The sequence below is a fragment of the Homarus americanus genome, unplaced genomic scaffold (assembly GCF_018991925.1).
Source record: "Homarus americanus isolate GMGI-L3 unplaced genomic scaffold, GMGI_Hamer_2.0 scaffold56754, whole genome shotgun sequence".
Taxonomy (NCBI): Eukaryota; Metazoa; Arthropoda; class Malacostraca; order Decapoda; family Nephropidae; genus Homarus; species Homarus americanus.
In genome coordinates, this window is record NW_024718384.1 from 1 (window position 1) to 62,742 (window position 62,742).

A 62,742-nucleotide genomic window follows, 5' to 3' on the forward strand; every position below is an offset into this window, starting at 1 on the left:
TGGCTACGTATTGCTTGGGGGACACACATGCCCTGTACAGCCCTGACCTGGGGGACACACACATGCCCCCACAGCCCTGACCAGCACACACACCTGCCAGACAGCCCCTAACTCCTGGGGACACACACATGCCTCTACAGCCCTGACCTCCAGGGGACACACACACATGCCCCACAGCCCTGGACTGTACACACACACACACATGCCCCAGCCCTGACCTCCTGGGGACACACACACATGCCCCAGCCCCACCTGTGACACACACACATGCCCTACAGCCCTGACTCCTGGGAGACACACATGACCCTACAGCCCTGACCTGTATACACACATGCCCACAGCCCTGACTGTACACACACACACACATGCCCCACAGCCCTGACCTCCTGTGACACACATGCCCCTACAACCCTGACCTCCTAGGGACACACACACATGCCCTACAGCCCTGAACAGACACACAGCATGCCCTACAGCCCTGACCTCCTGGTGGACACACACACACACACACATGCCCCCACAGCCCTGACCCCTGGGGACACACACACACATGCCCAGCTCTGACCTGATGTGGGACACACACACACATGCCCCTACAGCCCTGACCTCCTGGGGGACACACACACAGGCCCTACAGCCCTGACCTCCTGGGGGAACACACACACATGCCCTACAGCCCTGACCTGGGTGGGACACACACATGCCCTACAACCCTGACCTCCCAGACACACACACACACATGCCCCACAGCCCTGGGACCTCCTGTGGAAACACACATGCCCCTACAGCTCTGACCTGGGGACACATGCCCCCACAGCTCTGACCTCCTGGGGACACACACACACATGCCCAACAGCCCTGACCTCCTGGGGGACACACACACACATGCCCCCACAGCCCTGACCTCCCCTGGGGGGACACACATTCCCCACAGCCCTGACCTCCCAGGACACACACACACACATGCCCCACAGCCTGAACTCCCTGGGGACACACATGCCCCAGCCCTGACCTCCTGACACACATGCCCCAAGGTCAACCTGGGGACACACACACACATGCCCCTACAGCCCACCCTGGGGGCACACACACGCCCCACAGCCCTGACCTCCTGGGGACGTGCACACACACATGCCCTACAGCCTTGACCTCCCAGACACACACATGCCCTACAGCCCCATCCCTGGGGACAACACACATGCCCTGGCCCTGACCTCCAGGGACACACACACACACACACACACATGCCCTAAGGTGCCCCTGGACCTCCAGGGACACACACACATGCCCTACAGCCCTGACCTCCTGGCAGGACACACACACATGCCCCAGCCCTGACTGGTGGACACACACACATGCCCTACAGCCCTGACCTCCTGGGGGGACACACACACACATGCCCTCCCACAGTTCTGACTGTGTGGACACACACACAGGCCCTACAGCCCCACTGGTGGACACACATGCCCTACAGCCCTGACTCCTCCTGTACACACATGCCCTACAGCCCCGACTGGTGGACACACACAGGCCCTACAGCCCTGACCAGGATACACACATGCCCCTACAGCCCTGACCTCCTGGGGGGACACACACATGCCCTACAGCCCTGACTCCAGGACACACACACATGCCCCTACAGCCCTGACCCGACACACACACACATGCCCCTACAGCCCCATCTCCTGGTGACACACACACATGCCCCTACAGCCTGACTGTGGACACACACATGCCCTACAACCCTGACCTCCTGGGGACACACACATGCCTCACAGCCCTGACCTCCTGTGGTGGGAAACACACATGCCCCACAGCTCTGACCTCCTGGGGACACACACACATGCCCTAGCTCTGGACCTCCTGGGGACACACACACATGCCCAACAGCCCTGAATTTTGGGGGACACACACATGCCCCAGCCCTGGACCTCCTGGGGGACACACACACATTCCCCAGCCCTGACCTCCTGGTACACACACATGCCTCTACAGCCCTGACCTCCTGGGGACACACACACATGCCCTACAGCCCTGACCTCTGGTGGACACACACATGCCCTACAGCCTGGACCTCCTGGGGACACACATGCCCCACAGCCTGACCCCTGGGGACACACACATGCCCCACAGCCCTGACCTCCTGGGGGGGCACACACACATGCCCCACAGCCTGACCTCCTGGGGACACACACACATGCCCTACAGCCCTGACCTCCTGGGGGGACACACACATGCCCTACAGCCCTGACCCCAGGACACACACACACATGCCCTACAGCCCTGACCCAGGGAGCACACACATGCCCTACAGCTCCCCCACCTCCCTGGTGGACACACACACACATGCTCCCACAGCCCTGACTGGTGGACACACACACATGCCCTACAGCCCTGACCTGGGGGCCACACACATGCCCCACAGCCCCTGGGACTGGTGGACACACACACACAGGCCCCAGCCCTGACTGGTGATACACACATGCCCTACAGCCCTGACTGGTGGACACACACATGCCCTACAGCCCTGACTGTGACATGCACATGCAGGCCCTACAGCCCTGACCTCAGGGATACACACAGGCCCTACAGCCCTGATTGGTGGACACACACACATGCCCTGGCAGCCCCACTGGTGGACACACACATGCCCCTGCAGCCTGACTGGTGGACACACACATGCCCTACAGCCCTGACCTCCTGGGGACACAAACAGGCCCTGAGTTGCCTACAACTATGAATTATGACATGGGTTGCACAACAGGATCATAGGAAAGTGTAAAAATGATTACAGAAACCTGGTTATATTGAAATGCTTGGCCCTTCCCCGCCACCTGGGTGGATCAAGTGGATAGGGTGGAGAGGCATATTATATTGCTTCTACTAGTAAGGATTATATGACATCACTGATTCAACAGTAGTCACTAAAGAATAAAATAATGGAATGCAAAACAAGCAATGCTCACGATGAGAAATAGGAGTATATTATGTACGTATGAATATGGCAAAAGGGCCACTGTACTGTGCATAATGGCTCATGTCCTCACACGACCCATCGACCCTAGAGGGTCAATTATTGTTATTTATTGTCATTTCCTTCATCAGTGGCCATACCGCAGAAGTTAATAAATAAATGATATACGTAAGAGGCTGTGTTCTTCTATTGCGGTCAATTAAACCATAGCAGAAAGGATCAGAGTAATGAAATAATGAAGAGAACTGTATCCCAATGTTTCAATTTCTCATTTACACCTCACCATCAACAGAATATTTATGTATCTTCTTAACTCACCTCTAAAATTCACCTGGTAGTATAAAATTAACAATCAATCTTTCTCTGAAGCTGCATGGGCGGCGACCTCCAACCCATTAGACCACAGGTCAAAAATTAAATAAAAATCACCATATAACCAATCCAAAATCATTGACTTATTATTGTCTTTTCCATTAGTGACAAGCTATGTTAACTTCAGACTAATATGTTATGGAATATAGTGATATAAATTACAGATACCCACTGCTATAAGAATAATCACAATCAAAATTCACTTATCCCATAAAATTCCATTCTCTAATGCTGTCTTTTATATAAGGTGATATTTTGCTGATCCCACTGCTGGTTTGATTAGGGGACCAAACTGCACCAGGCTCAGAACTGGGGCTGTGGCACCCATTTGGCCCCATGCACATTTAGGATTGAAATATGTTAAAACAAGTCCTTTCTCTGAGACACCAATTTGCAAGGCCAGCCCTTGTAGCACTGAACACAAAAAACAGGCTTGGAGGAACTGCATGGCCTATTACTCCATCCGGGCAGTCCTATTTACACCAAACCTCACTGCCAGTATAAATCATCCAAACTTACTATTATATGTTTGAAGCTATCCATGTATTCGAGAAAATGATGATGATGCTTTGTTTTGCAAACGTAATCTCATTAAGGTCTACTATAATGTCACCTCTCACGATGAATCAAATGAAGTCAGTAAAACGTCACCTTTCTGTCTCTAGAAGTGGAATGTTGAAATGTTTTCACAGTTTTTCTGAGAGGCCTAGCTGGAGGTAAGTGTGATGTGAGGGAGAATTCTTTTATGTATCGCCTTCATTCCGGTGGGTATGAAAGCGATTCTGCAATAAAAAGAGATTTTTAAGGATACTGAACAGGGCTAGAAACAAGGAAGTGAGGCCAAGTTTGATCACACAAGAGGAGAATGGGTTATAAACTGCTTTTCACATCAACATTGCCTCATTATGCTACACTTGAACCCTTGTCTTCTACCTGTGTCCCAAGACATACAGGTGTGTTTCTTATCATTGGGTTTTGTTTTTGTTTGGGGGTTATAGTATTGAATAATTTTTCTTTATTCCTCACTCATTTAGAACATTCTTTTTGTCTTCTTCCAGATGCCATATCTGGCTGAAGAGCAACCAATAAAGCCTAGAAACAATTTTAGTCTTCTTCACCACCCTCATAAGTTTACTTCTTCATACTTGATTACTGTACTTACCTCAATGCTACCTTGTAATAAGTTAGCTTAAAGAGGCCCACTGCTTAAACCCCAAGGGTCTGACTTTAGACATTCAAGATTTCGATTTTTGTCCTTCACCGACAAATCGCAATTATCCTCATCTACAAACAAATTTCGTTAACGATAACTTGACTACAGTCCTTTGGGTTTGAATTCAGGGTCGCCCAGTAGATGCTGTTGCCTCTCATGTAACGGAGTTTAAATAGTTCCCATCAAACAATTATATAAAGTAATAATTTCGACGTACGCGGTCAATTGAACCCAAAGAGAGAAAAGCGTAAAAAGAGTAAAAACGCCGTAAATGGAATGAACCAGAAACATAGAACATCAAATGACCGCCGCATCTCAAACTCCACAATACTGACAATACCCACGTTGAAGTAAAAATAACATCTTAATTTTATATAATAATAATTAATATAGCCAAATAATGTCCATCTCAATTAATGGACTCAACTCTACAACCCCCTCTTCCCACGCCATGAATATTCTCTCTGAGAAATGTTTGGGTGAAACACTAGATTTTAAGGTAGTAGTAATAAACAACATCAGACTAAAGTTAGGATATAATTTATTATTGCTGGATTCCTGCAAGGCCAGGAATATTTTGAATATAAATGTCATATATATTGCACAAAGATAAAATTTTGGCTTGCACCCAAAATTCTCAATTAGATCTAAAATTTGTATGTCTAATGCAAATTCCATGATATGTTTATATTTAAAATAATCAAAATCTTATAAGAATTCCAGCAATGTAAAATTATATTCTGCTTCTATGAATTTTATGAGCTAAAACAAATATCTTCTTCAAATAAACAAATTATTATTCTATCCACATCTGTCAATCAAATACCCCCCTCCACTTCTCCCACGCTGCTGGGTCCCTCTCCCTCCCTACCCTCAGACCAGAGTTAGGATAATATAAAATGACATTTCAATCCTTGTAGGTCATTGTAGTCAGCTTGAATGCAAACTTCATATATTTTGCTTATTTTCATGTTCCTTAAATTACATCTAAATTTGTTGTCTAATGCAATTTTAAGATGTTTATATTTAAAATGATCAATATTTTAAGGATTCCAGCAATGTAAATTATATATTTTTGGAAAAAACGTATATCTTCAGTAAATAAACAAATTATACTTCACCAGCTTAAATGAGCAAATTCACCACGAAATCGGGTCCCGGCTCCTGGCAAGGCACTGCATAAATGATCAAACACGTAAACGAACCTGAAAAATCCAGGCCTGTAGTGTGTTTTTTCACGGAGAAAAAATGCCCCGCCCTCCTGGCAGAGTTACAGCTGATTGGCTGTTGCAAACCTGTACGATTTTGTCCCAGGTAATGATGCGTCTCTTCAACTTATTTACAACCCGATACGACCGCCTATGGTTGTATAAAAAAAATTTTCATTACGAGCTGTGTCCCGACGCTATCATAATGTGATGCCGCACGTATAGCTTGGGTTGTTGCCTCGTGGTGTACAGCATCCACGCTATAGCCCATCAGTTGGTGTTGTTGTTAGTGATCGCGCTGTGTACTGACAAATTTTCGTTTGTAATTTCTACAATGGCAGGCGGGTTTAAAAGGAGATTTCTAGTAGTGCTGAGAAGAAAAGAGTCAATTACTTTTGAGATAAAATGAAAATAATAATGCAATATGAAATGGAAAAACGGTAGCAACCATTTCACGGACCTTGGCTTTTCTTCAATAACGACATTCAAAAATTTTGAAGGACAAGGAATGAATTCATGAGGTAGTGAAAGGATCAGCACCTATAAAGGAACAATAATAACAAAAAAGACAAGGTCTTCTTCATGAGATGGAGAAATTTGTGATGTGGATGGAGGATTAGCTCAAGGTGTGGCATCCTTATTCTTTCTAACCATACAGCCAAGTAGTTTTTGGAAGTTTGAAGGAGCAGGGGAGATGAGTGCTCAAAACTTCACAGAAAGTCATGGGTGTTCCAAAGGTTTAAGAAATGTTACTGTACAGTGTTAAGGTGAGAAAGCAAGTGCTAATGTGGGTGCTGCTAGCTTTGATGAGGAGCTAGATCGTGTTGTGGAGGGAAAATTTGCCTGGTTGAAATATTGTATGTAGATGAAACTGGCTTATTCTGGAAGCATGCCAGAACGGACATACATCCACAAAGGGCGAAACCATGCTGGGATTCAAGGCATTCATGGACCGAATCACACTTCTGTAAGGGGGGCGAGTAGCTGATCAAGGTAAAACCTCATGATATATCATTGGAAAACCTGAAGGGCTTTTTAAAATGTCATGCCCCACACCAGTGTTTTTTTATTGCAGTAAGAAAGCATGGGTGACCTTAGAATTGTTAGAGGATTGGTTCCTGAGTTGTTGCATTCGCACGAGCCATGAGTATTGTCTGCAAATATGATTGCTTTCAAGATTTTATTAATTTTAGATAATGCTACGGGACACCCAATCGCGACCTGGCTGACCTGCACTCCTGATGTTAAGGTAGTTACTCTTCCACCTAACACCCTATCATCCAACCCATGGATCAAGGTGTTATAGCTCAGGCTATTTCTGCCAATGAGAAATCGTCAGAGAGTTTTTGGAAGGACTACAAACATTTTCCAATGTACAATTTTGAAACAGCTTTGATATGTGATGAGGTCACAGGTCAGCATGAATTGTAGCGGCGAAGGTCCTGAAAAGATATATGAATAGTTTCCAAAGGATTTAGTGAAGATGAACAATTTTAGATTAGTAATAAGATGGTGGGTAAATAGCTGAGTTAGAAATTGATAATGGTATGTTTAGCAGTTGGTGGAAAGTGTAGGAAGAGCGAAGTTAGGGATCTTATTGAATTGGATGAGAAATTTGTAGAGGAAGAAGAGAGAAAATGTAAAAAGTTAGGCCCAAATTAAAAGTTTTCAGTGAAACAAGTGGTAGAGGCATTTGCTACTATTAATAGGTGATGCAAATGTTTGGAAAATGGATCAAAATGTTGAGGTTTTGCTAGTGTTGACAGACTGGTCCAAGATGCCGGTTGTTAGGGAGATTTATACAATGAAAGAAAGGCAAATGTGCAGTCTAAATTGGCATTATTTATTTAGTCCCACATTGTCTCTCATTACCACCACTGCTGCCTCTTCATTCTAAAGATGATCCAATATCTTCAAGAAGCTACGGTTTGTTTGTATGAAGTTGGAAATTGATGACACCCAGTCTTGTCTCCTCTCTCTGCTTCATCCAATTAATAATGTAGTCTATGTTTATTTAAAAAATTATTGAGGTCCTCGTGTGCTTTCAGCTGACTACATTAAAAGGTAAGTTGATAGACACTTTGTTGGTTTTCATTATTGATTACTTTTACTGTACTGTATTTCATTTTTCTTAGAATTTCTTTTTGTATTATTTTCGCTTTTACTTAATTTAAGTACGCATCAAATCAACCTCGACCTATTTTGCCGGACGAACCCGTCAGAAGTCTCGTGAGAGACTGTATTTAAAATGAGTTTTATTCATAATCGTTGGGATGGACCGGGCTTTCAAATGAGAAAGATATTAGCTAAATTGTATAAAGATACATATCTTCATGACAAACATGAGCACGGAGGAAGTTTATCAGAAGCATCAAAGTATTAACTGATAAAACTCGGGAAAACAATTTCTGTATTAATTTTCGAGGATGCATTTAATATATACTTATTTTTACCTACAATTAGATACATATGACAAATTATATATCAGTAATAGTACATTATGCAAAAACTAAATTTAAAAAGATCAGAATCACACGAAATATTACACCCACCATCAGCAGAGGCGGAAAAATAAGTAAAGTAGTTCGTGAAACGTATTTCCTGGGTAATTAATGCTGACGATCGTGCCCAGTTAACTACGTGTCTCTTTACTTTTACGCAGTGATGACAGATGCCTCAGTACACAAGCAAATGGAAAGTATTTATTCCCCAAACGTAAATATGGAGAACTGTATCTAAATAGTACGTGGTTTTCTAAGGTATGGGGGTTTTGCATTTATTTACATTTATTTTTGGCAGAGTAGTAATCTTCAATGTACAACGAAGTTTTATACTGAATTTAATTGAATATTTATGTTACATTATTGTCGGATATGGGCAGTGGTCCCTCGGTCAACACCACAATTTGTTCCACAGAGTCGTTTGTTAACCAAATCCATTGTTTAAATGGGATATTGGGCAATTGGTTCCCAGCCTTCAAAGAAAAGTACATACAAAGTAAAGACCAAAACTCATAAAGTCAGAAACACTTAAAATTCTAAACGCCCTAAATCACTATATATATATGTGACATATATTAATTTTAGTTTTAAATCATCAATGTAATGTGATACAGGTGATTAATTTTTATCTCTTTTGCAAATATGACATTTTATTCAAATTATTCACTGACTATGATTCCAGCAATGCAAATTATATTCTCCAAACTTTAGTCTGAGAGATATTATATAAGATAAAACTGTAAGCCCAAAACCCTGGCTGGGCAGAGAGGTTTGATAGTTGTTCAAAGTCTGATGTGTGTTTATTTATCAGTCCTATGGACTAAGCTTTCTCTTATAAAATGCCAGTGAAATACCTGAATATAATTTGTTATTGTTGGATTCTTGTGATAGTATTAATTTAAATATAAACAAGCTTGCAATTTGCACTAGACATAAATAGTATCGTAATCATTGGTATGTGCAATATTGCTAGGTTTGCATTTAGGTCATTTATTTACATTTCTTCTGTAGGCAAGACTCCACATAGCTATCAGATCCCTTCCTATCTCTAGCCTTCTAGCACCTATTGTTTTTGGAAATTCTAACCTTCCAATGTCGTTTCCTGCTCACATGACACTACTGGCTTGGTGCTTCCTCTCTGATAAAATCCTATGTATCCTCCAGCTACATGCCCTATCCTCCACATGAAAACACACCCTAGTCCTACGCTCTATCTCTTGCACGAAAAGTCCATCTAAAAACCTCACCTGGCTGTCCCCAATCACATGACCTTACCATCTGGCAGGGTTGAACAACCGCCCTTTTTCTCTCCTCACCACAATCGTCCTGCCTCTTTCTCTTCCTCGCCAGCTTCTTTCAACACTCTGGTAGAGGTTACTGCACCACACCCTAGTCGGCTTTCCTGGAGTCTTGACTCCTTAGTCCCTGAAACAACCACTCTCCACGCCTGTTCCTTCAGTGACACCAACCTGAAGGAGTTCAGCCTGAGGGCTTCTTTCTTTCCCTTTAGAGCCGCCTATCTCTCTCCCTCAACTGCTCCAGCTGATCTGCAGAATAGAGTGGCCAAGGGTCAGCCTTCACACTACTCTTCCCCACAACACAACTAGATCCACGTGGCTATTTCCTATGGTCACTAACACGACAGTGCAATGCCCTTCTCCAAGCTAAGCCAGGTAGTATTCTGGTTCATCGCTTCCTATATACTTTTTTCAGTCTTCACCAGCACTACTTTTTTTCTTCAGTTTTCATTTATCAAAATATTGGTACCTTTTTAGTGTTAACGCTACTTTCATCACAGCTCAAAACCATCTCCTGGGGCGCCTAAAGCTAAAAAAAACAATCGCAATGGACGTGAAATTAAATGTGATCACCCGCCTTCAGAGAGGAGAGTGTGTGTCGAATGTTGGCCGCATGCTTGGTTTAAGTGAGAGCACTGTTCATACCCTGTGCGGTAGGTAGCAAGTATTAGGCAGCTAGCAAACAGGGAGGTACTACTGCCTGGGAAGATATTGGAAGCATAATGTGGTCTATGGTAGACCCTACTGTTATATGGCATCACGAAAATTGTGACCAGGTTGGTGATCTGACTTTCTGCCTCATTTACATACAATTGCAGGGTCTCAATTGTTTCTCTTACTGTTGACAACACAACATACATACAGTATTACCCCGCTTTAAGCGGTTTCACTTAACGCGATTTCTCATATACGCAGTGCCTCGCCAGAACCGAACTTTCACTTAACGCGGTTCATCTACTCATATACGCGTGAAGCGGCGCGGGCACGATGCGCACAAGGTCGCCCAGTCATCAAAACATTACCGAGTTCTTCACCCGCCACCCACCACAGCCGGCCCAAGTCAGTGATAGTGAGGATATGGACTTATATGGACTTTGAGGGGTTTGACAAAGAGGCCCTGCAAGCCTCTGTGGTGGATAGTGATACAATTGATACAAGTGATACAGGTGAGGGCCAATAATCTGCCCTCTGCCTCGGAACCAACCCACCATCCCCGTGTGCCCAGCCATCTTTTCTACTAATGTAAGTGTTAAAAAACCTAATATTATTTATATTTCTCTTAATTATTAATTGTGTATGCATACCATCATAAAGTTAAGATAATATTTCTACTACAACATAGTTGTGTGTTGTCAAAAAGTGGAGTTTGGGGGTTGGGCCAGTCTCTATTGGAATAAATCCCATATGTTCTGTCCTTCACTTAATGCGGTACCCTGTGGGTTCAATTGACCGCGTAAAGCGGGGTACAACTGTATATTGTTTTTCACTTTTGATCTTTTTTTCATTTTTGTATTTCTTTATGGTTCTTAATTATTATTATTATTATTATTATTATTATTATTATTATTATGATTATTACATTTTTGCCTCCTTGGCCCCGATGTGGGTCAGTGACCTGTGCTTGGGTGGGCTAATCCACAAAAAAAAAAAAATCGCTAATCTGTACCATTTACATGTATTCTTAAGGGAACATGATGTTTAATTTGCATGTTTTTTAATTAAGCGGTGGTTTTCAAGAACATAACATCGTGTAAAATGAGAGGTGGGTGCACTTATCAATCCCTGTAAATGGCAAAATATTAAATGATCTAACTATGACACAAAGATTACAAAAGGATTCATATATTTTAATGACTCACTTTGTAAAATACCAGCTCTCTCCATATTTTGCCACATTTCTATGCCACCTGCAGCTGCTTGTAGTTTATGTTTCTCAATGTACTTGATAATCACCAAATCTTCTTTGACGGAATAAGGTTCATAACGCCTGTGAAAGACAAATGGATGTATTACCTGCCTAATGGTACAAAAAGAAACAAAATTGTTTATTCACATTTAAAACTAATCAAGTTAAAATCAACACCAAAACCTTTTAGCTGGAAGAATGTCTATCAGATTTCTTTTTCACTATTTCAAGCCTTTTTTCCACTGACAGCAAAGTGGCCAGTGTCAAGAGAAAACACTCACACATTATCACTGCTGTAAATGATGCAACTGTCAGGGTACTTCACTTCAACAAGGAGCCAATTCTGGTTTACTACTGTCACTTCACACAAACCTGCATCACACACCACCACCACCAGCAAACCCTTCCCCATCCACCACTTGATGCCAATGCTCTCCATCAACTTAATTATTTTGTCTGAATAACAAAGAATAAGGTAGAAAACTCAAATACCTCATAGTATTAAAATGCTACAGAGCAAACATTATCACACTACACTATTGTTAACTTTGTTTGGTTAAAAATAAAGTACTACTATATTACATAAACCGACATCCAACTTACCTAATTTTTCTTATGGTATTTACAGATCTTCTTTTATCTCCTAGTATACATCCAGTAGTGGGATTGTAGAGACGATCAAAACGTCCTGTGAAGGAGTCTCTATATAAGGCCTTGTCAGGTAAAGATGCATTTTGATCACCTTTTTGAGGAATCTCCTCATCTTCACTGGTGTTAAAGTCATCTTCGCTGAGAAAAGAGTGATCATCTTCACTCTCAATATTATCACTGTCATACGTGTCATATAGTTTTGTTAGTTTCTTTCTCTTCTCTGGAGAAGCTGCTCTCTGTAATACATATTATCATAAATTATGCTGCTGATTTTATCAAGGGTTAAAGCGAGAATTAAACTGATATTTATTACTTGTACTGTACAATGAAGTGTGGAGCAGAATGTTGTTGAAGTAGTAAATACCCTTCTAAGTCTCCTCAATGTGCTCTACCTACTAACTCTAATCAAAGTTTCTTTTGGTGGAAAAATTATAAATATAAACATACAGTAAAACCCTATTAAGGCACATCCCACTAAGCCAGATATCACTTAAGCCAGCCAAAATCTGCCCCAAAATAATTCACAAATTTAAATACGGAATTAAAAAATTAACAAGTAACGTCCTCGACAGCATCCCTTCAGCTCTCTCGCTCTGTCGATAGTGTTTCATTGCCATTTAGACGTGTTGAACTTTATTTTCAAACATATTTGACATTGCCAGTAATGAGGTTACATTGAGTAGAAGTAGGATACATATTTTTGAATTTTATTTAAAAATTAAGACAATAACCATGGCCCCTAAGAAGGTGTTTGGTATCCATTAGGGTGGTGAGAAGGTTAAGTCTAAGACCTTATCAGTGAACAAAAAGTTAAAGGTGATTGAAAAACTAGAAAAGGGTGCTACTCCCTCACAAATATGTGGTGAATACAGAATTTCAAAAGTCGGTGTCGGATATACGAAAATACAAAGATAATTTGCACAAATATGCCATAAAATTTAATGTGGACCAGGAAAAATCTGGCATTAGAAGAATGAGGAAGGTTGGGAATGAGGATTTGGAAGGGGCAGTGTATAAAAGTTCGTACAGCAACGTGCGAGTGGAATAGCAGCCACAGGTGTGAACATCCAGGCAGCTGCCAGGCAGTGCTGGTTGGCTATTCAGATTGCGAAGGCACCACAATATTGTGAGAAAAAACTGTGGTGAGAGGCTGCGTGCTGATATTCGCACTGTGAAGCCATTTAGGGAAAAATTTAAGGACTTAATGGATGCCAAAAACTTTCAATTATGCCAACTGTACAATGCAGATGAAACTGGACTCTTCTGGAAAGCTTTACCAAAGAATATACAAGCCTCCAGAAGCAAAAAAAGTGTGCCCAGTAGGAAACTTTCAAAAGAGCGAGTGTCTGCAAATGCCAATGAGAGCCATATGCTTACACATGTGGTAGTGGGGAAGAGCAAGAAGCCTCGTGCAGTCAAGGACATTATGCACAGGCTCCCAGTCCACTACTATAACTCCAAAAATGCATGGTTTACAGGACCCATAACCTCAGACTGGTTTTTCAGACATGCTGTGGTGGAGATCAGGCATAAGCAGGTGTAATCGGTCACTACATGTCTTAGGCTCCGCACACCAAGGAATGCCATCCTGAACCTTGAAATCAATTTGATTCTTGTCTTTGACAGTTCAGTCAGAGCATAGATTGAAAAGGGAATCTTAGGAAACGGAAATGAGTTCGTAGTCTTAGTTTCAAACGTCAAAGTGTACAGTAATGTAGTACATTTACATAGTTGGGGTGAGTGGAATTAGAGCTGAGAGGAGGAGGAGTGAGGAGCACTGACGCTCTCAGGCGTCAGTCCAGCACCTGAAACTCCTCCACCCATAGGTAATGTCTAGCTCCATGTTATACCTCGCCACATTAAGTGATTTTGACTTGGTTAATAGTTTGAATATGCAAGTGATACAGTAAGGTAACTGATGTCTTTTAAGTGAAGTATTCTTACGCCCATAGCGTCCTTTTGAAACGTTGACGTTCATGTCAACAACCTCAGTCCAGGGTCTGAAACTCCTCCACCCACAGGTTCCTCTCGCCCAAGAGCCTTGTAGATTGGGACGACCTCCACACTAGTTTGGGAGATGGATTAAGGCCAGTAAACTCGGGTAAATTCGTGAATACGAGTGTTGGGAACTAACCACCACCTCTGGGGTCCAGTCAACTGACAAGCCGTTCACCTGACGTGTTCACTGTCCAGCTTGTTGATATCACAGGCCGAGCAAACACCGCCAGCCCCCATCATTGTTATGGATGAGTCCACTACTCAGTAGGGCTATATGGTGGCTGTGTTATTCTTCCGAGTACACCTGTATGTATTACCTGAATTGTCTGAGTGTTTGGAGCCAGCAAGAGTAGGTTGACCATCACTTTGCTTGTGGGCAAAGGTACCGCAGTGGTGAAGAGAAACTACTAATTCTGGTGATGTTAAAGTATTAGTGTTGGTGCTGTAACTGGCATCATTGCCACTTGTAATAATGGTGCTCAAAGGTGCTATGTAAGAGTATTATGTGTGTTCTTGTACATGTACACCCAGTCATGGTGTAAGTAGAAAATGTACCTAAGTTTAACAGTACAAAATGAGTAAAGCCAGGGAGTTGACCCCTGTAGCTGAGTGTTACTGAAATTATTCATAAAATCTAACTTCATTTTAATAAACCATTTGATAATTTTAATAAACCATTTTATTTGCATGTTTGGAGTATACTGCAGGAAACGTCTAGGGCCCCATCCATGATGAAAGGGTTAAGGAATAATAACTTTTCTGCATTGATCTCTGATAATTTCCACACTTGGGAAAGCAAAATTAGCTTGTAAAACACATTAGTAATATAAATATCATAGATAACAAGAAAAAGATTACAATATTTGTGCGCGTTTTTATTACCGACAAGAAAGCCAAGAAACTTCATTTATTTGATCATTTAAAGGAAGGCACGAGCGCCGCCAAGAATGGCCGTGTGTGTGTGTGTGTGTGTGTGGGTGGGTGGGTGGGTGGGTGGGTGGGTGGGTGGGTGGGTGGGTGGGTGGGTGGGTGGGTGGGTGGGTGGGTGGGTGGGTGGGTGGGTGGGTGGGTGGGTGTGGGGTGGGGTGGGTGTGGGTGTGTGTGTGTGTGTGTGTGTGTGTGTGTGTGTGTGTGTGTGTGTGTGTGTGTGTGTGTGTGTGTGTGTGTGTGTGTCACTCAATCTCCAGGAATCACCTCCCTGCATTATGGGGCGTCACTTTAAACACCAAACACGTGGGAGGGTATTCCAGTCCCGGTGGCCTAGGGACAATGTTGTTGGTCTGCTCTCAAAAGTGGCAGCAGGATAGGAGCCATTATGTCTGAACCCTCCCTGGCGACCTACCCTGTTTGGGAAATCCTTTCCCTAGGAAGAGGGGCCAAACACCACTCTGGTAAAGCTAACCAGATCATTGGGACCCCAGCAAGGTGGCTTCCAGTGAGGGGGACCTTACAGAGGATTAATTCATCCCAGAAGTGACAAAGCTTAAATAGTTATACTTTTTTCCAACTGAAACCAAATTTAGCACACAATAGCCTCAATAATTGTAAGTGCTGACTAGTTACTCAAAGCTCTAATGAGACCTTTCAGATTTTTGGATAACAGCTGTCAAAGTCCCTTTCATATGAGATAGATTGTACAGTGGTAGGGAAAAGTAATCAGTACTATATCCAAAAGGATTATCAGATCAACCCTGGGGTACATTAAAGGGGGCTGATGACTTATAACAACCACAAGAAAGCTGCCACATATTAATGTTACCTGACCAAAAGTAGACTACAGAAAATGTCTTACCTTTGTAGTTCTGGTAGGCTTCACACTTAAGGCTCCTTGAAGGACATGATTCCTATCAGGCTTTGTTGGTGTTGGCCTTTGGATTACTATTTCACTTTGCGGTGAGCTCATGTCACAAGCAAATCTTGATCCTTTCTTATTTTTCAACGGTTGGAACCGTTTTCGGTGCATGCGATTTATTTCTTCCGGTGATGTTGAATACTGTTCACGTAAGGCTCTTTTAGTGTATCTAATTGATCTATGCTTGGTTTTGGGCTGGCCAGCTGCCATATATGAAATTTGCCTTTCTTCAGGGCTAGTATCTACATCTGAAGAGTCTTTTTGTATGGGAGCCACAGTGTTATCATCTTTCAAGGGTGAGGCATCTTTTTCATTACTTCTCATGTGATTCTTCAGGTTCTGCTCATCTTTTATTACAAAACTAAAAGAACCCGAAAAACAGGATGAACTCCCCGATTCACAACTGGATTCACTGTCTGTTAAAAAATTTTGGTTAAAGTTAGCATCAGGGATTACACCTTCAACTAGTGATCCTGTGTTGAACAGCTTATCCTCAGATAAAGTGTTTTGCATACCATCAATAATATCACAATTAGTTTCTTGTGATGAAATTGACTTACAATTTTCTTCCATTTCTAATTCATTGTTCCTGCTAGTACTTACATCCTCCAAGTTTTCTACATTATCTAAATCTTCTGTTTCTGGTATAAAAGTTTGGACTTCATCGTTTTTTGGTGCTCTCTGTGTGTGATCCTGCAGTTCTGAGGCCTGTGTTTCTTCACAAACATCCACACTCGAATCCGCCGACTCCAGTTCAAGATCGAATTGTTCCGTCTCCTCCCTTTCTGAATCAGTTTCTATGAACATATCCGTTGACACGTCTTCCTCATTATCCACATCTAAGGGTTGGAAACCTTCAGACATTGCATCTTCACATCTTCCTGTACCCTGTATAAATATTGGCAAGTTTACAGAAAATGGCTCTGAACAATCCAAACAATTCTGTCTTCCTGGAGAAATTTCCACATGGGGCTCCTGTCTCTCTTCTTCCTCCATATGTGAAACTCCAGTGTTTGTTTTGGGAAGTATGCTATTTTCTTCCACTGCATGGTTTTGTCTCTCCACTTCACTTCCATGAATAATGTCAGCATTCTCTCTAGTGCTGCAGTCCGTGTACCTGGAATAACAAAGGAGAACATATAACACACACAACCTCCACAAAGTAACAGCAACACTGTACAGTACTTGTCAACTCAGTCCAACTACTAAACACCTTTTTCAAAACTGTGACCCTAAGTTTTGTCCAAATGTAAATAGGCATCTGATGACATTGCTGGTTATTCTTGGTTGAACTGTTTACTAATGTTTGTAACTTTGTATATCTGGGTTGTTTTGAAACGATGCAATTTGAATTGAAGTGAAAAAAGTATTGTCTCAAGAATTGTTTATTACTGTATAATGTGTTCTGTTCTTCACTGTTTGGCTTTCTACTGTACTACAGTATTCAAGTATATCCTTTGCTTTTAGTATAAGAACATTAAATATGTCTTCAATGTTTAATTCCTTAGAAAAACTTTAAATACTATGAATGTTTCACTAAATATGCTTTCAATTTTAATTATAAAAGAAAATCAATCAGTTAAGAAAGTCTAAACTGGCTAAAAACATTTACGTACCACATATTGGATTCATGACACTCACGGGTTCTATTGCTCCACAAGACTCGGGTCAATCATAATTTAGTATTGTAAGTGTTTGAAAAATAGAATTAAGTGTTTAAATAAAAAAAGTGGTGTCACAAGGAATTCATTAGTGAATGTTTTGGCGCTGTAGTACCCTGTTCTCTCTCTCTCTTGCACCCCTCATCTTTTACATGTTTCCATTAAATGGCTTGTATCAGGATTCATTTAGCACAAATTTGCCTGGCACAAAACTTTTTATGAACCTTTCTCTCACATCAAGTGTGGACTACCCGTAATTATGTGGTACTGTACTGTGCCTCCAGCGATACTTTCTCTTTTGTTTCAACCTTAAACGATTGTCTTTAATGGGGAGTGTGGGAGTGTGGTCTAACCAGATTTGATAAGGGCCTAACGAGAACTAATAGGTACAGATGACACTTATGTGAGGGACTGGCTGTTGCCATGATCGCTAGTTTGTTTTTATTTCATTAATATACAGTATTCTCGTATGATCAGCCTATTATGGTGTATGTTTCATCATAAATAATATAACATAGTATTAAATAATACAACAAAATACAATACAGTACAGTGGTCCCACGGTTAATGAACACAATTCGTTTCACAGTCGTTCGTTAACCGAAAGTTTCTTCATTTATTTTCCTTCATTTACATGCACACACCATACTAAAAGAAACGTAAAAGAAATAAATTACCGTGAGTGCAAACCTGTACTGTATATGTACTAAAATTGTTATGTCTAGTGCAAATTATATCTTGTTTATATTCAAATTAATCACTATCTTACACGAATCCCAGCAATGTAAATTATATTCTCCCAGGTCATTTCACTGGCATTTTATAAGAGAGAAGCTCAGTCACTTAAGGACTGATAAATAAACACACATTAGACCTTCAGCACCAACTGTTAAACATATCCCCTCGCTCCCTCCCTCCCTCTCCCCCATCTGCCCAGCCAGGGTTTTAGGCTTACAGTTTTTATCTTATATAATATCTCAGACTAAAATTAGGAGAATATAATTTGCCTTGCTGGAATCCTTGCAAGACAGCGAATAATTTAAATATAAACGTCATATATTTTGCACAAGAAATAAAAATTAATCACCTGTATCACATTACAGTAGTGATTTAAGACTAAGAGTATATACAGTCAGTTCTGCTACAACGCGATAGTTGTGTTCTTGTACAACCTAGCGTTGTAGAAATTTGCACAATAGAAATAACAGGGCTTATGGAGAAAATAGGGTTAGGTGCAGATTACAGTGGTCCCTCGGTTAACGAATTACCTTCCATAAGAATATTCAATTCGGTTAACGAAAAAAATTCGGTTAACGAAATTCTTACGAAATCATGTCAACATGTTTTTGCTTGCTCACCAGCTGGAATATTAGTCCGCCAATACAGTAATCGGCTCTAGGGCTTAAATTCGTTCCCATTTTAATAAATATCAAGAAGTTTGTACTCTTCAATAATTTTAAGAGTTTTATATTAAAACTTTTAGTCATTTTAACAATTATTTAACATAAGTGAAGTCCAGGAAACTAGTTTTTAGTGCGCCAAACAGCCACTCAACTCACCAAACAGGCGTCAGTTTGTATCTCTGGTCAGTAGAGATAGCATCATGCTTGAGACTCTCTTGAACATAAACTAATTTTACATTTTTACAATACAATTATTGGTCATTCTGAAATTTATTTCACATATTGACAATATATAGTGCAGTGCAGTGTTGATTTAAAGAAAATAATCTTGAATTACACCAAGTGAACTTAAAATTTTATGGGTGAAATGACGTCATGAAGCATGGGGTGATTTCTCTTCCACCCCCACTTCCTTCTCTTCTCCCTTCTCCTCCACCCCCACTTCTAATTCCCATCATCATCATCATCAACCAGGAGCCTTCTACATACACATCTCAAAGTAGGTGTACTTTACTGCATTTATTTTTACTTTGTATGTAATTTTCGGTGAGCTGGAACCAATTACCCAAAATCCCATTGAAACAATGGTTTCGGTTAACAAAATTTTCAGTTAACGAATGACCTTTTGGAACGAATTGTGTTCGTTAACCGAGGGACTACTGTACTCGAAATCGAAAAAATTTAGTAGTTAGCCTAACACAAAGGATAGAACAGTCTAAATAAATGTTACATTCATATCTAATAATGAAATCATACAGTAAATGCAACACATTACCTTGAAAAAATATGAATATAACTTGATGGGGGAGAAGGGTGATTTTGAGGTTGAGGAGTCATGCCTTTCTTTTACGATTACCACAGGGAATGCGATCACCAGAACGCTTCTTGGAGATATTCTTCTTTTCCATATTCACAGTTAATACCACAAAATTATGAAAAATAGTAAGCAAAAATCACTGAGGACGCTTCAAAACAACCCATGTGTTTCAACTGATCGTGTGATGGAAACAGAGAGCGCGAGTGCAAAACGCTATTAGTCCGCACTGCGAAACATTATTATTATTTTTTTTTATACAGTATTTATGGGAACAGCTAAATTTGCATAAAAAACTGATGAAATTTATAGAGTCCCTATCAAACAACGCTTCACAAACAAAACACATGAATCAATTCAACATGTGATGTCGAACGTGAACTGTAAACACTGCATAACCCCGCGCCAAGCGACAGTACACTTAAAATGTTCGAGTGGAATCGCGTTACAGCCAACACACGTTCGCACTTTACAAATAGCATTCTTCTATTCATCAATCGCGTTATAGCCGATTCGCGTTGACAAAACATTCCTTGCAAGGAACTTTATAAATGCAACCAATTGTGTTGTTGCGGGAGTTCTTGATTAACATTTGTTGAACAGTGCATGAGTTTTTAAATGCCACATTGACGTTCCAGGTTTTTAGTTGTAAAGGAATGTGTGAGAAATTTTTGTGAAATGGTAATATTAAGATATTCTTATGGTCATGGGTGGGCTTGGGATCAGTTCTATAAAAAGTTTTCTTAGTAATGTTTAAGCATTTATAAAGTTCCTTGCAAGGAATGTAATATGTTTTACTTAGGCCAGACAGGTAAAGATCTTGTAACTAGACTTAAACAACATAAATATAGTGTTAGGACAGGCCAGGAATCCAATGCTCTGTTTGTTCATTTGAGGGATAACAAGCATTGCATTGACTGGGATAATGCCTCCTCAATATTACCTTGTAATTCAATTGATAGTAGGAACATCATAGAATCTAGTCTCATTAAACATACCAAAGCATTCAACATGAATTTGAGTAATGGCATGTACAAACTGGACAATTTTGTAATTAAGAAGATTTGTAACCAGGTGAGAAGGTTGGGTCACCTTACCCTCTGACCTGACTACCGACCGTTGCGGTGCTATTTAAAGATTAGTAGGGTCATTACCTAATACCTGACCATTGTGGACCTGATCTCACCCTCCTCTGTATATATACACCTTGTTTTGTACTTCTCTTTAGTCTGTACTCACCCCTGAAGATGTGAATTACACGAAAGCGCTTGGGAACTTCGTGTTTTCTTTTTTCCTTGTGGTTATCAGCATATACCTGGATCACGCGCACCTACAGTGATTTACTTGCATATATATATATATATATATATATATATATATATATATATATATATATATATATATATATATATATATATATATATATATATATATATATATATATATATATATATATATATACACAGTATACTTTTCTGTGAACTGGAACCAATTACCCAATATCCCATTGAAACAAATGATTCGGTTCGCAAAATTTTCGGTTAACGAAAGACTGTGGAACGAATTGTGTATACAGTAGGCTCTCACCAATAACGTTTAATAGGTGCCTCAAAAACACCGTTATTAGCGAAAACGTTATTTGTGTGACATTAAAATACATGTAAAAACGGTTTATTGGTGCCGCTGCCACAAGAATTTCACTCATTGTTTCCCCTTGAAGCCCTCCTAACACTTTTTGTTAGCTGAAATAAAAAGAATTGCTATTCAATCATCAAAATAAAGAGTTTGAGTAATATAACACTTAGTTTTTGAGGTGCTTGGTGTGATGATTGTTCCGTATCTGAGGGCCGCTAACACTTGCACTGTCTTTCATTCTACAAGCTAACCATTTCACAAATAAATGCTCTGTTATCACTAACAACCTGTTTCTATCGCCTTTATCATTCATAGCTCGCCTCGCATTTCCATCACTACCGAACTATTTTTAGCCAGCACAATACTCTTCTTGGTCTCCTCTAAGTTCCTCTTAATATTTCGCACTGTAGACTCGGGACAGTTCAATTTCCTCACTTTAAATGTTCCCAGTCATTCAGGTGGCAAATCACTCCCTCCACCACCTCCCCTAGCCCCCACAGGCAAAAATGCGGAAGCCATTATTGATCACCGACCCTGACAACCACTGGTTATAGTGGCGAAAATCTCACAAAGTGGGCGCTGCGCTGTATTCCACTGAGCGTGTGTGAGAGTGAGAGTGAGGCGGAGTGGACAACTACGTCATCAACATGGCGGCAAACAAATGCTATCATTGATGCGCTCGGACGCTTCCCGCGAAATTTCCGTTATTCATGAGAATCCAGACGTTATTATCGAAAATGGGTATCTATTGTAACTTACCGTTATTGTCGAAAACGTTATTGTGGAAGTCGTTATTGGCGAGAGCCTACTATAGTACAGCTTTGCCCTTAGGACAGTGTGTACGTGTAAATAAGTCTCAATAAATGAATAAAGTTACATATATGGAGCCAAAAATAATAGTTGAAAAACTTTATGTAGACAGAGCTTGGATGGCTAAATTTTAGAATGACCAATACTGTAAATTTAATATAAAAAATGCACAAATATTAAGAGGACAATTTTCTTGATATTTACTCCACTGGAAATGAATGTAAACATAGGACAAATTACTGAATTGGCAGACTAGCCCATCAGCTGATGCTCACAACAAAACGTGTTTGTCGTAAGGATTTCGTTAATCGAAGTTTTGTTCGTTAATCGAACTGAAAATCCTTATGGGAGCTAATTCGTTAACCGAAATTTCGTTAATCGAACCGTTCGTTAACCGAGGGACCACTGTACAGTATATAATTTGACTTCCTAATAAGAGATAAGATGAATCACAAGGAAATCCTCTTCCCTGACCACTCAACCCCTCCCTGAGAGAGAGAGAGAGAGAGAGAGAGAGAGAGAGAGAGAGAGAGAGAGAGAGAGAGAGAGAGAGAGAGAGAGAGAGAGAGAGAGAGAGAGAGAGAGAGAGAGAGAGAGAGAGAGAGAGAGAGAGAGAGAGAGAGAGAGAGAGAGAGAGAGAGAGAGAGAGAGAGAGAGAGAGAGAGAGAGAGAGAGAGAGAGAGAGAGAGAGAGAGAGAGAGAGAGAGAGAGAGAGAGAGAGAGAGAGAGAGAGAGAGAGAGGGGAGAGAGAGAGAGAGAGGGAGAGAGAGAGAGAGAGAGAGAGAGAGAGAGAGAGAGAGAGAGAGAGAGAGAGAGAGAGAGAGAGAGAGAGAGAGAGAGAGAGAGAGAGAGAGAGAGAGAGAGAGAGAGAGGAGAGAGAGGGAGAGAGAGAGGGAGAGAGAGAGAGAGAGAGAGAGAGAGAGGGAGAGGGAGAGAGAGAGGGGGAGAGAGAGAGAGAGAGAGAGAGAGAGAGAGAGAGAGAGAGAGAGAGAGAGAGAGAGAGAGAGAGAGAGAGAGAGAGAGAGAGAGAGAGAGAGAGAGAGAGAGAGAGAGAGAGAGAGAGAGAGAGAGAGAGAGAGAGAGAGAGAGAGAGAGAGAGAGAGAGAGAGAGAGAGAGAGGAGGAGAGAGAGAGAGAGAGAGAGAGAGAGAGAGAGAGAGAGAGAGAGAGAGAGAGAGAGAGAGAGAGAGAGAGAGAGAGAGAGAGAGAGAGGAGAGAGAGAGAGAGAGAGAGAGAGAGAGAGAGAGAGAGAGAGGGAGAGAGAGAGAGAGAGAGAGAGAGAGAGAGAGAGAGAGAGAGAGAGAGAGAGAGAGAGAGAGAGAGAGAGAGAGAGAGAGAGAGAGAGAGAGAGAGAGAGAGAGAGAGAGAGAGAGAGAGAGAGAGAGAGAGAGAGAGAGAGAGAGAGAGAGAGAGAGAGAGAGAGAGAGAGAGAGAGAGAGAGAGAGAGAGAGAGAGAGAGAGAGAGAGAGAGAGAGAGAGAGAGAGAGAGAGAGAGAGAGAGAGAGAGAGAGAGAGAGAGAGAGAGAGAGAGAGAGAGAGAGAGAGAGAGAGAGAGAGAGAGAGAGAGAGAGAGAGAGAGAGAGAGAGGGAGAGAGAGAGAGAGAGAGAGAGAGAGAGAGAGAGAGAGAGAGAGGAGAGAGAGAGAGAGAGAGAGGAGAGAGAGAGAGAGAGAGAGAGAGAGAGAGAGAGAGAGAGAGAGAGAGAGAGAGAGAGAGAGAGAGAGAGAGAGAGAGAGAGAGAGAGAGAGAGGAGAGAGAGAGAGAGAGAGAGAGAGAGAGAGAGAGAGAGAGAGAGAGAGAGAGAGAGAGAGAGAGAGAGAGAGAGAGAGAGAGAGAGAGAGAGGAGAGAGAGAGAGAGAGAGAGAGAGAGAGAGAGAGAGAGAGAGAGAGTCTGGCTGTGTTTCATTTGTCAGTCGGTTATTTATTCATTATTATATTCATATGATCAGCCTCTATGGTGTTTGTTTCTTCTTAAATTATATTATAAAAAAAATGATATACTAGGTGGTAGAATCGATAAAGTGGGACTAATTGGGGCAGACCCAGTCCTGGAAAAGCAAATATATGGGGCCTGGAGGGGGGGAGATAACACTGCTACTTCCGAACTGTTTAAAGAAAATTAGTTGTTGTTATGTTATAACTGCACTTCAACAAATTATGTCTTTATGTATAACAAGGTTATTAAAACAATATTACATCCACAAGAAAAAAAAATATGAAACACAACCCTGCTGAAAATCCAACATACAAATCTGGTTGTCAACAACTGTTGTCACCGAGATGATTATTATTTACTGTAAAGTGTTATATGTAAGCAACCAGAGAATTTGTCTTATGAATAAAGAATAATGAGGTGTGTACAGTACTACAGGTATAAAGATAAGAATAAGAACAATGAGGTGTGTACAGTACTACAGGTATAAAGATAAGAATAAGAAATCTAATGAGGTGTGTGTGGGCTAGCAATTAAGGAGGTATAAGAATAAGAACAATGAGGTGTGTACAGTACTACAGGTATAAAGATAAGAATAAGAACAATGAGGTGTGTACAGTTTCACAGGTATAAGAATAAGAAATATGAGGTGTGTACAGTACTACAGGTATAAAGAATAAGAACAATGAGGTGTGTACAGTACTACAGGTAAAGATAAGAATAAGAACAATGAGGTGTGTACAGTACTACAGGTATAAAAGATAAGAATAAGAACAATGAGGTGTGTACAGTACTACAGGTAAAGATAAGAATAAGAACAATGAGGTGTGTACAGTACTACAGGTATAAGAATAAGAACAATGAGGTGTGTACAGTACTACAGGTATAAAGATAAGAATAAGAATTAATGAGGTGTGTACAGTACTACAGGTATAAGAATAAGAACAATGAGGTGTGTACAGTACTACAGGTATAAAGATAAGAATAAGAACAATGAGGTGTGTACAGTACTACAGGTATAAGAATAAGAACAATGAGGTGTGTACAGTACTACAGGTATAAAGATAAGAATAAGAACAATGAGGTGTGTACAGTACTACAGGTATAAGAATAAGAACAATGAGGTACAGTACTACAGGTATAAAGATAAGAATAAGAATAATGAGGTGTACAGTACTACAGGTATAAAGATAAGAATAAGAACAATGAGGTGTGTACAGTACTACAGGTATAAGAATAAGAATAATGAGGTGTGTACAGTACTACAGGTATAAGAATAAGAACAATGAGGTGTGTACAGTACTACAGGTATAAAGATAAGAATAAGAACAATGAGGTGTGTACAGTACTACAGGTATAAAGATAAGAATAAGAACAATGAGGTGTGTACAGTACTAAGGGTGTATAAAGATAAGAATACAATCAAAAGGTGTGTACAGTACTACAGGTATAAGAATAAGAATAATGAGGTGTGTACAGTACTGCTATATAAAAGATAAGAATAAGAACAATGAGGTGTACAGTAATACAGGTATAAAGATAAGAATAAGAATGAATGAGGTGTGTACAGTAAATACAGGTATAAGAATAAGAACAATGAGGTGTGTACAGTACTACTACAGGTATAAGAATAAGAACAATGAGGTGTGTACAGTACTACAGGTATAAAGATAAGAATAAGAAACAATGAGGTGTGTACAGTACTACAGGTATAAAGATAAGAATAAGAACAATGAGGTGTGTAAGCACTACAGGTATAAGAATAGAAATAATGGAGGTGTGTACAGTACTACAGGTATAAAGATAAGAATAAGAACAATGAGGTAAAAATAGTACTACAGGTATAAAGATAAGAATAAGAACAACAGGTGTGTAAGTACTACAGGTATAAGAATAAGAACAATGAGGTAAAAGGTACTAAGGTATAAGAATAAGAACAATGAGGTGTGTACAGTACTACAGGTATAAAGATAAGAATAAGAACAATGAGGTACAGTACTACAGGTATAAGAATAAGAATAACAGAGGTGTAAGCAGTACTACAGGTATAAAGATAAGAATAAGAACAATGAGGTGTACAGTACTACAGGTATAAAAGATAAGAATAAGAACAATGAGGTGTGTACAGTACTACAGGTATAAAGATAAGAATAAGAACAATGAGGTGTACAGTAATACAGGTATAAGAATAAGAACAATGAGGTGTGTACAGTACTACAGGCATATAAAGATAAGAATAAGAACAATGAGGTGTGTACAGTACTATAGTATAAGAATAAGAACAATGAGGTGTACAGTACTACAGGTGAAGGTAAGAATAAGAACAATGAGGTGTGTACAGTACTACAGGTATAAAGATAAGAATAAGAACAATGAGGTGTGTACAGGCACTACAGGTATAAGAATAAGAAATGAATGAGGTGTGTACAGTACTACAGGTATAAAGATAAGAATAAGAACAATGAGGTGTAGTACAGTACTACAGGTATAAGAATAAGAACAATGAGGTGTGTACAGTAATACAGGTATAAGAATAAGAACAATGAGGTGTGTATAGCATCACAGGTATAAGAATAAGAACAATGAGGTGTGTATACAGTACTACAGGTATAAAGATAAGAACAATGAGGTGTGTACAGTACTACAGGTGTTATACAATAAGAACAATGAGGTGTGTACAGTACTACAGGTATAGTACAAGATAAGAATAAGAACAATGAGGTGTACAGTACTACAGGTATATAACAGAACAATGAGGTGTGTACAGTAATTACAGGTATAAAGATAGAAACAAGGAGGTGTGTACAGTACTACAGGTATAAGAATAAGAACAACAGGTGTACAGTACTACAGGCAAAGATAAGAATAAGAACAATGAGGTGTGCATATACTGCTGCGTATAAGAATAAGAACAATGAGGTGTAAGAAATACAGGCAGTGGGGTATGCTATAACGAATCTAATTGGTTCTAGAACCTTGTTAGTTATAGCATTCATTAAGTTATATAGGATTAGATTGTTTCAGGCTAAATACAACCACTTAACACTGAAAAATATAATATAAAATTGTAAAATTGTAAACAAGTGCATACATATGCATCTAAACCCTGAAATAAGAATATCATTATTACTTGTAATAAAAATCAATAAATTAGGGAAAAAATAATAATTTAAATAATGTTCGTTGTAGGAGTTTCGTTCGTTATAGCATTCTCAATTTTATAGGTAAAACCGTTTGTTATAGGAATATTCGTAGTAGGATCCGTTCGTTATAGCATACCCACTGTATAAAGATAAGAATAAGAACATTGAAGTGTAGAAGTATATTCTATGTGGAAGACAAATGTTTATCTGGGAGCAGCTGGAGGAGTGGGTGGCTCTCTGCCCTAGCTCCCACAATACTCCTTTAACACTTCTTTATGCAATTACACCACAATTCTCATACAGTGGACCCTCGGTTAACGAACGGTTCGATTAACAAAATTGTGGTTTACAGTAGCTCCGATAAGGATTTTTAGTTCGATTAACGAACAAAACTTCGATTAACGAAATCCTTATGACAAACACGTTTTGTTGTGCTCATCAGCTGATCGGCTAGTTACGCAATACAATACAGATACTCCCCGACATACAACCTACTCGACCTACGACTACCAGCACTTACGAGCTGCCTCAGTCGGTACGACCACCCGCATATACCACCGCCGCAGTCAGTACCAAAATTTTTTTCAAATGACGCGTGTCTTTTCTAACCGAAACGTTTCCATCCCGTGCCAGAGCGTCCACGCGTGGCTTGGGTAAGCCTCGTGGGTACAGCACCCACCATAGAGACCTTAGTTCATGTATGGCTATCAATGTATCATAACTGATCACGCTGTGTACTGACATTATTTTTTATTTGTTTTTTTATATTATTCATTTTAGAATGACTAGAAAGCATACAAGTAAGAGTGCTGGTAGTGCTCAGAAGAAAAGGAGACAGTCAATTACTTCTGAGATGAAAATGAAGACAATAATGCAGCATGAAAATGGAAAAACTGTAGCAACCATTTCTCGTGACCTAGGCTTCTCGCACTCGACCATATCCACTATTTTGAAGGACAAGGAACATATTCGTGAGGTAGTAAAAGGATCACCACCTATAAAGGGAACTATAATAACAAAGAAAAGACAAGGTCCCATTCATGAGATGGAAAAATTACTTGTGACAAGGATGGAAGACCAGATACAGACGCATGTACCCTTAAGCCTTCTAACCCTACAGGCTAAGGCAAGAAGCCTTTTCGAAAGTCTGAAGGAGCAGGCAGGAGATAAGTGCCAGCAAAACTTCAGAGCAAGTCATGGGTGGTTTAACAGATTTAAGAACCGCTACAGTTTACATAATGTAAAGGTGAGTGGAGAGGCAGCTAGTGCCGATGTTGGTGCTGCCGAAGCTTTTAAGGAGGAGTTAGATGATGTGATTGTGGAAGGGAATTATTTGCCAGAGCAAATATTCAATGTGGATGAGACTGGATTATTGTGGAAACGCATGCCTGACCGGACATACATCCACAAAGAGGCAAAAAAAATGCCCGGATTCAAGGCATTCAAGGACAGAATTACACTTCTGTTGGGGGGGAATGTTGCTGGTTTCAAGCTAAAGCCCTTCATGATCTATCATTCAGAGAACCCAAGGGCTTTTAAACATGTCAGCAAGCACACACTGCCAGTGTTTTATCGAAGTAACAAGAAAAGCCTGGATGACCCTAGTACTGTTTGAGGATTGGTTCATGACTTGTTTCATTCCTCGACCCAAGGAATATTGTCTGCAACAAAGGATAGCATTCAAGATTTTGTTTATTTTGGATAATGCTCCGGGACATCCATCACACCTGAACGACATGCACCCCGATGAAAAGGTAATCTATATTCCACCTAACACTACCTCTGTCATCCAACCCATGAATCAAGGTGCCATTGCAGCTTTTAAAGCTAATTATTTACGTTCACCCTTCGCTCAGGCTGTTGCTGCAACTGAAGATGAGAAAACTCTCAGAGTTTTGGAAGGACAACAACATTTTCAAATGTACAGTATAAAGAACATTAGTGCAGCATGGTATGAGGTTACAGAACAATGAATGAATGGAATATGGAAGAAAGTCCTGAAAAGATATGTGAACAGTTTCAGAGGATTTAACGAAGATGAAGAAAATTCTGAGATTAGTAACAAGATAGTGGAGTTGGGTAAACAGCTTCAGTTAGAAATTGATAATGAAGATGTTGAGCAGTTGGTTGAAAGTGTAGCAGAAGAGCCAAGTAACGGGGATCTTATCGAACTGGATGCACAGAAAAATGCAGAGGAAGAAGAGAATAAATGTAGAAGAAGGACCTGCACTCCCAAAAAAATTTTCAGTGAAGCAAATGGCAGAGGCATTTGCTACAATTAATAAGGGGATGCAAATGTTTGATGGAATGGATCAAAATTATGAGCATTTTGACAAAGTTGACAGACTGGTGGTCCAAGATGCACTTGCTTGCTACAGGGAGATTTATAATGAAAAGAAAAAGCAAACTGTGCAGTCTAAATTGGACATCTATTTTAAGAAGTTCCCCATTGCCGTCTCCTCACGTCCCACCAGTGCTGCCTCTTTACTCCCTACAGATGATCCAATACTTTCAACCAGCAAGTTTCCCCTGTACATAAACCTGTTTGAAGAAACCGACATTGATGACCCACCCAGCCCTGTCTCCTCCTCTGCTTCATCCAATTAATATAGTTTCTATGTATACCAGTAAATAGAAAATTATGAGGCCCCTGTGTGCACAGTAAAACTGTATCCATTCTTCATTATTGACTACTTTTACTGTACAGTGGTCCCTCGGATAATGAGCGCCTTGGTTAACGAGATTTCGGTTAACGAGTTGCCTTCCATAAGATTCTTAACTTCGGTTAACGAGTTTCTTACGAGCCAAACTGAACATGATTTCGCTTGCATTTGGCGGTCCACCAGCTGTAGTATTAGTTCGCCAATGCAGTAATCGGTTCTAGGGCTTAAATTCCTTACCATTTTAGCAAATATCAAGAAGTTTATACTATTCAATAATTTTAAAAGTTTAATATTAAATTTTTTACCCATTTTAACAATTATTGAACATAATTGAAGGTAATGAAACTAGTTTTATGCGTGCCATCCAGCCTCTCAACACACCATACAGGCGTCAGTCTTTGTATCTTTTCAGTGGAGGTAACATCTTGCTTGAGACTCTCTTCAACTAAATGCCTTTTTTCTGTTTTTGCAAGCAAATTATTGGTCATTTTGAAATTTATTTTACATATTGACAATATATAATGCAGTGCAGTGTTGATTTAAAGAAAATAATCTTGAATTGCACCAAGAGAACTAATATTTCATGGGTGAAATGGCACCATGGGGTGACTTCTCTTCCACCCCAATGCCTTCTCCTCCACCATTCTAATTCCCATCATCATCATCCAGGAGCCTTCTACATACACACCTCAAAGTAAGTGTACTTTTCTACCTTTTTTGTTGAAATTAGGCAATTTTCGGTGAGCTGGAACCAATTACCCAAAAACCCATTGAAACGATGGTTTCGGTTAACGAGTTTTTCGGTTAACGAGCAACCTTCTAGAACGGATTGTGCTCGTTAACCGAGGGACCACTGTACTGTATTTCATTTTAGATTCTATATGTATTATATTTTGCATTTCCGACTTATGGCCTGGATTTGGGTCCCTAACCCCGTCATAAGTTATTGATTCTATGTTTACATTCGTTCCCAGTGGAGTAAATATCAAGAAAGTTGGTCTCTTGAATATTTTTGCATTATTTATATTAAAATTATTGGTCATTCTAATTTAGTTAACATATTGATAATATATACAGTACAGGGAACAGTTTTTGTGCAGCCATCAGCTCATTGAATCACCCAACAACGCTTCTCAGTTAACTGTGTTTACAGTTGAGTAAACATCAATTCTGTTGGTCTCTAGAACATTTTTGCATTTTTACATTAAAATTATTGGTCATTCTGAAATTTAGTTAACATATTGATAATATACAGTGCAGAAATTATTATGAAACATGAAGAAGGCATTAGAACCAATGCACTCTGTAAAGAATATGGCATGTCATCATCGACTACTTCTGCAATCACCTGTTTAATATGTAAACAAAGCATCCGTGAATATGACATTCACAACTCAAAGTAAATTGTTTTTTTATTTATTATTATACAGTATACTGTACAGTACAGCACTGTATTTAGTTTATATTTAATGTTTTGTTAATTCTATTACTGGTATACAGTACCGTATATACTCGTCTATAACCCCCCTCGTTTATAGGTCGACCTGATTTATTGACCAAGAAATCGTTAATTTATGATATTCCTCGTTTATAGTTCGACCCACGTTTTTGAGGGTAATGGAACAACAAAACCTTCACTAAAAACGCTCTACGTCCTATAAACTGAGGCTCGCCGTGCATGAAACACGAGTGCCGAAGGCAAATTGTTTACCATTTATTATTACGACACTTTACACTGAAACGCGGGTAGTTTCAACAAAAATATTTTATATTTCCATTCAAGTATTTATTCGAGTCAATTAGGAGGGAATATTATAGTAATACAACAGTTTTTTAACTAAACCATTCGAAAAGCGATTACTGTAACATCTTTTGAACGAAAGAAAGCGAAAGTCATTGTTTTCGTCACGATTTTATCCCACTTTCCACTGTAATACGTACGTCATTTTAGCAAAAATATTACATTTCCGTGAATGTATTATATCAAGCACAGTATGAATAGAATATCATTGTAATATAACAGAATTTTAACCGAAAACTATTAAAAAAACGAGTAACATCTCAAGAACATCGGAAGGTTAGGTAAAGTGTTTTGTTTTCGTCATGTATTTTATCCTATTTTACATTGAAATACATCACGTTTCAGCAAAACTACTATTTATTTCCGAGAATATATTCATTCAGGTGCAGTTTAGGTAAAATATACGTGTGATGTAATAGTTTTTTAACTGAAAACGATTCGAAAAACACGTACCCTCTAGCCCTGTTCAAGGAGAGGACTGGGAGAAGCTGTTTGGTGCTGCAGACGATGACAAGGAAAATGATTTTGATGGATTTTAATGAAAATATTCAGAAATATGGTATCGTAGTATTTATTCAAGTCAATTAGGATAGAATATTATTCGTAATACAACAGTTTTTTAACTGAAAACCATTCGAAAAGCGATTACGGTAACATCTTTTGAATGAAAGAAAGCGAAAGTCATTGTTTTCGTCACGATTTTATCCCACTTTCCACTGTAATACGTACGTCATTTCAGCAAAAATTTCATTTTCGTGAATGCATTATATCAAGCACAGTATGAATAGAATACCATTGTAATATAACAATATTTTAACGAAAAACTATTAAAAAAAACGAGTACCTCGCCAGAACCGGACTTTCACTTTACGCGGTGCATCTACTCATATACGTGGGAAGCGGCGCGGGCAGGATGCGCACAAGGTCGCCCATTCATCAAAACATTACCGAGTTCTTCACCCGCCACCCACCACAGCCGGCCCAAGTCAGTGATAGTGAGGATATGGACTTATATGGACTTTGAGGGGTTTGACAAAGAGGCCCTGCAAGCCTAAGTGGTGGATAGTGATACAATTGATACAAGTGATACAGGTGAGAGCCAATAATCTGCCCTCTGCCTCGGAAGGAACCCCCCCATCCCTGTGTGCCCAGCCATCTTTTCTACTAATGTAAGTGTTAAAAAACTAATATTATTGATATTTCTCTTAATTATAAATTGTGTGTGCATACCATCATAAAATTAAGATGTAATTTTTACTACAACGTAGGTATTGTGTCTGAAAAGGTGGAGTTTGGGGGTCGGGCCAGTCTCTATTGGAATTAATCCCATATGTTCTGTTGTTCACTTTACGCGGTTTTCACTTTCCGTGGTACCCCATGGGTTCAATTGACCGCGTAAATCGGGGTACTACTGTATTTATTTCTGAGAATATATTCATTCAGTCACAGTTAAGGTAAAATATACTTGTGCTGTAATATTTTAATGAAAATACCCGGTATTTAGAAATACGGTATCGTAGTTTTCTTTTGTTTCAAATTTAATTAACAAAGATTGATGTTTCAAATGTAAGGAACAAATATTTATGTCTCTATAAATAAACTTTAAAAAATGAATACTTTATGTTTTACATCGTCCTGTGCTACCATACCATGGATTTGGCTACTTTGGGCTTGCTATGATGACGCAAGAGATCTGCCCTGGCAACTGTACCGACACTCACAGCTGGTGGTGCGTTGGTGTGTCGTTTCCATTGTTTACTGGTAGTTACGGGTAAATATTTTTCAACCTTACGAAACTATTAACCGTTTAGAGGTCGACCCCCAATTTTTTGCCAAATTATTTGGTCTTAAAAATGCAAACTACACACAGGTAAATTCAGTAAATAAAGACATGGGGGGCCAGGGTTTTTTTTGGGGGGGCAGCAATAGTACACGGATTTTTAACATTCACGGGTATCTCTGTTACCTAATCCCCGCGTATGTTAAGGGCCGACTGTATTTAATAATATATACTTTATTCTACTATGTGTTTGCCTTTGACCCCTCCCAGTACCTATACTGTTGAACACTCAATGTTTACTCTAAGTGCCTTTTGACTGAGTACATTATATATAGGTATTGTTTACAAGTGGGAGCTATTGGTACAATTATCTCATCATCATTGTCTCTACAACTCCTGCTTCCATGCCTCTTCCACAGGTTTAATACAGAGCAGCTCTTATAACTAGAGTTACTAACTCCACAGCACAGACTAGGAAAGCAGGGGCCAGATCAGGGGGGAGGGGCTCCCCAGAACCTTCCCTTTTCATAAAAAAAAATCCAATATTTCTCTATAATGCAGTATTGTACTCAGTCATTTTTGTATAGTAGAAATTAATTACTATTAACCTCAAAATATCTTCTAATAGTAAGTGCACATGGCTTCAAAATGGCATCATAATGCCCATGATATTGATCAGATTAAAAAAAAAGAGGGGGCCTTACAGCACCCCACAAACCTCCAGCTGGGTGGGCTTGCTGTGCTCATCATGTAAATGCACCCCTGCCCCCCTTGATATACCTGGATCTGCCCCTGGAAAGGTGGTGGTGGAAAGGATGCGACATTATAAATAACATATTCCTACCCTAGGATACATACAGCATGTACTATACTACAGTACGTATATTTATTCCCATCACTGTCGCTCAGTGTTATAACATGTACTTACGGGAAGTAGATATGCTTTGTTACTTTGTCGGATGGCTCAGTGTGCCTGAGGTTTGGAATAATGCGCTTAAGAAAATGTTCTTTTAAGGACTGCCATGTTCTGCCAGGACATATCTGAAATTAAGATTAATATTTTGTCAGTTTAAATTCATATGACTATGAGTCATAATAAGACAGACATACATTAACTACATCTGAAGTTTACCTGCATAAAACAAGTAGAGTATTAATAATCATGATGGTTCATGTGTTATAACAGGAACAGGTACTGCAGTAAGAGGTGTAGTATTACCTGGGCCTCTGCCATATCCTGCCAAAGCAATCTGCCTTTTATGTCCTTGAACCTCTTCGTTTTGCTGATGTAATCAAGGATAGCCGTTCTTTCCTTGTGGGAGTAGTATGCAACTTTTCTGTAAAAGAAAACTTATGATAATATACTTTCTTTAATCTTTTTTCACACAACTAAATATATATATATTATTTGTGTGTAATAATAATAATAATAATAATTAATGGTTTATTGAAAGAGCTTGGCAGCCAGAAGGCTAAAAATATACAGTTACATATTTGGGGAATGGGTTTCGAATTACAAATAATATACAAGTAACATAAGTGATACAAATAAGATATATAATAACTAGATGGGGAAAAGCTCAAACTACAGGGCATTTCAACATAGTGACAGTGCAAGAAGTAGTATTTACTGGGAGTGAATACACTGGTTTCTTACAAGTTATTGATAATTTTTACAATGGTTGGGACTGGGCTGTTCTGATAGCATTCAGTTCGTGCACGTATGGGCTGGATGCGGTTGTGGTGTCGAACAGCAATTCTCAGGCTAGGGATCTCAGGTGGTAGTAGGACCCGGTGTCGGGGATGGTGTAGAAGTTTCTTACCAAATTTGCAGATGAGGTCGTGGTGATGGTCAGTGAGAGTCGAAAGGGTCAGTGTGTTGGGCGCTTCTTGATATGTGGAGTAGGAAGGGGAGAGAATAATCTTGCATGCCCTCTTTTGCACTTTTTCTAGGTGTTTACATTGTGTGGCATTTAGGGAGGAAGACCAGGTAGGGGAGGCATATGGGTGACTTGGGAGTATGAATGTTGTGTAAGCTTGCAGGAGCTCAGGTGCAGGAACTCCGAGAACTTGAGTCGGCGGAGGAGGTGGAGACGGAAACTGGAGGATTTGACAACTTCACTGACGTGTGGTTTCCAATTTAGTTTGTTGTCTATGGTGACGCCGAGGAGCTTCGTAGAATCTACAACCTGGAGTGTGTTCGGACCTAGAGTAATGGAAGGAGGTGGAACAATGTCGGAGGAGAGGTTGATGTGCATAACCATGGTCTTGGTATGGTTGATGGTGACATGGTTGTTGGTGGCCCAGTTTTGGAGACTGTTCAATAAATCCTGAAGGGCGGTATAGTCGGGAGCAGAATTGTTGACGCTGATCCCAATGGTGGAGTCGTCGACATATTTCCAGCGAGCAGGGGGTTTCTCTTAGGGCATCATTGATAAGCATAAGGAAGCAGAGTGGTCCCATCTTGGTGCCTTGGGGGACGCCACAGGTGAGTGACTGAAAGGTGGAGACAGCCCCTCGGAAGCGTACAGCTTGGCGTCGGTCACTGAGGAAGTCTATGGCCATGGTATAGAACTTCTCGAGCGAGGTCAATAAGCTGTTGATGATTATGTGAATCAGCTCGGTCGAATGCTTTAAGTGAAATCAATGAGGCGGCAGCTACAAGAACGTTTTTCGTTTCTCGAGATGGCGGTATATGTAATCAAGAAAGCTGACAAGACGGTGAAGGTGGTGGAGGAAGTTTTCCTGTACTTAACGGTCTACAACTCCTTGCAATATCAGCATAAGCCCAGTCGAACCTGAAAACTTTCACAGATTGGAGGCTGGGTATTGGGGAATTGATTGCAATGGAATATAGCTGGTTTAAGGATTGTGGGCTGGTTGACTTGGGCACTGGTGTTGATACATAAGAGGTCTTCCAGTCAGCTGGGCATCTGGCTTGACTGATGATGGAGCATAGGGGTTTAACAAGCTAAGGGAAAAGCTCGCCAGAAGAGTTTCATTGGTAAGTCAATGAAATGGTAGAGCATTTTAATTTTAGTTTGTCCAGGCGTTTTGGGTACTTCAGAATTTTTCCTACTAAGTCAGTGGGAAGGGGGCTGGTAGGTAAGCAGGGAGAGTGGTTGTGTTAAGCCAGGGAGGCGTCTGGCATATAATGTGAAAATGGTTATTTGATTGCTCAGCTGCGTCAACATTTGGCAGAGATGTGGCTAAGGAAGGGGAGGGTGTTTCTTATTGTTGTTTAGTCCTAGAGTTCTTTAAGCTTACCACTTCATTGACTTGATGTTGATCTGCTTCAGGTGTTGTAATTTGGTTGGGTAGTGGGACTTCTTTGCAGTGCGTATTTGCGGATGACTGGGTTTACCAAAGGACCTGTAGCGGATGTGGTCATTGAGATGGCTCTGTCTCATTGCATAAGTCTTTTGATCCGGTGTGATCCAGGGCAAGTCAACTGGGTGAGATCTGGCCGGACTTCTGAGGAAGAGTGGTGAGTGAACTTCCGTGGTGGTGTTGGTATAATTTATCCATTTGGTTTCCACGTCATCCGCACTAAGTACTTCAGTCCACATGGATGGTGAACGACTATCACGCGGCGCTTTTCAGAGTCGATGTCGGCCTGTGGAATGTGATGTAGGGTCTCTGTACTTGAGTGGTGTGGGGACTGAAGCACTGATAAGTGTGTGCTTCACACCCGATAGAGCATTAGTTGAGTGTGGTTAATTGCCTGGCAGTCATCAGTCAGTCAAAGATAAGGTCAAAGTGTGTTTGGGCCGTGTGTGATTCACAACTTGTGATAGTGATAAGCTGGTCCTGGATATCAGTGGTGTCAATTTCATTATAATCCCCACATAATACTAACTTGGCACATGGTACCTAACTCTGAGGTGGTCTGAGGTGGTAATGAGATGATCGATGGTGTCTCTGGTGGGTGAAAGCGGCGGATGGTATGCCACACAGATTATGATGGGAAGCAGTGTGTGGCGGGTGGGCCCGTGGCACAACACGTACCCATAATGGCTTCTCTGCTGGGACTTCGCATCCAGGGCGTGTGAACATAGGTCATGTTGACAGAAGAGAACGCTGCCCCTCCGTGCCCTGTGGATAGAGGTGATGAAAAGGGTTGATAATCCCTCAATATAACCCGTTTCAGGCACAATTTGCCAAGCCTCATATGGCAGCGGCGCTCGGCTGACCCTGACTGTAGTTACCAATAGTCAAATTTGTTAGCTAGGGAAGTGGCGTTTGATAGCAGTAGGCGGAGATCATGCCATATCTGTGGAACTTCAGTGTAGTGAATACGGTCTCTGTCAGGGGGTGGGTTTCTCCGGTTTCCTAATGCGATTTCTGGTCTAATGGAAGCTTATGTGTATGGCCTTGTCTACAGCTTCTGTTGGCGTGGAATATGTTCAGTGACTTACGTCATGGCGATAACACTGCCACCAGGATAGCAGTTCCCCCACGCTTTAGATGGTACAGAGTCTTGTCGGGGAGTGAGTGATTGAGCTGGCGCATCTGTTGATATCTGATGTGGGCGGTTGAGTGTTTTGTCTCGGTATGCCAGAATCGCTGGCGGCGCTGAGGGGCCACTGACACTGAGTAGATATCTGTTAATATTGTCAGTCGTGGGAGCCGTGGGTCTTTATTACAATGCTTAGAGATTACGCCGACATAGTTTTCCGATATATATAAACACCCGCGATGGTCCTTGTCACTGGCTTTGCTTTGAAGGTGACCAATAAAGTGCCCACTGTCTGACTTTTCGCCAGGGTGCACTATCGGACACTGTATGATAATTGCTTATTATTCGCACTGATGACTTGAATGTTTTGCTGAAAGAAGTCGGTCAGGTTAGATCGGGTCCAGTCACAGTCAGTATTACACTGCTGTACTTTTCCTTAAGTGCACTATAGGAACACTGCTTTCATTAATCAATCGTTCACTAATCACTAGAATGTTTTTGCTGAATAGATCCGGTGTAGCAGTAAGGCTGGTAGAGGCGTTGGGATATAACGGAGCGCTCAGCCTGGCTGCTAAACCCGGGGCGCCTTAAGGGCTAAGACACGTCTTGTCTCCGGCGGTTGACAAGTATATATATGTGTGTGTGTTTGTGTGTGTGTGTGTGTGTGTGTGTGCGTGCGTGCGTGTGTGTGCGTGTGTGTGTGTGTGTGTGTGTGTGTGTGTGTGTGTGTGTGTGTGTGTGTGTGTGTGTGTGTGTGTGTGTGTGTGTGTGTGTGTGTGTGTGTGTGTGTGTGTGTGTGTGTGTGTGTGTGTGATACATTCAATGCGCTCAGCATTAGAAGAGGATGAAGCGCCAAATTTAAAAAGCGGAGAAAAATTTATTTAAAGTTATTTGAAGTTCAAACAACCATAACTTTGTTGTTTTTAAACTAGGGTTTTTTTGATCATGCAGCTCAAACCCTCTCCTAGCGAACTGTGAAAACTGGAAGTCAGTTCTGTGAATAGTTATTATTTTATCGCGAGTTAAATGAGAATAACTACCCGTCATGTATGGTTGTTTGATCTTCAAACCAACAATAACAGCATTTTTCTGCCAAATTTTCTTATTATTATGGACTAATACTGTAAAACAAGTTAATGATCACCAAAAACACTCGTCTTACACCCCCCCAAATGAAATAATAAAAACTCATTTGCCTATCATTATTTATCTTTCCGTCCCTATTATTAGCCAGAGATTTATAATATTGTTAAGTATAATAGTGTGAAATAATAAGGAAACATCACTATACAGGTGCTCCTCTACTTAAGAAGCTCAACTTACAAACTTTCAGAGATACAAACATCATCACTGAGGGTTACCTGCCAGAACAGGTGTTTAATGTGGATGAGACGATTATTTTGAAGAAATTACAGATAGAACAAACAAAAGGGTGAGCCAGGTTTTAGCTGTATTAAAGGTATAGCTGTACAGTTGTACCCCTACTTATGATCAATTGAACCAGAGGGTCCGCATTAAGTGAAAACCGCGTTAAGTGAATAACAGAACATATGGGATTAATTCCAATAGAACCCAGCCCGACCCCAAACTCCACTTTTGCGACAAATAACTATGTTGTAGTAAAAATAACATCTTAATTTTATGATGGTACATGCACACAATTAATACTTAAGAAATGAGAAATACAGTCGCTAAGTTAATGTCCATTCAAATAATGGACTCAACTCCCTCCCTCTTCTCACACTACACTGCTGGCTCTTCCTCTGAGAAATTTTTGGGGAAAACCAGGTATAGTAATAAATAATTCCTCAAACTAAAGTTAGGATAATATAATTGACATTGCTGGATTCCTTGTAAGACCAGGAATATTTTGAATATAAATGTCATATATTTTCACAAAAGATAACATAATTACCTAGAGAACAATTTTTATCTAAAAATTGTATGGTAAATTATATTCTGGCCGGATAATTTGTATGAATTTTATGAGCTAAAACAAATATCTTCAGTTAATAAAAAAAAAAAAATATTCTTCGACACTATCTGTCAATCAAAGTACCCCACCTTGCCTTCCCCCCCTCTTCCAACCGCGTGGTCAGTCCCAACCCTCCCCCCACCAATCCTCCATTCAAGACTTTTTAACATTTAGTATTAAATAATACCTCAGATTAAAGTTAGGATAATACAATTGACATTGCTGGATTCCTTGTAAGACCAGGAATATTTTGAATATAAATGTCATATATTTTGGACAAAAGATAACATAATTACCTAGAGAACAATTTTTATCTAAAAATTGTATGTTTAATGCAAAATATATGTTGTTTATATTCAAAATGATCACCAAATTATAAGAATTCCAGCAATGTAAAATATATTCTGACCGGGTAATTTGTATGAATTTTATGAGCTAAAACAAATATCTTCAGTTAAAAAAAAAAATAATTCTTCACCGGGTAACAGATGGTCGGTCGGTCGGTCCCTCCCTCTCCCTCCCCCCCCACCCCCCACCAACCGTCCCAAGGAGATGTGTGGGATAACCACTAAATTTTAATAAATAATACCTCAAACTAAAGTTAGGATAATATAATTGACATTGCTGGATTCCTTGTAAGACCAGGAATATTTTGAATATAAATGTCATATATTTTGGACAAAAGATAACATCATTACCTAGAGAACAATTTTTATCTAAAAATTGTATGTTTAATGCAAAATATATGTTGTTTATATTCAAAATGATCACCAAATTATAAGAATTCCAGCAATGTAAATTATATTCTGGCTGGGTAATTTGTATGAATTTTATGAGCTAAAACAGGCAGTCAGGCAGGGTGGGGGGTGGTGCGAATCTAAAAATAGCTCTCGAGCCGGACACTCACCGCGCGTATATGTGGAAAAATGCCGCGTTAAGTGAAAGTTCAGCTTTGGCAAGGCACCGCATATATGCGAAAACGCGTTAAGTGAAAGCGCGTTAAGCGGGGTAATACTGTACTAAATATTCATAATCTTTTCATTTTTTACAATATGTTTGGTATCTACAGGAGTAAAGTTGGACTTACAAACAAGCCTCGGGAACGAAACTCGTTCACAAGTAGAGGAGCACCTGTAGTGTATTTTTTCTCAGCTGAGAAGAGATGCCCCGCCACCTCCTAAAGAGTTACGTTGATTGGCTGTTGCAAACCTGTCCTATTTTGTCCTGAAGTAATGATGTATTTCTAAATGAGTTTATTCATAATCGCTGAGATGATCGTTTCTGACGAGAAAGATATTTAGCTAAATTATATAAAGATACATACATTCATTATTTCAAACATGAGCACGTAGGAAGTTTATCAGAAGTATTATTCATGAATTAACTGTTAAACTCTGGTAGCAAATTCACGCTTTCGGAGGATGCATTTAATATATACCTGAACAGCTACTCCTCGACTTACGACCACCCGGACATATGACCACCTCAGTCATACCAAAATTTTGTCAAATTACGTATTTTCGAGTCCTGGCGTTAATGATTGTGCGGCGTTCTGACAAAAAAAATTTTGTAATTCACTTTAAAATGGCTGGCAAGCTTAAAAGTGAGAGTTTTGTGGTGCTGAGAAGAAAAAGAGACACCCATGTACGATTTTCTATGTATTATTTAATCATTTTCGACTTATTACCAATTCGACTTACGACCTGGATTTGGTTCCCTAACCCCGTCATAAGTCGAGGAGCAGCCGTACTTATTTTTACCCACAATAAGGCATACTTGGACAAATTATGTATCAGTAATACTACATTATGCAAAAAAACATTTTAAAATATCAGTTATCACATTGAATTATTACACGAACGTCAGCAGAGGCGGGAAAAATATTTAAATGTTCACCGTCATACTTAATTAAAAAATTATTGAGGCCCCGTATGCATTCAGCTGACTACATTAAAGGTAAGTGCACAGTAACACTTTATTCGTTAAACATTATTGATTATTACTTTTGCTGTACAGTGTAGTCTCGGTTTACGGGGTCAATTAAACCCATGGAGGTCCGCGTAAAATGCGAAATGCATAAACGAAATAACAGAACATATGGGATTAATTGAAATAGAGACTGGGCCGACCCCCAGACTACTCTTTTTCCGACACAATACGTATGTTTTAGTAAAAATAACATCTTAATTTTATGATGGTATGCACACACAATTACCGTATTTTTCAGCATGGAAGACGCTGCATCGTGGAAGACGCACCCTGATTTTGGAAATGAAATTCTAAAAAAAAAAAAAAAATTACGGGTTTTAGCCCACCTGGGCACAGGTCACTAACCCACATCGGGGCCTAGGGGTCAAAAATGTAAAAATAATAATAATAATAATAATAATAATAATAATAAAGAACCATAAAGAAATACAAAAATGAAAAAAAATATCACGAGTGAGAAACAATATACCTGTATGTATGTTGTGTTGTCAAAGTAAGAGAAACAATTGAGACCCTGCAGAAAGTCAGATCATCAACCTGGGTCTTGGTCACATAGCAGCAGGGTCTACCATTAGACAATACATTATGCTTCCAATATCTTCCCAGTCGGTAGTACCTCCTTGTTTGGTACATTAGCTGCCTACCACCTACACCAGTGAAACCGTTGCTTGATATGCAGCCCTTTGGCACAAGTACACACACCTCTTTGAATATCATCACTTAGAACTGCTTATCAGTCGTCATTTTCATCAATTTAAAAAAAAAATCTGTATAAGAAGGTGAAGTCTTTACTACAGCACTCATTTTATACACCTGGTCACCTCCACATCTTAGGGGCTGTAGTGTTTACATTCTTTCTCTTGTTTTTGTCGGTATGACAACGACGGGAAATATTTTCCAACAGTAGAAGGTAAGCAAATGTAAACATGTATATCAACGTTTATATAAAACAAAAAATCTTTATTTAAAAACAAGATAAAAGTAAAAAACAAATCGTTTTTTTGCAAAACCAGTGACCGATTGGTTCTACATAATTATAAAACTGAAGAAAATAAGTCCTCCATTGTAGCTGTATTAAAATTAATGTAGAAAAATTAATATGGTTGTTTTAAGTAATGTTATTTAATGTTAATAAATGGAACAATGGAAGTAGCTAACAATTATGGGTAAAAAAAAAAAAAGTGAGATCACATATGTAAGTGAGCACATGTGTAAACATATCGTCATTACTCTACATAAGAATATGAAAGCAACACTTATTTACTGTTCATATATATTTTAATTAATGTTTCTGAATTTCTTTTTGATTGAATCATTGTTTATGTGTGCAAATTGAACAATACAATTCATTAATAATACGAAAAATATTAAAACACGTCATTGTTATTGTTGTTTACAAAACCAGTGACTGATTGGTTCTACATACAAAACTGAAGAAAATAAGACCCTGGTTGTAGCTGTAGTAAAATTAGTATGGTTGTTTTAAGTAATGTTATTTAATGTTAGTAAATGGAACAATGGAAGTAGCTAACTACAGCTAGACCCCGACTTACGACTGCTACGACTTACGACCGCCGGGACTTACGACCGCCGCAGATTTTTTATTCAATTTATTTTATTTTTTTAAATGACACGCATTTTCTATACAGAAACGTCTCCAGTTAATGTAGTCTCCATGTATAATTAGAAAATTATGGGGGCCCCATGTGCATTCAGCTGACTACATTAAAGGTAAGTGCTCAGTCACACTGTATCCATTCCTCATTATTTATTACTTTTACTGTACTGTATTTCATTGTAGATTTTTTATTAAAAAAAAAAAATAATAATAATAATAATAATTTATATATGTCGGACTTACGACCTGGATTTGGTTCCCTAACCCCGTCGTAAGTCGGGGTCTAGCTGTATTAAGGGTAAAAAAAAAAAGTGAGATCACGTATATAAGTGAGCACATGTGTAAACATATCATATTTACTCTACGTAAGAATATGAAAGCAACACTTATTTACTGTTCATATATATTTTAATTAATGTTTCTGAATTAAAAAAAGATATCTACCCACCAGTGGTAATAAAGTTGAAAACATAAGGACAGCCAATGTTGTTGTGTGTGTGTTTTGACTTGGATGACGAAGGTGTATTTAAATTTGGAAGATTTTAATTTTGTGGGGTTTTTACAGTCTAAATGGGTGTCCAAATATGAGAGCCTACTGTAAATAGGTGTCCAAATATGAGAGCCTACTGTAAATAGGTGTCCAAATATGAGAGCCTACTGTAAATAGGTGTCCAAATATGAGAGCCTACTGTAAATAGGTGTCCAAATATGAGAGCCTCCTGTAAATAGGTGTCCAAATATGAGAGCCTACATATAAAGAAACAAACATTCCTGCATTTGAGACCAGCAGACAACCTTTAGCAATTCCTCAATAGATGGCGCTGCCGCACCACTGCCATTAGTAAACAAACCGCACAGCAGCAAGGGTTTAATTATTTTTCTTTTTGCACTATAACAACAATATTGGTTAAATCAATAGTTTTATAGTACTGTATAGAGAATACTTGTAATTGTTAAGTACTGTAATGAGGTAACAGTCCTTGTAAGGGGCTGATTTCAAAAACCTCTGCTACAACTCATCGACTAGTGTCCTGGAAGACGCATGGTATTTTCGAGGTATATTTTTGTCATAAAAAGTGCGTCTTTTAAGCCGAAAAATACGGTAATATATAAGAGAAATATCAATAATATTAGGTTTTTTAACACTTACGTTAGTAGAAGAGATGGCTGGGCACACTGGGATGGGGGGTTGGTTCCGAGGCAGAGGGCAGATTATTGGCCCTCAGGTGTATCACCTGTATCACTATCCACCACAGAGGCTAGCAGGGCCTCCTCATCAAACCCCTCAAAGTCCATATCCTCACTATCACTGACTTTGGCTGGCTGTGGCTGTGGTGGGTTGCGGGTGAAGAACTCAGTAATGTTTCGTTGACGGCTAGCATTGATGTGGTCGTGATACATCTAGACATGCGGCTCCATCGATTTCAACAGAAGGTTATTTGACACTTCATAGCGATGATTCACTGGGTCTTTGGCAAGGATGAGCTTGATTTTCTCAGCAAACTCGATGACCTCCTTCACATCACCATGTGTCAGTTTCTGTTCCTGTAACACCTGGCTGTTCACTAACGTCATCATCTTCTAACATCTCCTCTGCAGTCACCTCAGGTTGCCTGATTACCTCCAGGATGTCGTCGTTGGTGATCTCGGAGAAGCCTGCAGCTCTTACACTTCGTGCAGCCTCTCTTGCTATGTCCAATGCCACAGCAACAGACTGAGCCTCACCAGCCACCGCTTGACTCTGCCTCCTACCTGGGATACCCTCCAACACATGCCACCACGCGTGATGAATCGTTGCCACAGACAGCTGCCCCCATGCCTCCACCAAGAAATCAACAGCTTTCTTGACGTTAAACAGTTTCCAAAACTGCTTGACTCGCACTTCATGGTCCGCCAAATCTTGTTCTGGATCCTCGTCCTTGCTCTCGCTGCCACTCAAGAGGTTCTGCAATTCATCCTTGGTGTTGGTGAAGTCGTTCAGGAGCCGAAACTTCTTTGCGGAGAAAGCAGACTTGACGTTGCATATCAACTCCTGAGCCATGGGCTGGATTAACGACATAGTGTTAGAGGGAAGGAAGACCACATTTACATTGGGGTGACGATCCAGCAATAGGGGCGAGTGTCCTGGTGCGCTGTCAAGGAGCAACAAAATGTTGAATGGAACATTATGTTGCTCGCAGAATTTCTTCACGTCAGGAACGAAACAGTTGTCAAACCAGGAGAGGGACAGACCAGTGAACATCCACGCATTACGTGAGGTTAGCCAATGGACATTTAACTTGCTCATGTCCATATTTTTGTAGGCATGCGGCTTGAGGGCTTTGTGGATCACAGACAACTTCAGCTTACAAGTGCCGGATGCATTGGTGGTGAACAGGACGGTGATGCGCTCCTTCTGCAACTTCCAGCCCTGACACTTGCTCGCAGATATGACTATGAAGGTCTTGGATGGCAATTTCTTCCAAAAACACCCGGATTCATCCATGTTGAATACTTGGTCGTCGGTGTACTGTCCTTTCGCCATAATTTCTCATAAGAAAGGGGGAAAATTCATAGCTGCAGCCCGGTCAGAACTTGCTCCTTCACCAACAATTTCAATGTTCGTGATCTTATTATGTTTGAAACCTTTGCAGCCACCCAGCGGAAGCAGTGAAGGGTTTGCGCTCTGCAACTCTCATTTTTCTCGCCACTGATACGTACAATTCTCTCGCGTAGTCCTGCAATGCCCGAGTGTCGACCGCCATGTTCCTACTTGACTGACGCACCAAGACCTGACCAACAAACTTTCAGTCTTGAGCAGCACCTTATTGTGGCAATATTTCACCATCGACGTACCTGCAGACTTTGTGGTGCACATGTGTTCTTTGATCTTGGCGGCATCTTTCTCGATGGTGCGGTTCATCGATTCATTTACGCCATGTTGTCGGGCGAGATCCACCTGCCTCATGCCTTTCTCCAAGTTCTGGACGATTTTGTACTTGGTTTCATAGCTTAAGGCGCGTCGCACCTTCTTGGGTTTGGGGCGGCTTGGGCCAGGTAGTTCAAGGTTTCTCTGGGTGAGGGTCCAGCGGAAGTCATTGTTGAGCGGATTAGCGGGCACGAGGGAGCACTGTATACGCAGAGACGGAGAACAATGGGACTGACGCATCGAAGGACAGGGACTTATTCCCTCCGGTGGCAGCGCACGCTAAGTTAAATTACACCAATCACAGCTCGTGGCGGAGGGGATGCGTGGATGGTAAGGATTCGTGGCCCAATCACAGTCGGAAACGTCATCTGACATCAGTGGTGATGTAAGAGCGGCCTAGCGCGCAGCTTGCCCGCGCCGCTTCCTGCGTAAATTCAGGAATGTACCACAACACTAATAATTGGCGCGTCTGGACAGGCACCGTGTAAATGACCAACCGCGTAAACCAAGACTATACTGTACTATATTTCAATTTAGAATTTCTATGTACAGTACAGGTATTATTTTCGCCTATTCGACTTACGACCTGGTCGTCGGGACGGAACCCCGTCGTAAGTCGAGGAGAGACCCTACATAGAAATTCTAAAATGAAATACAGTACAGTAGAAGTAGTAATCAATAATGAAAAATGAATAAAGTGTTACTGTGCACTTACCATAAATGTAGTCACCTGAATGCACACAGGGCCTCAATAATATTTTAATTAAGCATGGAAACTACATTAATTGGATGAAGCAGAGGAGGAGACAGGGCTGGGTGGGTCATTAAGTTCACTTACTTCAGACAGGCTAACATACTTGCTTGTTGAAGGTATTGGATCATCTTTAGGGAGTGAAGAGGCAGCAGTGGTGGAGCGTGAGGAGACAGCAGTGGGGGACTTGTTAGAAAATGTGTTCAATTTAGACTGCACAGTTTGCCTTTTCTTTTCATTGTAAATCTCCCTGTAGCAAGCAAGTGCATCTTGGGTCAGTCTGTCAACTTTTGCAAAATGCTCAACATTTTGATCCATTTCTTCAAACATTTACATCCTCTTATTAATAGTAGCAAATGCCTCTGCCACTTGTTTCACTGAAAACTTTTTGGGGGGTGCAGGTTCTTCTTTACATTTTGTCTCTCTTCTCCTTCTGCAAATTTCTGTGCCTCCAGTTCAATAAGATCCTCGTTACTTAGCTCTTCTGCTACACTTTCCACCAACTGCTCAACATTTTCATTATCAATTTCTAACTCCAGCTGTTTACCCATCTGCACTATCTTGTTACTAATCTCAGAAATTGCTTCATCTTCATTAAGTCCTTTGAAACTGTTCACATATCTTTTCAGGACTTTCTTCCATATTCCATTCATGCACTGACCTGTAACCTCATCCCATGCTGCAGCTATGTTCTTTGTTGTAGTCCTTCCAAAACTCTCGAGCATTTTCTCACCTTCAGTAGCAGCAATAGCCTGAGCTAAGGTCGTACATAAATAATACGCTTTAAAAGCAGCAATAGCACCTTGATCCATGGGTTGGATGATAGAGGTGTTAGGTGGAAGGTAGACTACCTTAACATCGGGGTGCAGGTCGTTCAGGTGTGGTGGGTGTCCTGGAGCATTATCTAAAATTATAAAATCTTGAAAGCAATCCCTTGTTGCAGACAATACTCCTTGGCTCGTGGAATGCAACAACTCAGGAACCAATCCTCTAACAGTACTAGGGTCATCCATTGCTTTCTTATTACTGCGATAAAACACTGGCAGTGTGTGCTTGCTGACATGTTTAAAAGCCCTTGGGTTGGCTCTTTGAATGGTATATCATGAAGGGTTTTACCTTGAAACCAGCTACATTCCCCCCCCCCCTAACAGAAGTGTGATTCGGTCCTTGAATGCCTTGAATCCCGGCATGGTTTTCGCCTCTTTGTGGATGTATGTCCGTTCTGGCATGCGCTTCCAGAATAAGCCAGTTTCATGCACATTTAATATTTGCTCAGGCAACTAATTTCCCTCCACGATGACACGAACTAGCTCCTCCTTAAAAGCTTCAGCAGCACCCACATCAGCACTTGCTGCCTCTCCACTCACCTTTACACTGTGCAAATTGTAACATTTCTTAAACCTTTGGAACTACCCATGACTTGCTGTGAAGTTTTGGTCGCACTCATCTCCTGCCTGCTCTTTCAGGCTTTTGAAAAGGCTTCTTGCCTTAGCCTGTATGGTTAGAAGGCTTAAGGGTACACACTTTTGCAACTGATCCTCCATCCAAGTCTCAAGTAATTTCTCCATCTCATGAAGGAGACCTTGTCTTTTCTTCGTTATTATTGTTCCCTTTATAGGTGTTGATCCTTTCACTACCTCATGAATTCGTTCCTTGTCCTTCAAAATTTTTGATATCGTTGAGTAAGAGAAGCCAAGACCGCGTGAAATGGTTGCTACCGTTTTTCCATTTTCATATTGCATTATTATTTTCATTTTCATCTCAAAGTAATTGACTCTCCTTTTCTCAGCACCACGAGAACTCTCACTTTTACACTTGCCAGCCATTTTAAAGGGAAATACAAACAAAAATTTTGTCAGTACACAGCGTAATCACTAACACCAACTGAGCGGGCTACGGCGTGGATGCTGTACACCACGAGGCGGCCCAGCCCAAGCTATCATACAGCGTCACATTACGACCAAACGTCGGGACTCGAAAATACGTAATGTGAAAAATATTTTATACGACCATGGCGGTCGTATGTCCGGGTTGTCGTAAGTCGAGGAGAGACTGTATTATCAAGAACTCCGCCATCCAGCTATGAAGCACGTTAAATTACATCTGTCATCTGATCATTCCCTGACCATGGTCGTCCCTAGTCCTTCCACAACATTAAATATAGACATCAGTGACAAAAACTTACATTTTCCAGACATGAAATTGAGAATAGTGATGAAAACTTCCATGTTGGAGTTATCGGTCTTGTGCATCATTGTGGCACCCAGCAAGTAAATACTCACGATGATACTTGAGCAGTAATTTATTATAACCTAAAAATAAGGAATGGCCACAAGTCCTGTATTTCTACTGGTAACAACACATACACCACAGCTGGCTGCCTCCAGGCTCCTGCTCGAGCCAACCTGTGGCGTCACAACCAATCACAGCCACGTGACTTTTTAGCAACTTTAACCCTTATTTTTGTTTAATTTTTGGCCCAATTCATTTAAAAATATCATTACCATAGTGAATTTAAATGTTTTCTTTACCCATTGACCTGCCATCTCATGAAAAAATTCTGACCGAGAACTCGTCCATTCACGTTAACAATGCTGATATACTGTAAGTGATATCCCTGTTGGCTGAAACAATTGGTGCAGAGCACTTCCGGGATGAGAGATTTCCAGTACGGTATCCAGACGCAGGGCCGGATTCAGGAGTGGGCAAAGTGGGCAACTGCCCAGGGGCCTCCACATATGACAATATTTTATTTATTTGTTTATTTATTTGGATTATTTTTATTTTCATTCTTTAAAATTCATGTTTATCTATTCCATCACGTAAAACTATGTTCAGAAAGAAGCGTGATAGAAATTAGGCTAGCTACTCCTTCAAATTCATGAATACAATGGCCCCTCGGTTAACGAGCGCCTCGGTTAACGAGTTACCTTCCACAAGATTCTTAACTTCGGTTAACGAGCAATCCCTCGATTAACGAGTTTCTTACGAGCCGACCTCAACATGTTTTCGCTTGCATTTGGCGGTCCACCAGCTGTAGTATTAGTCCGCCAATACAGTAATCGGTTCTAGGGCTTATATTCCTTACCATTTTAGTAAATATCAATAAGTTTATACTATTCAATAATTTTAAAAGTTTAATATTAAATTTTTTAGTCATTTTAACAATTATTGAACATAATTGAAGGTAAAGAAACTAGTTTTATGCGTGCCATCCAGCCTGTCAACACAGCAAACAGGCGCCAGTCTCTCTGTCTTTTCAGTGGAGGTAACATCTTGCTTGAGACTCTTCAAGTAAATGCTTTTTTTTTCTGTGTTTGCAAGCAAATTATTGGTCATTTTGAAATTTATTTTACATATTGACAATATATAATGCAGTGCATGGTCATTTTGAAATTTATTTTACATATTGACAATATATAATGCAGTGCAGTGTTGATTTAAAGAAAATAATCTTGATTACACCAAGTGAACTAAAATTTTATGGGTGAAATGGCGCCATGGGGTGACTTCTCTTCCACCCCAATGCCTTCTCTTCTCCCTTCTCCTCCACCCCCATTCTAATTCCCATCATCATCATCATCATCCAGGAGCCTTCTACATACACACCTCAAAGTACGTGTACTTTTCTACCTTTTTTGTTGAATTTAGGCAATTTTCGGTGAGCCGGAACCAATTACACAAAAACCCATTGAAACAATGGTTTCGGTAACGAGTTTGTCGGTTAACGAGCAACCTTCTAGAATGGATTGTGTTCGTTAACCGAGGGACCATGTACCTGGTTTTCCTATGAACCATATATTTTTAATGAATGCTATTGTTTGTGCTGCTAATAATATATTTAGAATTCCACAAACATATATTGATTAAAAATGAACTACAAGGAATAACGAAATTGAGATTAAAAAAAAAACAAATAAAATATTTTTTTTCATTATCACTTCCATTACGAATGCCATCAGGGCGCTGTGTTTGTTGACAGTCGGTCGGAGGGGGATGGGTCGTGTAGTATCTGCACATCGGTTGTCATGTGTCTGTCGATTAAAGAGGAGACTTGCGTCGCCCATGATTCGTGAACTTCCCACGAGTAGACATAAACATGTCTTGCAGATGTAAAATGAGAGAGAGAATTGTCATGTGTGCTTGTTGAGTGAAGTCGTCGCCGCTCAGTGATGAAGGATCTTGTCAGTTGTCATTTCCAAGAACATGTCTTGCAAATGTACAGTGAGAGTGCGAGTGAGAGAGAGTCGATTGATGCTTGTGCTTGAGTGTGGGTGGGTGTGCTCTTAGAACATACGTTCACATATAATTGTGCTTTAAGATACTGCAGGTCGATTGGCTGCAAATAAGTTGAGTTATTTTTATGTATTTTGAGTACATTAACTATGTCAATGACGGTTTCTGTCAGTACCACGATCAGTATATACAGTATAACACAGTATAGTCAATGGTGAAAAGGAGGCGAGCCGAAGGCGAGCTTTAGGGGTGGGACTGGGAGAAGTCAGAGGGAGAGGTCATAATCTTATCCAAAATTCCAAATTTTAAAAATATGCTGGCGTCCAAATGTTCCAGGGAGTTAAGTAATCATTTAACCTCTCCGGAACTCCCAGATGTTTAGGCTCGCTTCGCTCGCCACCCCACCCTCTTGGGTAGTTATAATGAGGGGGGCCTCCACAGGTCTAAATCTGGCACTATCCAGACAACTTTCTCAAACCCGGTAAAATCTCTTATCCCCCGGAACTTTTTACAGCTACTGGTAGAAGTTTCCAAGAGTCTAAACTATGCATCTTGCAGAAACACTAGCCCACATCCCTAAGATCTTTCTGGGTGGTGGGGAAGGTCTTTCAAGAGTCTTAACTACCAAAGTCTGTAAATACAGTTCTAATTAAGTTGGAAACTCCATTTCTTTACTAGAATAATCCTGAATAGTTTATCTAAAAGTTTGGCCAAAGAAATATATTAAAAAAGAAAAAACAACTCTGTGATACAGGCATGTGAGGTGCCTCATGAATCAAGCTGTTACATGCGGCTGTGGGGGATTAATGGGTACACTGCATCATGTTACTGACCTGATCTGATGCAATGTCAGGGTCACCCATTGTTGGGTGAGGGATAGTGGATCTCATGACCTGAAGATGTCTTCAATAATGATGAGCAAAGGTATTTTTGAGGCGCAAGGCTGCTAGCAAAAGAGTGTACGGGTATAAACTTTTAGTCATAAAATCTGCTCTAATTGTGTTAGAGAAATTTATTTTGTACCGTTGTATACATGGAAATGCATTCTTGATGAATTATTTTTGACCTATGATATATATACAATATAGTATATGAAGTGTACAGGTATTAATGGTAATTTATGAGAATACCGTTACCACCAGAAGGGGCTGTTCGAATTTGTCCATTTTTTCCACAGATATTCTTGTCATCTTACCAATGTACAATATTAATTAAGTAGAGGCACTGTACTTTTAAAAGGCAACAGCTTATTATTTCAATTATGTCTCCCCGATCATAAATCACCCATAGTGGGCAGGGCATGAACGATGAGGGAAATTGCAGGGCAAAACAGTGAAAAACTGTGACTGACACCACTGACTGCTGCAGGTAGGACCTGTGACACCACTGACTACAGCCACTCCTCAACTTACGACCGCCCGGACATACGACCGCCCCAGATGTACCAAAAAATTTTCAAATTACGTATTTTCGAGTCCCGACGTAAGTGATTGCGCTGTGTACTGACAAAAATTTTGTTTGTAATTACATTTAAAATGGCTGGCATGCTTAAAGTGAGAGTTTTGTGGTGCTGAGAAGAAAAGGAGACACCCATTTTAGATTTTCTATGTATTATTTTTGCATTTTCGACTTACGGCCAATTTGACTTACGACCTGGAATTGGGTCCCTAACCCCGTCGGGGAGAGACTGTATATCCTTTCCTGGCCCTTAAGCCACGCCCCTCTTCTATACTAATAGCTGATTTGTTCATAGAAGATTCAGACTAAATGTGGGTATCAGGACTGCCCCCAATGCCAGTGATTAACTGGCACAAAACATGGAACTGTACTAACTAAATAGAGAGGAGAAAATAGCTCAGAATTATACTTATTGGCTTATGTACAGAACACGGCGATTCTCTAAGTCTTGTACGATGGTTGCTAGACTGGCTGTTGAATCATGATAACGTTTCCTCTTAGGTGGTGTTGGATCTCCTGTAATAATCTGGTTGATGGTGACGTTGGTTAGGATAGGTTAGGTTAGGTTAGATTTGGTCTGGTTTGGTTTGGTTTGGTTTGGTTTGGTTACGTTACGTTAGGTTAGGTTAGCTGTACATAAGATTCGTTCAAGCAATGGGGGGCAGTTGTCCGGGACCAATTGTTCGGGGGGGAAGTTGTCCTAGAACCCTAAAGGCGTTCACAATTGGTAACCAGACCCATTATTATCTAAAATAATGTTAAATAACACCATATTTGCATAATGCAAATCATTTCAAGGCATTAGCACTTCAGAGAGGCAGCTTAGCAAATGTTGCATATTTATTATAAAAGGTCGATATAAATACGTGCCTATACAGTATACACGCAGTCCGGGGAGGAGGTAAAACGCTCAGGGGAACCAATCAGCGATTTGTAGCTATAGACGAAGGACGTGGCTTACAGGCCACGTTAGTGTGGAAAGGGTATAGTGTAGGTGGGACCTGACGTGTACCCCTGCCTGTGGATGTGACACCACTGACTGCTGTAGGTGGGGCCTGAAGTGCACCCCTGCCTGTGGATGTGACACCAATGACTGCTGTAGGTGGGACCTGAAGTGTACCCCTGCCTGTGGCTGTGACACCACTGACTGCTGTAGGTGGGGCCTGAAGTGTACCCCTGCCTGTGGCTGTGACACCACTGACTGCTGTAGGTGGGGCCTGAAGTGTACCCCTGCCTGTGGCTGTGACACCATTGACTGCTGTAGGTGGGGCCTGAAGCGCACCCCTGCCTGTGGCTGTGACACCACTGACTGCTGCAGGCCGGTGAACATTTAAAACACTGTACGTGTTTGAACATTATAAAATGCATGCCAGCATTTCAACCAAATGTCTCATTCCCAGAGGCAATGTTCTCCTTATGCTGTACTCTAATATAAGATTACTGTTTTGTTTGATTCTGTTATTTTCCTATACATCTTGGTGTAAGTTAAAGTGTAACTGCTCTGTATAACATAGTAATAGTCATCCAATTACACTACAACTGATTTTCATGAAAACTTGTGTATAATTCTCCAGAAAGTGACAAAATACCCATTTTGACCAGTTTTGGCTTACTTGACCTTCAAAATTACCTTTAAGGTCCAAGTTCAGGGTGGCATCCACCCACATATTTTCTCCTACCCCATATTCAATTGACCCGGCATGGATGTATAATTTTAACAGCAAATATAAAGTCTACCATTTTTGGTAGGTAACCTCAAGATCCATTAGCTGACCACTACAGTACAGAATAACGTATTAAATAATTCAGTAGAAAAATAAAACCTTTTGTATACATTTATTTATCAAAAAAGCAAATTTAAGGCAACATACTTCTTTTTCCTCGTTGAAGAGTTGTTCCTTGAAGAAGGGCCCGGGTCGTTCCTTACTGAAGGGCCCGGGTCGTTCCTTACTGAAGGGCCCGTGTCGTTCCTTACTGAAGGACCCGGGTCGTTCCTTACTGAAGAGCCCGGGTCGTTCCTTACTGAAGGGCCCGGGTCGTTCCTTACTGAAGGGCCCGGGTCGTTCCTTACTGAAGGGCCCGGGTCGTTCCTTACTGAAGGGCCCGAGTCGTTCCTTACTGAAGGGCCCGGGTCGTTCCTTACTGAAGGGCCCGGGTCGTTCCTTACTGAAGGGCCCGGGTCGTTCCTTACTGAAGGGCCCGGGTTGTTCCTTATTGATGGATCAGGTTCTCTTGTTTCATAAATTTCCTGGGATAAAGTGACTTCATTCACCATACCATCATTCCTTGAATATATAAACATAATTAGGAAAACGTATACAGTACTGTATTACATATCTACAAGTGAGCACAGTACAGCATGCCCTTAAAATTCGTGGGGGTTAGGTTCTCAAAATGGTCACGAATCACCAAATCCGCGAATAACATTTGCTGACCTGGGGGGGGGGCATTTTTACTTGTGTACTAAGAAATGTATATTCCCTTTATGTGTTTGTTCTTAGGGCAATTATTTCTTTTACCTGTATTATACTGTATAAATGTGTGTATTGTTATTGTGTGTGATGTTTTACACACACACCAAACCTATACTATACAAATAAAAGTATGTAAAAATCCTCTCACAAATAATCGAAACAAGACAACAAAATGCTTTAATAAGAGTCTACCCTCAGTCTACTCCGTGCTTTGTTATAACTTTAATAACAAGGCAGGAGTAGACTGAAAAACTTTAACATTTTAAAGCATTTTTATTGTCTTGTTATTTATTACACACACACACACACAAAATTACTGTCTCTAGAATGAATGGCTCCCTGTCCTGGCAGTGAAACTAAAACTACTTAGACATTGCGGGTACTTCAGGTGTCATTAGAATAAATAGAGGACCGTGAATTAAAATCCGTGAATTGTCAGGGCTTGCTGTACAGTACATACTGACTGTGGAATAGATAAGTTCATTAGTCTTGTGGGAGACTGCATGCAAAAAACTTAAAGGTGGGGAAAACAGGCCATGTACATGTTTTACTTTTATACTCTTCAGTACTGATCGTCATTAGCCACTTAGGCGTCGGTCCGCGTCTGTTACGCACTGTTGGCAAGTATTGGGCATGTACCGGCTCCTGAAATATCGGAGCCTGCTCCAGGTATTTGGTCAAAGTCAAGATGCTTGAAAAGGTCACTACTTTTCCCGGAGCCGTCACATCCTCTGCCAGAATGTTCCAGAGTTCCTGGCTCTGCTCCGAAAAGTTGCCTCACAGTTTTCTGGGGCTTGTGGCTTCTAGCCTTCAACCTTGAGCTGCTTGACCCCTTGGCCAGGCGTCATCAGCTCAAGGAATGCACATTCGGCCACAAGAATAAGAACCTGCGCTACTGTTGATGTTTGAGTCAAAATATCTGGTAACACTGTCTGAACAGAACAGACAAAATTACAAATGATCTACATAGTGTATGAACATTCCTACATATATGTTATAAATACATTTGTTTTAAAATGTTTTGCATGTCTTGTGTTTATATTACATAGGTAATATATTTAGCATCAATGGTAGTAAGCTTGTTGCTGAATAGAGTTACAGTTGTCGTGCAATACTCCTCACTCCCACTTTTTCTCTTACTTTTTTTTTTTACTGATGTTTGGTTTAATAAAGGAAGGAAGAGGAGTAAATGAAGAATAAAAGGAAGGAAACAGAAAAATAGATAGAGAGATGGTGGGAGAACCAGGTTTCATCATGAGGTCTGGATGCACAGGTTTCAACATTACCAGACCATTTTCAGACGCACAGCTGGTGTGTATACTTGTTCCTGTGGCCATTTCTTGCATTCATCAAGTAGTGTCCTTCATTGGGGTGGCTTCTTAGTATAAACTGGGGTAGGTTACGACATTCTAATCTCTCTGAGTTAGCTGAGGGTTCTGTAGAGGCAGGTACCAGTCAGAACAGCCTCACATGAGACATTTTTAATTAGTGGAGTCTCGGCACACCTCGGGGATGAGCAGGGTGACAGTACTCAGATGGGAAGCACCTCACTCTTAAAAGATCGCCTGACAGCGGCAGGATATCCAGGTATCTAAACAAAGTTCTGATAGGTCTAGTTTAGATTACCGATTCACTTTCTTCTCTGGTCAAGAACTTAAGTTTCATTGTCCACATAAACACTAGGCTGCTACGTGAATCATAGCCAGTCTCTTAGCCCTGTTGGGACATGTGATACCTCACTTACTGTTGCAAGCCTTGGAATCCTCTGCAACCATTGACATTTAGCAGCCATTTCTTGACTTAAAGCTGTGATTCTCTAGCTCTTCACAGTCTCTCTTTGGTTCTTAACATTCTCTAAATAACTTGGCATGGAGTCGTGACTTATCTATATGGAGGAGAGTATAGCTTCAGCACTTATTATTAATAAGCGGACAAACAACAACAGGCCCTGTAGTGCCCCGCTTCTCACGGGTACATCTGAATCTACCGTGCCATTTTATCACCCATAGCTGTTTGAGGTGGGCAGAATCTCTGTTTAAGCTAGGACAATTCCTGAATCCACAGACGCCTGTTGGTTCTAGCCTTTCACCAGATGCAGCTGTAAGCCTTGGCATCTATATATCTCAGGTGGCACCGGAATCTCATTGAAACTTTCCAATAGCTGAAATTGAAATTTGCTCAGAATTTTTCCGGAGGAAAATTCTAAAAAGTCTAACTGTGATATAATGACAGGAGGTTATTAAGGGGATGTCACCCTAAATTTGGTGAGTTCTAGGGTGACTAAAAAAGAGGCAGATATCATAACCAGCTTAGAGTCGTCCTAGATGTTGCACATGTGGGATTATATCTAGTGTGGGAGGGGTGGCAAGTGTTTCGGCACTGGCACTGCAGTGCCTCGTATGAAGTCGGGCCTAACTCAAAGTATTGGCACTTCTCGAGGTGGTGCTCTCCGGCATTACGGTGTGGGTGTCATTCTCCCAGGTAGAATTGATTTGGCACTTTCAGTTTGTCTTAAGACTATCCTTATACCTCTTCAATTGCTTACATGTTAATTTACTATTAAGTAAGGTGACTGTAAAGTATTTCTTTGGCAGTCTACTATAGATCCCATCACCAGGTAACATAGCCAGGTCAGAACACGTATATCACGGCCTATAAGGCGAATTTGATCCTTAAAATCAACTAAAATTTGGGGTCGTCTTAAATACCGGGTATAAAATTCTTACTCACTACATATTGTGGTTTAGCGTGTCAAAATTGGTGATGAGAGGGCGTATAAAACCCTCTGCAGTCCACTAATTAATTGCTGCTGGCTTTACGTTTGCAGAGAGCTAGTTAAAAATTAGATTACGGTATAAAATAATACAAATAGATGCAACCTCTCCGCATACGTAAAAATAACAACATACCACGGTAATAAGCGCGTATCATCACCTTTTCTTCCGCGCCTTTTGCCAGTGACGAAGACAAAAAAGGGTATATTTTTTTTACATCAGCACCGCTTCAATCACCTCACCTTGCACAGGGTCATTTCCGCTTACCTTTGTGTCGAGTTGGCCAATAATGCATTTCTTTACTGATCATATCATTATTTCCCATAAATAATTCATTTAGACTTTTATTTTATTTGCATTACTCTTCATAAGAAGTTCTCAGCGTACATCCACACAGACTGGCCGTCAGGCTTTCTGAGAAGGAGACCACCTAGGTTTACAAATAATTATCGGAATAAATCCTGAAATGAAAAAAAAAAGATCCAAAGAGTGAGAAACAATATACTGTATGTATGTTGTGTTGTCAGTTGTGTTGTCAAAATAAGAGAAACAATTGAGACCCTGCAATTGTGTGTAAATAAGGCAGAAAGTCAGATCAGCAACCTGGGACTTGGTCACAATTTTCGATGCCATATGGAAGCAGGGTCTACCATTAGAGAATACATTATACTTTCAATATCTTCCCAGGCAGTATCTCAGTGTTTGGTAGCTGCCTACTACCTACACAACTTTTAGTAATATTACTTTGATACAACAGGATAAATTAGACAAACAATGAAAATAAACAAACAAAATTTAAATTACCAAGACCCTTCCCATTGGCCACTGTAAGAGGGGAGATAGGGCTATTTTTACCTGCCTTTGTGTTTCAAGTGGCCAGTAATGCACACCGAATATTTACTGATCATAATACTTATCTTCCTATAAAAATTCATTTAATATTTATTTTTACAATGAATATTCAGTAAATGACTGTGATAATTCTTGAAACTAATGCAAATAAAATAAAGTCTAAATTAATTATTTATGGGAAATAAGTACAGTAATACCCGATTTGCGCTGGTCAACTGAACCTCGGAGGTCGCGAAACGAGAAACACTTAAATGGAATGACAGAACATATGGGATTAATTGAAATAGAGACTGGGCCACTCCCAAACTCCACTTTTTCGGACACAATACCTATGTTGTAGTAAAATAACATTTTAATTTTATGATGGTATGCACACAATATTTAAGAGAAATACAGTCGCCAGGTTAATGTCCCCCCAGACTAAAATTAGGATAATATAATTGACATTGCTGGATTCCTTGCAAGACCAGGAATATTTTGAATATACATGTCATATATTTTGCACAAAATATAACATATTTGCTCTGTGTAAACAAAATTCTTGCATTAGATCTAAAATTTGTATGTCTAATGCAAAATCCATGATGTTTACATTCAAAATGATCATCATATTATAAGAATTCCAGCAATGTAAATTATATTCTGGCCAGGTAATTTGTATGAATTTTATGAGCTAAAACATATATCTTCATTAAATAAACAAAGAAATATTTGAAAATGCGCTCCGAAATCCATGCCGGAAAACTGAAGGTTCCGGATTTTTGATAGGCCACCTGTACTTAAGAGTGACTAAGCTCTTCTCATAATAAACAAACAAAATTTAAATGCAGACCCTTCCCATTGGCCACTGTAAGAGATAGGGCTATTTTTAGCCCGTCTTTGTGTCTCAAGTGGCCAGTAATGCACACACCAGTATGTTACTGATCATAATACTTATCTCTATAAATAATTCATTTAATATTTATTTTTTTACAATGAATATTCAGTAAATAGCTGCGATAATTCTTGAAACTAGTAAATAAAATAAACTCTAAATGAATTATTTATGGAGTATACGTATTATGATCAGTAAAGAAATGCATTATTGTGCTTTTCGGACACAAAGGCAAGCGGGGAAAATGACCTTAAAAGTGCGTAGTGACAGCGGCTGGATGTAAAAACTTTCCCTTTTGTCTCGTCACTGGCAAATGGCGGGCAGTGCGTGATGATAGCTGCGTTGTGCAGGGGTATGTTGTTATTTTACGGTATGTTAGACAGGTTTGAAATACATTTGCTTATTATTTAAATATACGTGTCTTATTTTAATCCAGCTTCCCCAACCGTAAGTTTCAGTATAAATTAATTGAGTGGTAGGACCGTGTGGGTGGTTTCACAGTGTTTCTCCATCACCACTCTTGACACGCTAAACCACAATATATGTATGAGGTAAAATTTTATACCTAATATTTAAAGGCGACCCCTAATTTGGGGCCGAGTTCAAATTCACGTCTATAGGCCGTGATATACAGTATTTATCGTTTTATACATTTAGTACAATCACTGGAAGGTCGGGACAATCGGCCTTTTAGGACAGGTCCCCTTTTAGTCCCGGATCTTCAAGGGTTCACTGTATCTGATTTTTCCACACATTCTTATCAATTTTCAAATCCTACTTTCTCACCAACTTCTCACTAGATTATATTTGAAACTCATGTGGAATATAGGTAATTTACTTCTTCAACTTAACATATAGATATTTCTCATGATAAACAAATATTAGGTGCACAAATTTTTTCCTAACTTACCATTTTTCCACCAAATATTTAAAAAGAAAATCAGCAAATAATAAACCAAGTCAATTACAGTGGTCCCTCGGTTACTTGAACCTGTGGGTTCACGGAGTCATTAAGTTAACCGAATCTATATTCAATGGGATATTGGGTAGTGGTTCCAACTCACAGTAAAAGTGCATACAAAGTAAAGCCATATACCAGTAATAGAATAAACAAAACATTAAATATAAACTACCGGTAAAAATACAGTACTGTACTTTGTACAATGTACAGTACAATAATAAATAAAAACAATAGAGATACTGTATTTTAACTTACTTTGAAAGTGTGTATGTCGTATTACCCGGCAGCTTTGTTTACATCAAACAGCTGATTGTACAGTAGAGGCGGTGGATGATGACATGCCTTATTCTTTACAGGTGCATTGGTTCTAATGCATTCTTAGGTATTTCATAATAATTTCTGCACGGATATTATCAATATGCTAACTAAATTTCAGAATGACCAATAATTTTAATATAAATGCAAAATATTCAAAAGAGATAACTTTCTTGATATTTACTTCACACTGGAAGCGAATGTAAACATAGAACCAATTACTGTATTGGCGGACTAGCCGATCAGCGATCTTGCCCACAACAAAAGCAGCGTTTATTAAATGAGGATTTCGTTAATCGAATTGAAAATCATATAGAACTAATTAGATTAACCGAGATTCGTTAATCGAACCGTTAGTTAACCGAGGACCACTGTGTAAAGAAAATCTATATAATGGGCCAGGCACAGTACAGTAGACCCGCCTTCCCATCGCGGGTTTGCGATTCATTTGATGATTCACAGTAAGCAGAAGGTGGCTATGAAGGCTAGCTTACAAGCTTTTTCCCCGCAGCACAACGAGTCACCCACGCAGCATCTCGTGTTGTACTCTCAAAAGCATTAAGTGTTTCTGTGTGAAAATGGCCCCTAAAAAGACTGCCTAAGTGTCAATGCTAGTGGAGTGAAATGTAAAGGCAGAAGCCAGTGAAGACCCTGACAAAGTTTGATATTAGATAAGTTAAAGAAGGGGATGAGTGCTGCTGCCCTGGCTGAATCAGTTGTTTAGTACAGTAGTGCACTAAGGTAGTATAAGATGCTGTTTGAGCCATTCTTGGCACCTGTCCCTCTGAATAACAAGGGTTTACTGTATATATTATTCTACAGTCTGAGGATTTTTGTTTATTGGAATGAAGCCCCTAAATGGCGAGGAGCCTTAGGGATTTGAAGATTAGAAAAACTCACTGTGACATACCACGCGATAAAGGTGGCGTGAGCAAACTCTCACTCGCATGTTTGATGGGTCACTGACTCTTATGGCTTGACGGTCTTCTGTGGTTAGCTTTCGCTGAGAAAGGTGCAGATACTGATTTTACCAAGTGATTGGTATTACTTTACACAAAATATTATTATAAATACTTTACTACAGCTTGTCCTATGTAAACAGAAGGCCCTCTAAATGAAGGGGAGGGGCAATCATGCATAGCTACATAAATATTATAGATTACACAATGAAAATATGTCAGCATTTAGCCATAGGCAACAGCTTTCCTCAGGAATTTTTCTGAATATTTTCGTTATTTCCGATTTTGTCTTATTTTCAACTGGGCGCTCCCTTAAGCTAAGGATTCCATTCACGCGGTTGCGATAGCGCCCAAAATATCATACTGAAATATACATAGTTGTTTCCATTGGCATGGTTGCGTTAGCGTTATGCGCTTCAGTACATTTTCAATCGGTCCGTGTAGCGATTGAAAACTCAACTGCATGGAAGCATGAGGGCTCCCACACTGTGAGCGTCATAGTTCTTTGCTATAGCTATGCAGTTC

The 62,742-nt window shown here is 40.2% G+C and overlaps 1 protein-coding gene across 1 annotated transcript; it reads right to left on the reverse strand.

Moving 5' to 3' along the window:
- Positions 1 to 11,425: 11,425 nt before the first annotated feature.
- LOC121859671 lies at positions 11,426 to 55,290 on the reverse strand (the record flags this gene model as incomplete). The annotated part of the gene is made up of 6 exons (XM_042356593.1): positions 54,880 to 55,290; positions 34,834 to 34,951; positions 34,543 to 34,655; positions 15,914 to 17,090; positions 12,076 to 12,359; positions 11,426 to 11,553 (listed from the first exon to the last, which is right to left on the reverse strand). Coding segments are annotated over exons 1-6 (2,224 nt in total), but the record flags the coding sequence as incomplete, so codon positions are not given.
- Positions 55,291 to 62,742: the final 7,452 nt, after the last annotated feature.